This window comes from Dioscorea cayenensis, chromosome 15 (genome assembly GCF_009730915.1).
Source record: "Dioscorea cayenensis subsp. rotundata cultivar TDr96_F1 chromosome 15, TDr96_F1_v2_PseudoChromosome.rev07_lg8_w22 25.fasta, whole genome shotgun sequence".
Taxonomy (NCBI): Eukaryota; Viridiplantae; Streptophyta; class Magnoliopsida; order Dioscoreales; family Dioscoreaceae; genus Dioscorea; species Dioscorea cayenensis.
Window position 1 is genome coordinate 11,683,718 of NC_052485.1, and position 72,089 is coordinate 11,755,806.

The following is a 72,089-nucleotide window of genomic DNA, read 5'->3' on the forward strand; positions in this document are numbered from 1 at the left end:
GGTTAGGTCTAAATCTAGAAAGAGATTTATCACTTGGAATCCCTAGAGCTCATTGCAACTCTATGCGAGTGCGAGGTGTTGAGATTGTTCGATTTCTCCTCCGGTACATGTATTGAGTTAGGCATAGTTGACCTTAGATTTGGGACTATGTATGTAAGGATTTCCATGACTCACCATTGCATTGATTAGGAAGCATAATAGAGAGTTCTTGCACTTGAAGCGATTATCCTAGGTGAAACATCATCCGAGTACCCCATCTTTATCGATTGACTTGCCTCCTCCTTACTTTTGCTCTCTTACTTGTTGCACTTAATTTCTGAGAATTGAATCATTACCACAGTTATCATTGTTGATACTCCACATAGCAAATCGTTGTAGCAAATTATTGCACTTACTTTTGCTCTCTTACTATGGTAGTTTACTGTAACAAATCATTGTAGCAAATTATTGTAGTAGTCACTGTTCACCTCTCATAGAAAAATCAGTTTCCTGGAAAATCACATGGGCCTGTGGAAATTCCACATGCCTATGTGGATGCCCGATTTCAGCACTATATAAGCCGCAATTTTAGATCCCTTTTAAAATATCTTTTCCCATCATTTCCCTATCTTTAGAGGCATTCGTGGCTAGGGTTTGGAGAGGCTTCGCCTAGGTCTTTGGAGTGGTTCTACAGCCTTTGACATCGCGTATCGATGGAAGATAGTTATTGGGGGAGCTTTTGTCAGCATCGATTCGGTGAGGTGTGCCCTATGCTTAGCGAGGGAACCCTTGGAGAAGACGAGGCAACTCCACAAGATTATTGATACAGACTACAAGGGGATTTTTCTTATGGATTGCATGTTTTTGCATTCGATTTCATTGTTGATTGTATATTGCTCCATGGAGAGCTAAACCCCTAGTGGGTGCTTGGACATGTAAACCCTAGGATCATTTTATTTCGTTAACCTTTCATTAGGCTTCTTTAACTAAAGTTTTAATTAAGTTCCATCTTTGAATGTTTATTGTATTGATTTTCCCTTAAAGTGACACTAGGTTTGAGAATCTATCTTGGTAATCCTTGTGGATGAGTGACACACCATGAGAGTTAGACAAAACAAAGTTGGAGAGGGTCGAGAGGGTGAGTCGAGAGATAGCAGAACGTCTCCTTTCCTTTCTGATGTGATTTATCCTACCTCCACGTTCTAAGAGTTATTTGTAGTCATAATACAGTGAAGTGCTAAGAGACAAACTCCTCTGGGGCTTAGTTGCGCAAACAACAGGGTGAAGCGTTGAAGTAATTCTTAGTGTTGGGGCTTAATTGTGACTAGGGATTTTTCGCCTGGACCAAAGGGTTAGATCTATATTAGTTAATAGGGATTATCACTTGGAGTCCCCAGAGCTTCTTACAATCCCACACAGTACAAGGTGTCGAGAGTACTCCTTTCCGCCGGGGCATAGTGTGAGGGTTAGTCACGGTTAACCTTAGGTTTAGGACCGTGTGTCTTAGGATTTCCACGACTCATTAGACATCAGTTAGGAGGCATAATGAGGAGTCTTGCACTTGAAACAATAGTCCTAGGGTGAGCAATATCCGACTACCACATTTTCTATTGATTACCTCTCCTTAATCCCTATTGCGCTTTCTTTTCTTATCTTTATTTCTATTTGTATTGATATTGTTCACACAACCCTTGAATCATCTTCACTATAACGAAATAGCAATACTTGTGTTTTTTAGCACTATTCCCTATGGATACGACTACCGACTCACTAGGGTACTTTATTACTTCGACAATCCTTGAACTTACAATACGCACTCGCAAGAAGTGTGTTACTCATTCATGTGTATTTGTGTTCTTTTGTGCAATTATGGTAGTGGAGACAAGTTTGTAAGAAAAGAAAGCAAAAATAGATCATGGACACAATTGTTGAGGGGCTCTTGGACCGAACAAGGATCAAGGCATAAGTTGTGCTCATAGACATGTGGGTGTGTGAAAACCTCCAAAATGTTTAAGTGAATATGCAAGGTCGAGGGGCACAAAGGTCGTCACACTCATATGTTCCAACATGTGCAACATTGTCAAGAGCTTCGTCAATGTGTTTGAAAGCAAGACGCGATGTTGACAAGGTCCCTTTGCGTATATCCCGCAAGTGCACGGGTTTGTCGAAGTAATAATCCCGGGTGAGCGGGTATCGAATCCACAGGGAGTAGGGAGTAAAGCCACTTAATTCGATTCTTAGCTATGTGAAAGATCAATGATAATGAGTGTGATAATGATTCCATTCTCAACAATTAAAAGCAACAAGTAAGAGAGCAAAAGTAAGGAGGAGGTAAGGCAATCGATAAAGATGGGGTACTCGGATGATGCTTCACCTAGGATAATCGCTTCAAGTGCAAGAACTCTCTATTATGCTTCCTAATCAATGCAATGGTGAGTCGTGGAAATCCTTACATACATAGTCCCAAATCTAAGGTCAACTATGCCTAACTCTATTCATGTCCCGGAGGAGAGATTAAATAACCTTTCAACCTCGCACTCGAATAAAGTTGCAATGAGCTCTAGGGATTCCAGGTGATAAATCTCTTCCTAATTATAGACCTAACCCTTTGGTCCAGGCGGAAGGTCCCTAACCACAATTAAGCCCTAGATACTAAGATCCCCTCAACGCTTCACTCCATTGCACGCGCAACTAAGCCCCAGCGGAGATTCATCCCTTAGAGCATTCACTCTATTATGGCCGCAAAGAACTCGAGGAACGGAGGTAGAATCTATCACGTCGGAGGGGAAAGGGGACGCTCCTGTACCTCTCGACTCACCCTTTCAACCCTCTCCAACCTAGCTTTGTCTAACACTCGTGGTGTGTCACTCACTCACAAGGTTACCAACAAGAACTCTCAACCCTAGTGTCACTCTAGGGGAAATGTTCATACAATCAAGCATTCAAGGTTAGAACTCACAATAAACATCAATTCATTGAAACCATAATAAAGAAGTTCAATGAAACGAATACATCTTAGGGTTCACAATCACCCAAGTACCCACTAGGGGTTTAGCTCTCCATGGAGCTAAGTACAATCAAAGAAATCGAATTTAAAAGCAATGAATCCATAAAGAAACCCCTCGATGGTCGTGTCGATGGTCTTGTGGAGAGTCCTCTACTCGTCGCATGGGATCCTTTGTCCGGCCTAGGATACACCTCGCTAGATCGATGCCGACGAAAGCTCTCCGATTAACCTTCTTCCAAACTACGCGCGATGTTGGAGCCGTAGAACCTCTCCAAAAACCTAGCCAATACCCCTCAAAACCCTAGTCGAAGCCCTCTCTCAAGTTGGTGAAAAGATGGAGAAAAGAATACCAAAATCGGGGCAGAATTGACTTTAAATAGGGCTGGAATCGGGCGACTCCACGGCCGTGGACGGTACACGTGCCCGTGTGGAATTTCCACACGCCCGTGTGGATTCTCTGTTTCTCTGATTTTTCGGCTGGCTGTAAATAGTGCTACTACAGTACATGCTACAATGTTGCTACAATGCTCTGCTACAGTCTTCGACCTGAATAACTTCCCAATTTCATATTTTCATCAGGGTAACGCAAACGGGCACACGTTTACGTCGTGAATCACTTGCTTCTTCAATGATATACATGTTGGTGGAGCTCTCGTTCTAATGTGCATAAATCGGAATGCTCGAGTGTGACTGCCTTTGTGCCCCTCCAAATGGATGTGCTCACTCGAATACGAGGAGGTTGGCACACACTCTAGCATCTCACACCTGACCTATATCTTCGCGTTTGAACCTTAGCAAGATTTCCTCCAAAATAGGTGCATTATGATCCACATTGGTCTATTTCCTTCATACTCGGCCTCACAACCCTACCTGCATAAAAGTAACATAAAAACACACATATTAGTGTAAAAACCAGAGAAAAGTAATGCTCAACATAAGGAATGAACACTTCGCATTCATATTGCACAAGCACTTATCAGATGTGATCTACTATATGGTTGTGTACCCAACTCTGTGGCCTCGATGAAGAAAATCAAGTCAGGAGCATCGTAGCGAAAGTACTGTAGCAGTTTATTGTAGCAAATCTCTGTAGTAGTTACTATTCACAGTGCACAGGAAAACAAAGCCTGGAAATACTGCTTTGAGAGTTTTATTTCGTGATCTTCTTTCTATCTTTGTCTATCTTTTGGGGAGAGCACGGCTAGGGTTTGGAGAGGATTTTGTTTGGATTTTGGAGGAGTTCTACAGCCTTTGATATCGAGTTTTATTGGAGGAGAGCTATTTGGAGAGCTTTTGTCAGCATTGATTCAGCGAGGTGTACCCTAAGCTTGACAAGGGAGTCTTTGGAGAGGACAAGGCGGCTCCTCAAGACCATCGACACGGATGATAAGGGGTTATCTCTATGGATTTCTTGTACGTACTTTTGATTTCATTGTTGATTTTGTATTGCTCCATAGAGAGCTAAACCCCTAGTGGGTGCTTGGACTTGTAGACCTTTGGATGATTTTGTTTCATTGACTTCTATAATGTTTTCTTTAATTGTTGTTTTAATCTTGCGAGCTTGTTGATTTGATTTTCCCTTACAGTGACACTAAGGTCGTGAATCTATCTAGGTAATCCTTTGAAGGGATGACAACTTCATTAGGGTTACACTTAGCAAGATTGAAGAGGGTTGAGAGGGTGAGGCGAGATAATTTATCCCTTCCGACATAATTTATCCTACCTCCAAGTTCTAATTATTTTTTGCGAACATGATAGAGTAAAGTGCTAAGAGACAAACTCCACTAGGGCTTAGTTGCGCAAGCAACAAAGAGAAGTGATCAGTAATCCTTAGTGCTGGAGCTTAATCGTGATTAGGTGTCTTTCACCTAGAGCAAAGATTTAGATCTATATTAGATAATAAGGTTCATCACTTGAAATCCTAGAGCTTTAAGCAGTCCCACACAGTGTGAGGTGTTGAGAGTATCCCTTTTCGCCTCTGCATAATATTGAGGGCTAGTCACAATTGACCTTAGATTTGGGAACGTGTGTCTTTGGATGTCCACGACTCATTAAACTTCAATTAGGTGGCATAATACTAGTCATGCACTTGAAGCAATAGTCCTAGGGTGAGCATTGTCCGGGTACTCAATTTTATTATTAATCACCTCTCTTTACTCCTTTTTCCAAATCACCTCGCCGAATCGGTGCCGACAAAAGCTCCCCCAATAAATTGCTACAGTGATTTCCTATAGTAACCTGATGCAGTGAATTGCTATAGTATCTGCTACAGTGCCCCCTGTCAAAAACACTCCCGAATCCACTTTTCATCGAGGCAACATAAAGGGGCACACATTTATATCGTAGATCACGTCACTTCTTTAATAAACAGGTTCATTGGTGAAGGTCTTGTTATCATTGCACAAGTTGGGATACGCAAATGTGGTTGCCTTCGTGCCCCTCCAACTCATTGTAATCGCTTGAATACATGGAGATTGGCACACATTCACATATTTTAGAGCCCCACTTGTGTCTTTGCTTTTGTTCCTTCCAAGATTCCACTAAATAGTGCGTTCATGATCTACTTTTGGCTTCTTTTCTTAATACTTATCTTAACAACCCTACATGCGCAAAAGAACACAAATACATGTATATTAGCGCTTAAACCTGATAAAAGTAATGCTCATAGTAAGGAAAGAATAGTTCGCATTCTTAACACACAAGCACTTATCACTGACATTGGAGATGTTAGCATCATTTCAGTTTGACCGATCATAAAGTAGCTTTTCGAGCATTGACCCTATACAGCTCAGAGCTTTCTGTTAGTATCACAGTATAAGCATGACATAGTTTACTATTAGACTTGGTTTATATGATGATGCTTATATCGATACTGAGGAGTATGAGCAACTATCAACTAACTATTCGGGCAATTTAACTCCTCAGTGCACTTATAGGATGTTATGCGGCTAGGGTCAGAATAAGCCAGGGATCTCCAAGGCCATGTGCCTTTCCCGACCTGCGTATAGATATATCCACGCCGTTCTCAGTCGATTTGTGAACGGCCGTGGTAACAGCTGATAAGTGCTTGAGTAGACATATTTTTATATATGTTTTACATATATTGAGCATCATTTTTGCCATGGTTTATGTATCATATTATGTATTTGGTGTTTTTTTGTGCAATTAGGTTGTGAATGCCTTGAAAAATTAAAAGGAAGCAAAGATAGGCTATAAAGGCACAATGTTGAGAGTTCTTGTGTAATTTAAAGACCAAGACATGAGAGGAGTTCATGAATGTGAAGATGTGTGCCAACTTCCAAGGAGATTCAAGCCAATTCACTAGTTGGAAAGGCACAAAGATAGTCACATCTTCATGTTCCTTCTCTTTGTGAAGATTGTTTGAACCGCGTTTGTGAAAAGTACTGTAGAAATTTTACTATAATAGTACTGTAACAAAATTACTGTTTGCATGCCCATGTGAAAATTCCTACAGCCCATGCGGGTGCATGGAAAATCCACATGGGCACGGGTTTAGTCTTATAGATAGCCGTTTTGCCCTATTCTTTGACATCTTTTGTATAACTCTTAAGGGGTGAAATGGCTAGGGTTTGGAGAGGAGGTCTTTGCCAATTTGGAGGGTGTTCTTCACCAAATTTGATAGTTTCTTTCACCATCATAGCACTTGGGAAGCCACCAGTGACCTAGCTTCAGAGAAGAAGCCTTCAAGACGTTGAACTACCCATCAAGGCTAATCATCACTACTTCAAGGGGGTTTTCTCTATGGTTTTTGTTGCTTTTCATTGTATTCATCATTATTTTGTAAGTTGCCCCATAGAGGGCAAAACCCTAGTAGGTATTTGGGCATGTGAACCCTAAGATCTATTCTTTTGTATTGATTTTCTTTATGTTTCTAGTTAATCCAAGTTAATTTGAGTTTTAACCTTGTGATTTCATTACTTGCATGTGTTATTGATCTTTGTGATTACCTGGTGTATTTTGCATAGTAGGGCAAGCTCTGAGTGTGTATACATGTTCAGGAATTTTCTGCAGAGCTTGCAAAGTTTTCTAAGGCATCCAGAGAAAACATATGGGTGTTGGTATTTTCCACACGTCCGTGGGTCTACACTGCGAGCTCATCTAGAGAAGGCACAGGAGCGTGGACTTGCCCCTGTGAATGACCTTGTGACTTTCGCACGACCGTGGGTAATTTCCACATGGGCGTGTGCCTTTCTGCACAGGCTTAGCAATTTTTCCCAAGAGCACACAGGGGCGTGGACTCATCCATATGGGCGAACTTGTGACAAACGCACGGGTGTGGGTATTTTCCGCACGTCCGTGTGGATCTCTGCAGAAGAACTCTCATCTATCCAGAGAATACACAGGGGCATGCATCTGTCCCTATGGGTCGGGCGCACGGGCGTGGGTATTTTCCGCACGCCCGTGTGGTTGCATTCAGAATACCTTGAGTGTTTTCCCGAGAGTGCACAGGGGCGTGCGTCTGCTCGTGTGGGATCTCCTGTGGTGGTACATGAGCGTGGGTAAGTGTCACACGCCCATGTGGATATGCAGACCTTATAAGGGTTGTGTTTTTCTTTATACATCTTTCGAGCTTTTCTCATTCCCACATGTTCAAACACTTAGTGAATACTATCTCATGCTCTCCCTCCTTTCCACTGCTGGTTTAGAGAAGTTTTATTCGAGTATTCTCGTCAAATTTACAAATTTTGAACTTCATCTTGTCGATAAACCTACTTTTCTATCTTATCTTCATCATTACACAATTTTCTGTGATTTCTTTGATTAAATGGATGAAAATAACTCATTTTTACACTAAAATGGTTAACATGTTTTCACAACAAGTTTAAAAGCAATCTGGGGTGTATTTGTGGATTCCTGGCAAGGGGGCCGTGGGGTTTTCATGCCCTATGGATCCACACGAGCATGTGGAAATTCCACACGACCGTGTGGATTCCTACAACATTGATTTTCTTAAGGAAACTGAATAAATTCTTTTCCAAATTTGTGCAAAAATGGCCTCTAGTATGCGCACAAAGAAAGTAGTTAGCAAGCGTCGCCGAGAGCGCTCTCCCGAACCCGAACATATAGAGTTTGACATTCCGAAACATCAGGTTTGATTTGAGCATTTGTCCAAAATGAGGTTTGGTCAAACAAGGTTCCTGGACTCGAGTGCTGTGCGGGAGATACAAAAGGCTGATGAGATGGCCGATGAGATTGAGGGAATGCTAGTTGTGGCCAATTGGCTTAGATTGCTCAACATTCGTGATCCTGCCATCCGTATACAGACACTAGAGGTATTGGCATCATTTGAGTTTGATGATTCGTACGCAGTTTTGATAATTGTGACGCCATACAGTTCAGAGTATTTGGGTGTCATTATAATATGAGCGTCACACTGTTCTCGATCTCATTGGGGTTATATGATGAAGACTTTACTACCACAGAGAAGTATGAGGAGCTCCCTATAGATTACCCAGGTAGCTTAACTCCTCAACGTGCATAATGTTGACTATATGGTTGTGGTCAGTATGAACCAGGGGTGTCGAAGGCTACCTGTTTATCTCAACTGAGTTACAGATATATGCACACCGTCCTGAGCCGATCAGTAAATGGACGTGGTGATAGCACTGGCGTTTTGAGCCGACAGGGGCTTCTCTACTTGTATTCCATGGCCCATCACCAACCGATTCATCTTGGTCGCCACATACTAGCAGAATATCTGAGACATCAGGGTCAGTATACAAGGATCGGTGTCCTTTTCTCTGGCAAGTACATTACTAGACTCATCATTGGTATGGGCCTACGAGACGCTATTAGAGGGGTTGAGAAGATAATCATACCGACCCTCTTGGGTGTAGAAGATAATCATACCGACCCTCTGGCAAGTACATTACTAGACTCATCATTGGATGCTTCGCAGGTATGGGCGCGGAGTGCATGTACTAATAGTATCCTATCCAGAGATGCCTGATGGGAGCGGTGACATGACAAAGGGATCTCAGTTGGTATAGGATCTTCCACCTATGCAGACTGAGACGGAGGCACCACCGGTGGCAGAAGATCCGCCCCCAATGCGCATGTTTTCACCATCTCGAGCTTATGATCGTTTTGAGAGGCTCGAGAGTGATGTGGGGATGATACGAACGGAGATTGTTGAGACCCACGCAGATATTGCTGAGGTCCGAGCGACGCAGGCCACGTAGTACACAGAGTTCATGGCGCGTTTCGACATTTTACAGCAGTTGCTAGAGTGAGACACGAGATCATCATTAGTGCTTTGACCACGGACTCCTCAGGCTCCTCCAGCATCACCATCACCACCTCCACTAGCACCCTTTGATCTAGCACTAGCATCAGCAGCAGAGTAGAGACATGATGACACCGATACTTGACTTTATTTTTCCTTTCTTTAGTTCTGCGTTTTATTTTGGACTTGTATACTCAGAAAGGACTTTCCTTCTGAGTTTATTTTTCATTTTGTTATCTTGAGTTGTATTCATTGCCTTATCTATTATATATACTTGAGTTATTTTAGTTTTATTGAGCTTTATTAAACCCCCTCGTGTATATGTGCAAATGGTCTTGTCAGTATGGGAATTGAGAACTAGTAATGGACACGTCCAATGTGGGCCGTGTGTGCTTCACAACCCGTTAGAACTTTACTCCCAAGGATATATCTCCATCAAACACAACACTCGGAGTCAGGGGAGTATTGTTTCAATTGCTACTCTCACATCTATACTTGATTGCTTTATTTTCTATTGTGCTTACATGGTATATTGGGGACAATGTACAACTTAAGTGTGGGGGGTGGGGGGGAGTTTCATAGTACACATATCTTTTATATTAGTTTGATTGTTATACATGCTCACATAGCCAATGGCGGTTCACCTTAGTTGCAATGATTGTATTCTTGAGTTTAGGAAAGTTTTTAACACTGAATGTTCTCATGCTCCAGTTTTTACTTGAATTTTCAGGAATTTTTGCCTGATTGACACTTGTTGCACTACTCACTATTTAAACTCTTTTGGAAACTCAAGTTTAATGTTAAAGGGACTAGTTATAGTTGTTTCTTTTGTTTTAAAAAAATGGAAAAAGGAAAAGAAAAGAAAGAAAGATAAAGTGTTTAGTTGTGCATTTGGGGTGGAAAGAGCTACCACCTATGATGTATGAAGCTACCCTCATAAGTCGGATACTTGTTATGCCCTAATTAGAGAAAGAGCTATCTCATGGAATGTGTGAAAGCTACCACCCTGGTAGAAAGAGCTACCACTTCGATAGTGTGAAAGCCACCTTAGCGGCCGCTTTTGAAAGGGCTACCTTGGAGGATGTGTTAAGCGACTACCATGTCTTTGTTTTGTCATGCTTGTAGATAAATAAATCCCTTGTACTTAGAACTTTGAGGAGTATACCTTGGGTTGAATTGAGTGAGTTTACACACACATACACGATATCGGGTTGTTGTCCTTTTTTTATTCAAGTTTTTAGCTAAAGCATTGATTTTTCATATTTAATGTTGAAATTTCCCTTACTTGTAGAATGCTCTCTTTGTATGCTTTGGTGAACTTCCCATATTTCCTTTGTTTATACTTCAATGTTTTAATTTTTGCTTGAGGACAAGCAAAATCTTAAATGTGGGGAAGTTTGATAAGTGCTTGTGTGATAAGAATCCGAAGTGTTCTTTGCTTATGATGAGCATTACTTTTATCACTTTTTAGCGCTAATATGTGTGCATTTATGTTACTTTCATGCATATAGGGTTGTGAAGCCAAATGTTAGAGAAAGAAGCCAATGTAGATCGTGAATGCACCATTTGGAGGAAATCTTGAGAAGGATCAAACGTGAAGACATAAGTCGGGTTCAAGATGCGAGAATGTGTGCTAACCTCCTCATATTCAAGTCACCACAAAGATTTGGAGGGGCACAAAGGCCGTCACATTCAAGTATTCGGGCTTGTGCATGTATAGCAAGATCTCCACTAATATAGTCGTTTATCGAAGAAGCAAAGTGGCATACATCGTAAATTTGTGCCCGTTTACATTACCACAATGAAAACATGGATTCGGGAGTGTTTCAGGTCAGTACTATAGCAGGACACTGTAGCAAACACTATAGCAATCTACTGGAGCAGGTACTGTTCATAGCCAGTTGAAAAAGAGAATTCCAAAGAATCCACATGGGCGTGTGGATATTATCCACGCCCGTGTGGAGAATCCACAAGGGCGTGTGGATGCCCGATTTCAGCCCTGATTTCAACATTCTTTTCTCCATCTTTTCACCAACTTGAGAGAGGATGGTGGCTAGGGTTTGGAGAGGTATTGGCTAGGGATTGGGAGAGGTTCTATGGCTCCAACATCATGCTCCATTTGGAAGAAGGTTAGTGGGAGAGCTTTCGTCGGCACCGATCCAACGAGATGTATTCTAGGCTGGACAAAGGGACCCTTGGACAAGTAGAGGCTTCTCCACATGACCATCATCATGACTACCGAGGGGATTTTCTATGGATTACTTGGTTTTACATTTGATTTCATTGATCGTAACTAGCTCCATGGAGAGGTAAACCCCCTAGTGGGTACTTGGATTTGTGAACCCAAGGATGTATTTGTTTCATTAAACCTTGTTATATTTCTTTCATTAATTGATGTGTTAATTGAGTTCCAATCTTATATGCTTGATTGTTTGAATACTCTCTTAGAGTGACACTAGGGTTGAGAGTTCTTTTTAGCAACCCTTGTGAGTGAGTGACACACAACGAGAGTTAGACAAAGCTAGATTGGAAAGGGTTGAGAGGGTGAGTCGAGAGGTAGCAGAGCGTCCCCTTTCCCCTCAGGTGTGATTCATCCTACCTCCATTTCCTCAAGTTCTTTGCGTTCATAGTAGAGTGAATAGGCTAAGGGATGACCTTCCACTGGGGCTTAGTTACAGAGGCAACGGAGTGAAGTGTTGAAGTGATTTTAGCACCTCAGCCTTAATTGTGACTAGGGACCTTTCACCTAGATCAAAGGGTTAGGTATACATCTAGGAAGAGGATTTATCACTTGGAATCCCTAGAACTCATTGAGATTCTATACAAGTGCGAGATTGAGAGATTGTTCAATTTTCTCCTCCGGGACATGTATAGAGTTAGGCATGGTTGACCTTAAATTTAGGATCATGTATTGAAGGATCTCCACGACTTATTAATGCATTAGTTAGAAAGCATAATAGAGGATTTTTGCACTTGAAATGATTGTCCTAAGCGGAACAATATTCGGGTACCCCATTTATATCGATTACCTTACCTCCCCTTTACTTGTGCTTTCTCTCTTGTCTCTTTTACTATTATTTACATTACATCTTGTCAATCAAATCACTATTTATCTTTGCTTAGTTAAGAAACAATTCAAGTATTTTTACTCCCTATTCCCTGTAGATACGATACCCACTCACCTAGAATTTTTATTACTCGACAAACCCTTGCACTTACGGGCATACGCAAGGGGCGTTGTCAGGAACACCACGGGCAATCATTAGCGATCGAGGCACTCACTTTTGCAATGCTCAGTTTGTAAAAATTCTAAAACGTTACAATGTTTACCACAAACTAGCAATGCCATATCATCCACAAACTAGCGGGCAAGTGGAAGTTTCCAACAGGGATTTAAAAAGAATCTTGGAGAAAAATGTTGCTTAGAATAGAAGGGACTGGGTAGAACACTTAGATGATGCTCTTTGGGCATACAGAACAGCATATAAGACTCCTATTGGGACCACTCCATACAGATTAGTATACAGAAAAGCCTGCCACTTACCTGTAGAACTTGAACACAAAGCTTATTGGGCTATTAAATTTCTAAGTTTTGATTCCACTCTTACAGGTGAGAAGGGGAAGCTTTAATTAAACGAATTGGATGAATTGTGCACCATGGCATACGAAAATTCCAAACTTTACAATTTCAAGAAGGAGATCAGGTGTTACTATTCAACTCGAGGCTGAAGCTATTCCCAGAAAAGCTTTAGTCACATTGGTTAGGTCTATATACGGTCACTCAAGTTTCACCACACGGAGCAGTCTAGGTAACTTACCCCGAAAAGGTACTTTTAAGGTGAATGGACAAAGGTTGAACTATATTTTAACACCAACAATTCAAAGATAACCGGGGGTAATTTCAAATTATTAAAACCCCCTTAAGGTAAGTAACAAGGTACATCAGGCTCGCGACCTTAAACAAGTGCTTTTTGGGAGGCAACCCAAGCATTCAGGGGTTTATTTTCATGTTTTTATGTTCTTTGTGTTCATGTTCTTGTCATTTTCGTATTCTCTTGGAGTTGTTAATTTGAATAAGTCCATGCTCTCATTGTTTTGTTTATCATGATCATTGTCCATGTGGTTGTTTACTTATTTTTATTGTTGAGTAGCACTTGTTTTGGCTATCATTTCATGCATTAGATCGAAATTCTGAACCATTATTTCATGTTGGAGATGATTTTAGAATAATTTGTAGCCATGCCCATGTGTTTGGAGTAGCATTCAAAGCTTTAAAACATGAATTTTAAGTCCAAACGGCCTCAATGAGGCGCTCATTGAGGCCGTCTGGATTTTTTAGAAAGTTTTGCTTGCTCCAAACAACCTCGATGAGGTGCTCATTGAGGCCGTCTAGATTTTCCAGAAAGATTGAACTAAGACAAACAGCCTCAATGAGGTGCTCATTGAGGCCATCTGGATTTTCCAGAAACATTGTACTACTCCAAACAGCCTCAATGATGACCTCATTGAGGCCGTATGGAGTCAAGATTCTCATGAAAACCTTGCCACATTTTCTCTCTCTTCATTCTTCTTCTTCTCCAACCGAATCCTAACCTCCATTATCCATCAAACCATGGCCGAATCTCACCATGTCTTGTTCTAAATCATCTCATCATCTCTTTGGGAAGTAGATCTAGTGTTTTTCTTCAAGCTCCACTCAAGTGTTCTTAATCTTGTTGGTAAGAAACTTGATGTAATAAAATTATTTTCTTCTTTTCTTCTTGTTTTCTTGAGCTTTTGTGTGGATTATTTCAAGCTCTTAGCTTGTATTGTGTGGTATGAACATCATGTCTTTGAATTTTCTTGAATTTATGTACAATTTGTTTTCGAATTCATGTTGATGGGAACATCTTGCAAATTGAATAGTATCCATACGGCCTCCATATGCCCGTATGGATCCTATTCTCTTGTGTTTCTTCATGTTTTTATCCATTTTCATGCCACATTATACATTCTCTTGGATTCCTTTAATTCTTATTTGAATTATTATTGATGTAGGAATGCCACACATCAAGAAACTCCCTTATAAGCAACCAAGGAACGATTCTCACACCTCAAAGAACCTTATTTCTCTAGTTCTCTTTACAAGACTCGTTATGAAAGTTTAAATACCAAACCCTTAGGCACTTTTCATCACATTGAATGGAGTATTCTAGGAGAACTCGGGTGGGATGAGCAAGGGAAAGACTTATTTGCTCATAATGGTTGGACGGAATTATTTTCAATCGATGAACCCACTTTTCACCAACTCACATTGGAGGTGTTGAGCACATTTGAGGCGAAGCAAGATGAAAGGAGTGTTATTACTCGATGAAAAGGTGCCATTAGATTCCAAGACTTTGGAAGAATTCATGAAATGAACCACATGGAATTTGCAAAATACTTGGGAATTTATGATGATGAATTCATTAGCACGTCATTACTTAATTTGCCCCGCATTAGTTATCCATTTGGCATGAGTGCAAGCAAATATTGGAATCCCTTAGCACCTAATGACACCGAAAATATGCGGAAGGCTACTCTTTGGTCCCTCTACAAGTACATTCATGCTCTCATCACATGCTCTATTGGAGGTTGGAAAGATAGTACGGCTATAGTTACACAATCCGACTTGTTCACTATGTATGCCATCATTGAGCAGTATCCTATTTACCTTGGGCACCTCATTGCTGAAGCTTTTATTCATCAAGGTTAGTTTATTCGTCTGGGATCTATCTTTGCAGGGCCCTACATCATCAGATTGATTCGAGGTATGAATTTGTTGGACCACACTCGAGGCATGACTGTAGTCGGGAATGTGGTTCCTCTTGGAGTGCCAGTCTTGCGAGCAATTGGTTTGTTAGAAAAGAAGAGTGGCATGTACAGACTTGCTTCACACCTAAACACAGGAGAATCCAGTCAGTGTGACCTAGATGAGTCAGAGTCTAAACTCGATGAGGCACCCACTCAGGATCCTCCTAGCACTTCTTTCCCATCAGACTTTGACTCTAGATTCAAGGTTATGGAGGATGATATTCAGGCTATCCGTCATGAGCAGAGCGAGATGCGAGGACAGATCTACCAGATTTTAGAGGGTCAGCGCCAGCTCACAGAGCATTTCCATCAGTTTGTCATCTCCTCCCGTGGATCATCCTCACAGGCCATTACTGTTTCCTGCTCCATCGCCCCTCCATCTGCAGCACCTTTTGATGATCTCTTTCACTTCTGAGCATGGACACTCGTTTTTATTTCTGTAGCTTGTTTCTTTGCCTTACTTTTGTTGCAAGTGTGTTTGTTTGGTTTTAATAAGTTGGGAAGGGGATGCCCTACCAACCTTAAGTAGAACTTTACTTTCGTTTATCTAGTATGTGTGTGTTTGACTACTCCCTAGTATTTAATTTTTGCAATTTAAATTTTTATTTGGAATGATGATGCCCCTTTATGCCTTGCAGGTCATTAAGGGAGCTTGGTGAGCCTCTCCACATTCCATGGAAGCCGGACCCGACATGAAAAGCTTGCAACACATTTTGTTCGGGTCACCTCTAGCCATTTGCTCAAGATTAACTTGGGAAGTTCGTTTTCACCCTCCTCCATTGTTTTCGTTGCATATATCATCATGCTTTTCATGATTAGTGTACATTGAGGACAATGTACAACACTAGGTGTGGGGATGGGTGTATTTCATGTATTAGGGAAATTATTTGCATTCTAGTGTGCCCATGATGGCTTGTTCATTATTTTAAGACTCTACTAGCATGGATTAATGATTGATGTGAGTTACATATTTGTTGTTGTACTCTATTGAATCCTGTTTCACCTTTAGTATTGTCTTGTGCACTGAACCTTGTGTTGATGCTTGGGGAATAGCCAACATGACTCCTCTATCTCTCTTGTATACTTAACACACAACTTTGAGTACTTGGCCTTTGAATTCAAAGTTCCTTCTTTCAATGAACTCTTAAGAACTTCTAAGACTTCTTGAGATAGCCCTAGTTTTTTGGCATGTAGAGTAGTCTGATGACATGATCTAGGGTGACTGTGAAAAAAAAAGAAAAAGAAAAAGAAAAATGAGTCTATGTCAGTATTCCTCTGCTAATGAAGCATGAATGCGTCTATGTAGACTGTAATCAAGTAGTTGGGTGGCTCTTGTGCCTAACCAACATGTGCACCATCCAGAAAGATTTTTTTTGTGCAGTCTATGTTAGTTGGACTCGAAAAAGAAAAATGAAATGAAATGAAAATAAAAACCCTAGTGATCTTTATGTCTACCTACTAGAGGTTTTAAGAAAGAAAATGGGAGTTAGTTCAAGTTCATGAATTAGAAGGATCTTACTTGTTCATTGGAGTAGCACTTAGCATTCTAAGACTTAGTATTCTTTGTTTGTGGAGTGATTAACATCTAAAGCTGTTTTGATCGAAGTTAGTAGGCTTGACCAGGTCAGGGCAGATGAAATACAAGGTTCACACACATGGCACAGACATATAGGAGGTGAGATAGGATATTTCTGTGATGCTTGCTATTTGTAACTTATTATCTGTATATCATTTTCCATTGCTTGTAGATTCTTGTACCTATTTGAGCCAGAGGTAATACATTTAGCCACTTATCATTCTCTTTGTTTTTCATGATTTGTTTGCTTGGGAACAAGCAAACACTTAGGTGTGGGGATATTTAATAAGTGTCTAAATGTATGTATTTTAGTATATGTATTTGTTACCTCTAGCATGTATTTTTTATAAGAATTGATACCCATTTTCATGCTTAATTGGGTATTATTTGCTTCACAGGGCATGAAAAAGCCATGGAGGACACGAAGATATGATTTGGCAAAAAAGAAAAGAAAACTAGGTCACGATTCTATAGTGTATTCACTGTAACATATTACTATAGCTGCAGCACTATAGCAGTGGGACTGTAGTAAGATCACTATATCTGTCACTGTAGCACCTGGAGAGTTTTTGAGTCAAGAATTGATCCAAGCCATACGGCCTCAATGCTACCCTGAATTGACCCTTGGATAAATACTATAGCCAGAGAAGAAAAAAGAACTTGTTTGAAAGCATACTGGGTCAATGAATACTATTACAAGAGCTAGAATGGAGTTTGCCTAGTTTATACTGCCTCAATGACCCTCTCATTGAGGCAGTATGGACCTCCTAATTGAGGCAGTATGGACCCGGTATGGAAGGCATTTGTGGGAATTTTGAGTATCATTTGGAGGGGCATACGGGTTGATTTGGAGGGAGTAAACTTGGGGGGTATAAGAGAGGGTTTGTGAGGCTTTCTAAAGGACTTTTTGGTAGCCAACACTGAGGGAAGAAGAGAAGTGACACGACCGTATATGCTTGTAAACCGCAAGTGCACGGGTGTCGAAGTAATAATACCCCGGTGAGAGGGTAGTCGAATCCACAGGGAATAGTGCTTAGAACTACCAAGATTTCTATTTAACTAGAATGAAAATATGTTTAAAGTGATGTGAAAACAAACTCAATGCAAACAAAAATAAGAAAAGATAAAGGAGGCGCAAGTAAAAGATAGGGGAGGCAATCGACAATAAATGGGGTACCCAGATATTGTTCCGCCTAGGACAATCGTTTCAAGTGCAAAACTCCCTATTATGCTTTCTAACTAATGTATTAATGAGTCGTAGAGATCCTTTAATACATGGTCCCAAATCTAAGTTCAATCATGCCTAACTCTATACATGTCCCGGAGGAGAAATTGAATAACCTCTCAACCTCACACTCGTATAGAATTGCAATGAGTTCTAGGGATTCCAAGTGATAAACCCTATTCCTATGTATAAACCTAACCCTTTGGTCCAGGTGGAAGGTCCCTAACCACAATTAAGCCCTAGGTGCTAAAATCACTTCAACGCTTCACTCCATTGCACTCGCAACTAAGCCCCAGTGGAAGGTCATCCCTTAGCCCATTCACTCTACTATGGCCGCAAAGAACTCTTGGAATGTGGAGGTAGGATAGATCACACCGGAGGGGAAAGTGGACACTCCGCTACTCTCGACTCATCCTCTCAACCCTCTCCAATCTAGCTTTGTCTAACTCTCGTGGTGTGTCACTCACTCACAAGAGTTACCAACAAGAACTCTCAACCCTAGTGTCACTCTAGGGGAGTATTCAAATAATCAAGCCTACAAGATTGGAACTCACAATAAACATTAATTAATTGAAAGCATAATAAAGAGATTCAATGAAACGAATACATCCTAGGGTTCACAAATACCCAAGTACCCACTAGGGGTTTAACTCTCCATGGAGCAAAATACAATAAATAATGAAATCAAAAGTAAAGAGATGCAATCCATGAATAAAAACCCCCCTTGTGTTCGTGTCGAAGGTCTTGTGGATCGGCCGCGTTTTCTTCAAAGGTCCCCTCGTCAAACCTAGGGCACACCTCGCCGGATGGGTGCTGACGAAAGCACCCACAATAGCTCTCTTCCGAAGGAAACGCGGTGTCAAAGGCCGTCAAACCTCTCCAAAGCCTTGCCAAAACCTCTCTATACCCTAGCCACCGGCGCCTCCAATGATGGGGAAAGATGGAAGAAAAGATAGGGGAAAAGATAGAGAAATCAAGGTTGAATCGTGGCTTTTAAAGGGCTGGAAACGGGCATCCACACGGGCATGTGGAATTTCCACACGCCCCTGTGGATTCTCTGAATTTCTGATTTTCTGCGGCTGTGAATAGTAACTACTACAGTAAATTGTTACAGTGCTTTGCTACATTACCCTACTACAGTACTCTACCAAAAACACTCCCAGATCCACTTTTCATCGAGGCAACATAAACGGGCACACGTTTATGCCATAGATCGATTCGCTTCTTCAATAAATGGGTTCATTGGTGAGGATCTTGCTAATAATGCACAAGTCGGATACGTAAATGTGACTGCCTTTGTGCCCCTCCAAATCATTGTAATTGCTTGAATACATGGAGGTTGGCACACATTCATATATCTTTGAGCCCAATTTGTGTCTTCGCGTTTGTTCCTTCCAAGATTTCATCAAATAGTGCATTCGCGATCTACTTTTGGCTTCTTTTCTTAAAACATATCTTCACAACCCTACCTGCACAAAAGAACACAAATACACATGTATTAGCGCTTAAACCTGATAAAAGTAATGCTCATTGTAAGGAAAGAACACTTCGCATTCTTAACACACAAGCACTTATCAAGAAGAAACGAAGACATCATCTTGGTGTAGCTTGGCTTGAGGCTTAGAGATGATTAAGAGCTTGAATTTCAAGGGGAGAGTTTCATCATCAAAGGAGGAGGAGTATTCGGCATTCTTTGGCCTAGAGGAAGCGTCATTCGGCCGGCATTGTTCTTCTTCGTCATCATTCGAACTAGGGAGTGCCACTTATGCATTTATTTCTTGTTTTTCTTGAGTTTGTTATACTTGTTTGTATGATGGCACACTAAACCCCCAAGGCCACCAGATGTATGTGAACCTTGGGGTTTAATCATGTATTTTGGATGCTATACTTTTATTTGGTATGTATTAGTGTGATTTATTGTTTGGCTCATTGTTCTTCATGCCTAGAACTATTAGTTGGAGAAATCCTTAGTTCTTTGTTGAGTTGTACACGTAGATGTGACCTACTCGCATGTACTAGATCTTTATTGAGCTAAAAAGGTATTCTTTGACCAACATACCAAGAAATTGGATGTCGGTAGCCCCTCCGAACCATGAGGATAAACTTAGGTTAAGTGTATCCTTATCGCGTGATCTCCCCACTCTTAATGCGATTATAGGAATGTGATTAGGGAGAGATCCTTGTCATCATTCATATGGGATTAGGGTTTGACCGCCGAGAAATTAGGGTTGAGTTAATGTTGAGATCCGTCGGTCTAAATCACCTTTGCTATGTTATTCTTATGCATCCATATATCATGATAACCCCTCATAGGGATTCTCATCCCTAGGCCTATTTATATCATCATTATTCTTGTAATCTCCTTTCCTACCTAGGAATTGTTATACTTGTGATTTAATTGCATTCTTGTATGTATTAGAGTAGTATATCATGTTTAAGTTGTAAGGTTAGAAAGTAAGTGATGGAGGAGTAATAGGAGCTCCTTAGCCTCGTGGAATACGATCCTTGTGCCCTCGCTCAAGGTATTACTTGGTGACCCCGTACACTTGTGGGCAAGCATAGCATAAATCATTGTAGTAGTTACTATTCACAAAACGAAGCCTGGAAATCCACACAGTTGTGTGGAAATTAGACACGCCCATGTGAATGCCCGATTTCAGCCCAATAAATTCCTTTTTGAGAGTTTTATTTGAGAATCTTCTTTCTATCTTTTGCCTATCTTTTGGGGAGAATGCGGCTAGGGTTTGGAGAGATTTTTATTGGGATTTTGGAGCGGTTCTACGGTCTTCACCATCGAGTTCCTTTGGAGAAGAGCTATTGGGGGAGCTTTAATGGCCATTGATTCGGCGAGGTGTGCCCTAGGCTTGACAAAGGAGTCCTTGGAGAGGACTAGGCGGCTCCTCAAGACCATCGACACGGACAACAAGGGGGTTATATCTATGGATTGTTTGTACTTACTTTTAATTTCATTGTTGATTTTGTATTGCTCCATGGAGAGCTAAACCCCTAGTGGGTGCTTAGACTTGTAAACCCTATGATGATTTTGTTTCATTGACTTCTATTATATTTCTTTAATTGATGTTTTAATTGAGTTTCAATCTTGTGAGCTTGTTGATTTGATTTTCCCTTAGAGTGACACTAGGGTTGAGAATTTATCTAGGCAATCCTTTGAAGGGGTGACAACTTCATTAGAGTTAGACATAGCGAGATTGAAGAGGGTTGAGATGGTGAGTTGAGAGGTAGCGGAACGTCCCCTTTCCCTTCTGACGTGATTTATCCTACCTCCACGTTCCAAGAGTTCTTTACAATCATGATAAAGTGAAGTACTAAGAGACAAACCCCACTATTGCTTAGTTGCGCAAGCAACAGATTGAAGTGTTGAGTAATCCTTAGTGCCGGGGCTTAATCATGATTAGGGATCTTTCGCCTGGACCAAAAGGTTAGATCTATATTAGGGAATAAGGTTTATCACTTGGAATCCCTAGAACTTTAAGCAGTCCCACACAGTGTGAGGTGTTGAGAGTATCCCTTTATGCCGGGGCATAATGTAGTCACGGTTGACCTTAGGTTTGGGACCGTGTGTCTTTGGATGTCCACGACTCATTAAACTTTAATTAGGAGGCATAATATTAGTCTTGCACTTGAAGCAATAGTCCTAGGGTGAGCATTGTCTAGGTACTCCATTTTATTATTAATTACTTCTCTTTACTCCTTTTGCTCTCTCTCTCTCTCTCTCTCTCTCTCTCTCTCTCTCTCTCTCTCTCTCTCTCTCTCTCTCTATCTATCTATCTTCTCTCTTTTACTTTTATTTGCATTAACGTCTTGAATCAAATCAAAAATTGGTTTTCACTATAGCTAAATAGCAATACTACTTGCTTTTGAACAACTATTCCCTGTAGATTTGACTATCGCCTCACCGAGGTATTTTATTATTTTGACAACCCTTGCACTTGCGATACACACACGCAAGGGGTGTGTCAGTGGGAAAGTGTGTGCCCCTATACGTGCCTACATACATGAACAATGGCAGTGCCACATAAATTACTTCAGTATTATGCCATGTACTTACGCTAAAATTTTTAACTATTGCAACACTAGGAACCCTGACAATTTATTGGTGCTCTTAAACTGAAGTCAAGATAAATTGAATTCTGAATCAATTGAATTCCTATTTTTGTTCATTCTCTTTGCAATCAATCTTGGCTTTTTCTTTAAAAAGAATAGAAATCAGTAATGCTTGTGATCAAGAGTTCTTGCATTTCTATTTTTGGATAATTTGGACTTCATGATAACTGTAGGATGAACTATTTCATATGGTTTCAGGTTTTGAAACATACGGATTTGAGTTTATTGGGGTGATATAGGGTATATATGGCTTGAAGACTGAGAAATCTAGCCCTTTGTTAAGTTCAAAGTATTGCAAAATACATGCTAGAACTTAATTAAACACAGTGTCCTTTATTCATCAATCGCTTAAAGACCCTTCCACTATATCTTATTCTTTTTGTTAACAGTGATTCCAACGAGTAAGTGCTCCGCACAATCAGTCGCCCCATTATGTAAGTTAAGTTTTAGTAGTATTCTATGAAGCCCAAACACTGATACATCGACACGACATGACACAATACAAATATGCTGATATGATAATTTCTAAAAATTTAAGACACGGGTACAGGAGGACACAGTAATATATATATATATATATTATAAAAAATATTTATTGTTAATGTCCTATGGTTTTGTCTAAGCTAACACTGCTAAACAATTCCTAGATAAATAAATAAATATATTATGGACTCCACTACATTGACCCATTATCTTTGGAGTTTGGACCCCATTTTTTAATTAGCTTCTTCCCCCATCTCTACTCCTCTCTTCTTCTTCTTCTTCTTCTTCTTCTTCTTCTTCTTCTTCTTCTTCTCTCTCTCCTCCTCATCCCAAGGAAGCACCTTCACAGGACTACCAAGCCACCCCTTCCATCATGGTCACTACTAACTCCAACACCACCATGACTCTTTCTCCTCCTCCTCCTTCTCCCCCTCCTCCTGCTCCTCTTCCACTGCCTAAGTCCTCCCTCGCCAAGTTGGTTAGTTGGGCACGGTGTCCAATCATGTCTAAAGCATATCCATGTCAGACACTGGTGTAACAACAGTACATCGAGTTCAATGTCGTGGCAGTGTTTCATAGGTAGAATTATAACTAAGTTAGACCTTGTTTTAATCTCATCAAGGATAAGTGCATTATGATTTGACAAGAAATGCTACCAGTAATAGACATGTGATTTGGAATTTTTATTAAGGAGCTGTTTGGTTGCATGTAAGTAGGTGTAAGTGGTTGTAAAATAAGTTATTTTACAGGTAAAAATATGTTTGGTTGGCTATAAAATATCACTTACATTTAAAAACAAATACATCATCCCAACCTTTTACTATAATTTCACTTACAACCAATGGCTATAAGTGAAAATGCAATAAAACTGAATGTTACAATCACCACTGTTAATACCAATATTAGCACCAATCCAGCGACTTTGAGATTGCCTTCGTCATCAAAGAGGAGGTTCTCCAATTTGAGATCACGGTGCTAGACACCGCGGCCGTGGCAGAAGTTGATGGCAGAGACAAGCTTGTGAGCTGTAGATTCTGGCAACCAGCCAAGACGAGCGACCGGAGATAAGAGCTCGCCACCGTGAAGGAACTCCATGGCGAAAAAGATCTTGGATCATGTAGTCATGATTTTGTGCGGCCTGAAGATGTTTGGATGAGATCTCGCACTTCACTTGCTTAATCAAAGCGGCACGGAGGACTTTCTCTTTGCCAATGACGTGGTAGTGATGAGCAAAAGAATGCCCTCCATGGTTGAAGATCAAGTGCTCTACCACAATGAAAGGGGAAACATAGAGAGAAAGAGAGAGATAGAGAGAGAGAGGCAAAGAGAGACAGAGAGGGGGAAAGGACTATCATCTTTCATGTGCTTACCGTGGGAGGAGCATCCGAAGTGGCATCTTCGTTGTCCTTGCCATGGCAGGAGCAGCCGGAGTGGCGTCTGCGTTTGCCAATGAGGTTAGGGTTGCTATTCGCATCTCGATGCATTTCTAAAGGTGTCGGCGGCGGCGAAGAGGAAAGAGATAATTTTTTAGGGATAAGATTAACCCATTTTAAGTTTTAAAATATTAATTGTAATTAACAGTTTTTTAATTATAATTATCCGATGAGGTTAGGGTTTGTATTTCGAAATATTAATTGTAATTAACCCTTTTTAAATTTAATAAATCACAACTAAATTAATTAATTTTTAAATTAGTATTAATCTTAAATCACAACTAAAGTAATTATTAATTTTTAAGGATAAAATTGAAGCATAGTAATCCAAATATTTTATAAATAATATTTAATAAGGGTAATCTTACCATTTCACTTACATGGTAATTATACCTCTCAACTTACATCAAACCAAACAAAGAAAAAACAAATACAGCATTTCAAATTACAACAAACCAAAAAGCTGTGATGTAAGTTAAAATACAGCATTTTCACTTACACTGTAATTTCACTTACATGTAATTTCACTTACAGACAACCAAACAGCCCCTAAGTAACAGAATGCAAATTTCTTTTGTCAATTAGTTTAGTAATCCAAAGTTGCTATAGATTGATTTTCCATAATCAATCTCTAGAAACTCATTAAATTAAATAACTCAGCTCACCTCCTCTAAGTACAAAGTTAATCTTTGAAATTGTAGTTAATATAATTGTGACTCAAGCTTGAACTATTATATTCCTTTGTTAATCTTTGCTCACCTTCTCTTAGCTCACCTCGTCTTAGTAGTTAGTACAGAGTTAATCTTTGAAATTGTAGTGCTCTTTTTTGCGTTAGTTCTCAACAAATGGCCTAAAATTTTTTAAGTTTATTTGCGCAACTGGGTGTATATATTTCTGAGATTCAGAATACTAAGTTTGCTTTTTTTTTTTAACTTTATTTGAATTTTTCAAAATGTAAATCAGAATTTCTAACTTGATCAATTTGTAGTTTATGGAAACAGTTGTCACTCTAACCATAGTCAATTATTTAACGAATACCAAGCCAGCTGATATAGTTTATTTGCATTTTTGTTTGGATCTCTGATGGTGTGTAGAAGTTGAAGAACATGGTACTTTGAAAGCATAGATCGGTTGCTTGCCTATCACCATTATTAAAGAAAAAATAAATGATGCAAAGTAGATCCAATAGATGCATCTATATGCAGTTACTGCTCTTCTGCATACGCTGAATCATTTCATTGACTTAATTCTGTGTTTTACATTGAACTTGTGGAACGATTTTGCTGTTCTAGAATTCATAGATGATACATGTGAAGAAGTCTCCATATTCTTGCTTATCTGTTATCAGTGAACTTTATTTAGGGAAACGCTGTTTCTTGTGTTATTTGGCTTATGAGTTAGGGGGGAAATTACAATAAGAAAAAGAGTTGAGATTGCTAATCGCAATATGTTAGTTTGTCACTTAGGGCAGGCACATGGCAGGCACATGGCACACTGCAATTTAATGTGTTCTTTTGGGCATTGATAACTTTTGAATCTCATCACGATGCTTTGAGATACATGACTCCAGTCAAATATTTTTCTCATTTATGGTATAACTCTATTTCATCATGGCAATACTACATTTATTATTTAGAATTGATGCATCAGATGGTAATCTGGATTAAAAGCCCCCCATGTCAGAACTTCCAAATTACCTATTACTGAAATGGCTGAAGGCCTTGGGAATAACTGGTTTAAGAAGTTCATGTTATTCATGCTGGCACATGAATGGTTTAATCCTTTAGGACTTCCATTGTTCAATGTCTAATGTTTTTTTTCATGTTATAGATATCCTCAGGATTGCCTGCATCATCTCCTTATTCACACACTCTCACACACACCCGTCCCCCATATCCATAACTACTGTTAGAGTTAATCTTGTTATTGCATTTAGGACCCTATGTTATTTATATATTACGTTTAGGCATTGTCGCATTTATGCATTTAAGTTTTCAGTTATGACCCTCATTGTTTTCTAAATTGCATTTGTATTTAAAATTATGTTAGGATTATGTTTAGATAAGTTTGTTAGTTTGAATCTGTTTAGTTTTTTGGTGGCTAAGTAATTTAGTTTGAATTCAGTTATCAATGTCAATATAAAAGATAGAAAGGTGAGGAGTTTTGGTTGACCGTGTCAAAAATCTTCTCTTCTTCTTTGATTGCTCTTTGTGTTTTTTCTCTGTTTTTTCCTAACATTTGGTATCAGAGCAAGGTTCGGAGTAGACACCAAAGATCATGTCAGGTTTATCATCAAAGAGTGAAACAACTGTCGGTACGACATCATTGAAGGCTCCAACAAGAGACGGGACGGTGACCCTCTAGTATCCGTTGCTCACGAAGAGCAATTACTCGGCGCGGGCACTCAAGATGAAGGTGTACATGCGTGAAACGGAGACGGTTGATGACTTTGCAACAAAGTTGACCACAATAGTCAACAAAATTCGTGCATTGGGCGACAAGGTGGAGGAGGCTTATGTCGTCAAGAAGCTCCTTCGTGCTGTCCCTTCCAAGGTTATTCAGATTGCATCGACAATTGAGCAGTTCGGCAATCTCCTAACGATGACCATGGAGGAGGTCATCGCGTCGCTTAAAGCCCATGAAGAGCGATTGCGGGGTTACGAGGATGAGAAAGAAGAACACATCCTATTGACAAAGGCCGAATGGAAGATAAGAGAAGAAGGTGAAGGTACATCGAACTCGTTGAGAGGACGAGGAGGAAACAACTAGCGTGGTCATGGGCGTGGACGCGGACGCAGTGATGATGGAAGTGAAAATGAAGGCACTCATCAAGAGCAGAAGTTTGACAAGACCAAGGTGAAATGCTATAATTGTCATTATTTCGGTCATTATGCCTATGAGTGCAGATCCAAGAAGAAGAATGAGGAAGCCTATCTTGTGGAGAAACAAGATGATAATGATGATGAGCCGACGCTACTCATGACAACCCATCTTGTGGAGAAACAAGATGATAATGATGATGAGCCGGCGCTACTCATGACAGAAGTATGTGAGCGCTTGCAAGACATGAAGCATGCGGCAGAGGAGATCATATTGCATGAGGTGAACATCAAGCCTAGTGTTAGAACTAAGAAAATAGTGTATGGGAACAACTTGTGGTATCTTGACACGGGTGCGAGTAACCACATGACCGGGAGCCGAAGCCAGTTCTCAGAGTTGGACGAGACAATAGTTGGGAGAGTCAAGTTCGGTGATGATTCCGTCGTAAACATCCAAGGAAAAGGCACTGTAATGTTTCAGTGTCAAAATGGTGAGCATCGTCTTCTCACAGATGTTTACTTCATACCTAGTTTGTGCAGCAATATTGTGAGTCTGGGCCAACTTGATGAGCATGGATTCGAGTCGGTGATAAAAGGAGGATACTTGTGTGTCTATGATAAAGGTGGAAGGCTATTTGCAAGGGTGAAGAGATCAAAGAATAGATTATACATGCTCAGTGTTAAGGCAATACATCCTGTGTGTTTGCTTGGAGAACATGGAGATGTGGCATGGCTATGGTATGCTTGGTATTATCATTTGAATTTTCGAGCATTGATCATCTTGAAGAAGAATCTAGTACATGAAGAAAGGAATAAGCACATCGACATTAAATATCATTTCATTTGTGATTGTGTTCAAAAGGATGACATCGAAGTTGAGTACGACAAAACGAAGGAGCAGCTTGAAGACGTCCTAACAAAGCCTTTCATCAAGTTGCGAGATAAGATAGTCTGAAGGACATGAGGAAGACATAACAAGATTAAGGGGGTGAATGTTAGAGTTAATCTTTTTATTGCATTTAGGACCCTATGTTATTTATATATTACGTTTAGGCATTGTTGCATTTATGCATTTAAGTTTGCAGTTATGACCCTCCTTGTTTTATAAATTGCATTTGTATTTAAAATTATGTTAGGATTATGTTTAGATAAGTTTGTTAGTTTGAATATGTTTAGTTTCTTGGCGGGTAAGTAATTTAGTTTGAATTCAGTTATCAATATCAATATAAAAGATGGAAAGGTGAGGAGTTTTGGTTGACGGTGTCAAAAATATTCTCTTCTTCTTTGATTGCTCTTTGTGTTTTTTCTCTGTTTTTTCATAACATTTGGTACCAGAGCAAGGTTCGGAGTAGACACCAAAGATCATGTCAAGTTCATCATCAAAGAGTGAAACAAGCATCGGTACGACATCATTGAAGGTTCCAACAAGAGACAGGACGGTGACCCTCTAGTATCTGTTGCTCACGAAGAGCAATTACTCGGCGTGGGCACTCAAGATGAAGGTGGACATGCGTGCGCAAGGTGTGTGGGATGCTATTGAGCCTATTGATCCGAAGGAAGAGATAGAGACACGGAAGGATCAGATGGCCCTTGCTGTCATCTATCAGGGTATTAGCGAGGAGACGCTCCTTGTATTGGCTGAGAAGGAGACGGCCAAGGAGGCATGGGAGATGTCGAAGACAATGCACATGGGCACCGAGCGCGTCAAGGAGGCAAAGATCCAAACTCTGAGAAGTGAGTTTGAAGGTCTACGCATGCGTGAAGCGGAGACGGTTGATGACTTTGCAACAAAGTTGACCACAATAGTCAACAAAATTCGTGCATTGGGCGACAAGGTGGAGGAGGCTTATGTCGTCAAGAAGCTCCTTCATGCTGTCCCTTCCAAGGTTATTCAGATTGCATCGACAATTGAGCAGTTCGGCAATCTCCTAACGATGACCGTGGAGGAGGTCATCGCGTCGCTTAAAGCCCATGAAGAGCGATTGCGGGGTTACGAGGATGAGAAAGAAGAACACATCCTATTGACAAAGGCCGAATGGAAGATAAGAGAAGAAGGTGAAGGTACATAGAACTCGTTGAGAGGACGAGGAGGAAACAACTAGCGTGGTCGTGGGCGTGGACGCGGACGCAGTGATGATAGAAGTGGAAATGAAGGCACTCATCAAGAGAAGAAGTTTGACAAGACCAAGTTGAAATGCTATAATTGTCATTATTTCGGTCATTATACCTATGAGTGCAGATCCAAGAAGAAGAATGAGGAAGCCTATCTTGTGGAGAAACAAGATGATAATGATGATGAGCCGACGCTACTCATGACAACCCATCTTGTGGAGAAACAAGATGATAATGATTATGAGCCGGCGCTACTCATGACAGAAGTATGTGAGCGCTTGCAAGACATGAAGAATGCGGCAGAGGAGATCATGTTGCATGAGGTGAACATCAAGCCTAGTGTTAGAACTAAGGAAATAGTGTATGGGAACAACTTGTGGTATCTTGACACGGGTGCAAGTAACCACATGACCGGGAGCCGAAGCCAATTCTCAGAGTTGGACGAGACAATAGTTGGGAGAGTCAAGTTCGGTGATGATTCCGTCGTAAACATCCAAGGAAAAGGCACTGTAATGTTTCAGTGTCAAAATGGTGAGCATCGTCTTCTCACAGATGTTTACTTCATACCTAGTTTGTGCAGCAATATTGTGAGTCTGGGCCAACTTGATGAGCATGGATTCGAGTCGGTGATAAAAGGAGGATACTTGTGTGTCTATGATAAAGGTGGAAGGCTATTTGCAAGGGTGAAGAGATCAAAGAATAGATTATACATGCTCAGTGTTAAGGCAATACATCCTGTGTGTTTGCTTGGAGAACATGGAGATGTGGCATGGTTATGGTATGCTTGGTATTATCATTTGAATTTTCGAGCATTGATCATCTTGAAGAAGAATCTAGTACATGAAGAAAGGAATAAGCACATCGACATTAAATATCATTTCATTTGTGATTGTGTTCAAAAGGATGACATCGAAGTTGAGTACGACAAAACGAAGGAGCAGCTTGAAGACGTCCTGACAAAGCCTTTCATCATGTTGCGAGATAAGATAGTCTGAAGGACATGAGGAAGACATAACAAGATTAAGGGGGTGAATGTTAGAGTTAATCTTTTTATTGCATTTAGGACCCTATGTTATTTATATATTACGTTTAGGCATTGTTGCATTTATGCATTTAAGTTTGCAGTTATGACCCTCCTTGTTTTATAAATTGCATTTGTATTTAAAATTATGTTAGGATTATGTTTAGATAATTTTGTTAGTTTGAATATGTTTAGTTTCTTGGCGGGTAAGTAATTTAGTTTGAATTCAGTTATCAATATCAATATAAAAGATGGAAAGGTGAGGAGTTTTGGTTGACGGTGTCAAAAATATTCTCTTCTTCTTTGATTGCTCTTTGTGTTTTTTCTCTGTTTTTTCCTAACAACTACTAAATACTATTTCTTAACTTGTCATTATTTTTGTAAATTATGTCTAATTCTCATACACACAGGTGCTTAGAAAACCTCAATATTATCATAATCAATAAGCTTTTGTTGTTTTCTTTGAAACATATAAAAATTCAGGCAGAGTTTCATATTGTAAACAAATTTAAAAAAAAAAAAAAAACAACAATAATATAATAAATGATGGCTTTGGATCAGAGAGTTGTGTTTATTTAAGTGTGGACCTGTTTATCTAATCACAAATTGCTAAAATGATAACACATGCTTATTCTCATCACTCTTGAAGTAGTAAAATGAGAAAAGAAAAATAACATCAAGATGTAATTATCCTGGATTGAATGAGCATTACAGTTCAAGAATCCTTGCATTTACGTTATTTTTAACTTTTTCTTTAAAAGTTTGAACTTATTTTTGAAGTAATTATCATTGAACTTGAATAATTTTACTGAACAATCTGAATTTGAATTCAATATGAAGTGCTACTTCCAACCAGTTTCATTCAATCAAACATTCTTTGTTAAAATTCGAGTAGTTCACAGTTACATCTTGTTTGTCACACTGACAATAGATTTAAAAAAAAAATTCAAAAGACCAAAAAACAAATTTTTCAGAAAAGAAAGATTTTTGTTGTTATATAGATTAATTTCTAAATATCCAAAATAATAGATTTTTGTAAATATTTAAAAAACAAATGCTATTTTTTAAGATTAAAGGTATTAATTTGTTTAAAATTGTTTTTTCTTAAAGACAAACCAAGACTGAAAGGGGAGAGAAAATATTTATAATGGAAGTTACCATGAATGGTGGGTGAGTGGTGCAATGGTGAATCTCCCATGCCACAACAATATATAGTACTGTGCAAACACAATGTGGAGGTACTGTAGAAGTATTGTATCAGTACTATTCACCCACTGTTCACAGGGTTCCCTATGAGAGAAGCCGTATTCTCCATTCTCTTGAGTTGCAAGGCAAGGGGATTTACCATTACGGGGTTGTGGTCATTGATATATTATCTTAGGCTCATGTGGCAGGTCCTAATTGCCTCGCGTGTTAGCCCGCCTTACATGGTAAATTTCTAGGGGTCGTTAAGCCACCGTAACAGGTGCACCACTGTACCTACTTGTCTCTTTGGCACTTTTTTGTGTAGCGGCACTCGTCGTTTTTATCAAAAAGTAATAATAATAATAATAATAATAATAATAATAATATTATTATTATTATTAATATTAATATTAATATTAATATTTTTTTAAAAAATAATTATCAAATATACTTATTTAAATGATCGGTCCACCGCATAAGTCTTGCATGTTTGGTGGGAGCATGTGAGTAAGACACTAACAAACCATTTTATAGGTAAACTTTTAGACTAATTTTTATTATTCCTTTTAGTTTTTTAAATTCTTATTTTGTCCAAATGTTTTTGCCTTCAAATGTCCTTGGGATTCAATATTTTTTTTTTTTAATGATTTCTCATAATATTATCAAACAAATTTGTAATTTATTTTTTATGAGGGCTTTTGGAAGAAATAATTGCATTCTAATTTAATTTTTATAAACAGGTTGGTGGTAGTCATAAAATGAAATCATACAATGCACGAACATACAATCAGGGTGAGTCCTATACCTTCCTGTTGTTTGAATAGACAAGACCATGAAGCATGTAATTAGAGTATATATATATATATATATATATATATCAAGCTTGTCAGACCCGGCCAAGCCCAGGGGTCAAGGGTCGATGGGTTCGACCGGGTCGAACCGGGGTTGAACCGGGGTCAATAATAAAATATTTAAAAATATATTATAATAATTAATAATTAAAAAATAATCAAAATATAATATTAAAAACCATAATTATAATATAAAAAAAATATAAAACTACTTATATTTGATATCCAAATTCATTTTATACTCATAACAAGCACACATCAACCTAACAAAATATGAAAATAATCAAAATTACACACTCAAAGCAACCATCATCAAAATATAAGTATATAACAAGCACACATTAACCTAACAAAAAAAATAAAAAATACATACTCATAGCAACTATCATCAAAATATAACATGCACACATCAACCTAACAAAAAAATAAAAAATACACACTCATAGCAACCATCATCAAAATATAACATGCACACATCAACCTAACAAAATAATGAAAAATACATACTCAAAACAAGCATCATAAAAAATAACAATTACATGATTTAAAGTTTAATTTCACACAAAAACAAACACATACCAATCAAAATTCAAAGACAACAAAAAAGTCACAAATACATAATCCAAAGATAACAACAATTACCAAAGTATTCAAATACAACTAACAACAAAAAGACATAAAGTTTAATTCCACACTCAAAAGTCAAAACAAACACATACCAAGTATAACAAAATAGTCACAAATACATAATCAAAAGATTTACCCAAGTATTCAAATAGACAAACACAACTAACATGAGTTAGGTCCATGAACTTGGATCAAAACTCAAATTAATATCATCATTTCCATCAAATCTTTGATCAAAGCTTGCATGGCCACCAACATCACCACCAACATCACCACCAACATCACCAAAATCTTGCAAATTTACTTCTTCTTGGATATCCATGTCATCTAATAAACAAAATAAAAGCCATTTATTAAAAAGCTTGTTATCAACTATACATTTAATATTAAAACTTTTGTATTTTGTTAACCTTGACCATGACGATCATCAAATATAGGAATAGCATCATCTCCATAAACATTATCATCCATGATTTCTTCATAATCAAGTTCGGGAGGACATTCATCTTCCGCTACCCAAAAATCCGTCTTATCGATACAATCATAATCAACCGGATCATAGCTCCTTTTCTTGTGTTGATGTCTATGTATATTTTAAAATATAAGAAATAAATTTATCTAACTAAAAAAATAACAAAAATTATAAATGAGAACATGTAATGTTAATACCTTTTGTCGTAAACGTAAGTTATAAGTCACATACACAAGATCATTTAACCTTTGATGCTCCAATTTGTTCCTTCATTTAGTGTGAATGCGCTCAAAGAGACTCCAATTACGTTCACATCCTAATGAAGAAGCAGTTTGACTAAGGAGTCGAATAGCCACTTTTTGCAAGTGAGGCGCACTATGTCCAAATAATTTTCACCATTCATCTACAAAATGTATGAAAGTTTAAAATATATTAGTAAATAACAAGATATAATTTAAATTGACATTTAACATCAAATACAATTTGGAATGTGGAACTAACCTGGTTGCATATTTTTAGATGCCGGCAAAGCGGATTCACGACTAAAACTCCCTAATCGATCTCGATATATTTTGATCTCCTTCATCGCCTTCTCACTATTGCTACATATGCTTCTTTGCTCTAACAAATCAAGTAGGCCTTGCATTACTTCTGGAGTTTCTACAAATGTGCTTTCATCATATAAAAAAGCGGGGTTGAGAAAATAGGCAGCTGCATGAATGTTGCGCCGAAAATGCTTATCCCATCTTTCATCAACAATTTTGATGTAAGGATTATACAACCTTTGCTTGTCTCTAAAGATAGACATGATTCCTTTACGAATTCTAAACATTCCCTCATAAACATAACCAAGAGAAGGCTTCTCATCGGCATCCACAACACGAAGTAGCTTAATTATTGGAGCCGCTATTTTCACCATCAACAAGCAATCATCCCAAAATTTGTTGTCCAAAATAATAGAACAAACCAATTTACCAATGGCGGATTTGGACAATCTATGACAAGTATAGTATTTGTCGGTTACCAAAGCTTGCAAATCATGTTTGTGATCATAAATGCTTTTTAGAGTGATAAAAACGGTAGCAAAACGAGTTGCTCCCGGGCGCACAATTTCTTTCCAACCCAACCTTTTTCTTAACCAACTCAACAAATAAATATGGTTGTACATAAAAATGGTTACCTTAGAAGCCCGTGAGGCAAGGGCAACCATATGATCCATCTTCCCAATATCTCTCAAAATCAAATTTAGGCAATGTGCGGCACAAGGAGACCAATAAATGTGATTATATTTTTCATGCAATAGTCTTCCTGCAATGATGACAAAATATATCAAACTAGTTTAGAAAGAAGCATGGTTAAGTAAATAATATAAAAATCTATAACTAATAAAATAGCAAGCAAGCTAAATATTTTAAATCACATACCTGCGGCAACATAATTACTAGCATTATCTGTCACCAAATGTACAACATTTGAAGGCCCAACCCATTCCACAATCTCTGAAAACAAATTCATCAAATTTGTGGCATCCTTAACCATATCTGATGCATCAACAGATTTTATGAAAGATATGCCATTAGGACAATACACCAAAAAATTGATCAAAGTTCTTTGTCTTTGATCACTCCAACCATCGCCCATAATCGTACATCCAGAACTAGCCCAATTGCTTCTAAAGTTATCAACAAGCAACTGGCATTCCTTTTTACAATTCTTTTGTAAATGAATCCTCATATCATTATAAGATGGGCCTTTATATCCACATCCAATCCCAGCAATGGCATCCAACGCTACCTGAAAATAAGGTGACTTCAATGCATTAAATGGAATGCATGAATCATAAAACCACCGTGCAAAAGCCATATGCGCCTTCTGAATTGCTTGTTTGTTCGCAAATGCACTCTTGATTCCTGGTTGAGACTCCGGGGTTGTCCTTGGAACCATAAATTTTTCAATGGAATCCTTGGCCTTCCGCTTTCCCAAAGATTTTTCTATTGTTGTTGTCTTTTGTTGTGACTTCATTAGAGAACTAAATTCTTGAACATCATCTTCTTCAACTTCTTCATATGCATCATCAAATGAATCTTTCTCATTTTGTTTTGATGAAGTAAGAAACCCCGCCATTTGCTTGCGAACATCATCCGGAACTTTTTTACAAGCCGCAATATTTCCCCGAATGCAAGCTAGGTGATACTTCATTCTATTAATTCCACCACCTTGATATTTTGAGCCACAATAAAGGCATGAGAAAATCTTTTTTCCTTGTGCATTATTAGACACATTGAAATGGTCCCAAAGCGAGGATCAGTCTTCAAGCGAACATTGCCACTTGAACAACTAGAAGATTGCATATTGCCGGCCTCTGGATCCTACACATAACAATTTCAAGCAATATATGTTGTCAATTTATAGTGTGATCTCTATTGTGATGAAATATGTAATCTCAAATATTTTTTTTAGGCACATGATGTACTCATAAATTTTTAAAACAAAAATGAACAATGAAAAATAAAAATATTACCAACTTACCATATGTCGTGAGCAAAATTAGAGTAACAAAAACCTCTTTTTAGATGTTCACTCCTTTCTAGAACCTACAAAGATAATATCTTATAAATGTGAGGTGAAGCCAAATTATAGAAAAATAATCAATATACAAAAAGACATTTCCCACTTTATAATCTCTATGCAATCACATAAGAAAGATTAATTTTTTCTGTAAAATAGATAGGATGAATGTATCATACGACCTTTCTAATAAGTAATTCCCATGCCATACATATAGATAATCCTCACCATGTATCGTGCATCTATTCACAAGATTACAAATCATTCAAAAAAATCTCTCTCAAAACTGTCAACATAATCTGTATGAATCTCTCAAAGCATGGTACAAGATTATAAATCTCTTACCAGGAGCAAGCACAAGGTTGGTGGAGTCACCGGAGCATCATCGGAGTTTGATTGAGTTGGCTGAAGAGAGGGCTGCTAGATGGAGCGATGGAGGAGGACTGGAGTTGAAACTTGAAATTTCACAAAGAAACCAAGGCCAGGGGAAGCTTGAGTTGAAAGCCTCAAAGCCCTAAATTTCATTAACTTTATGACCCGGTTGACCCGGCCGAGTCAACCGGTTCAAGGTTGAACCGGCCGGGTCACCGGGTTGATACCGAGTCTCCATACATCCGGTTCAATGGGTCATGCCCGGACCGGCCACATGGCCGGTTCCCGGTTTTTCCGGTTGAACCGGCCGGGCCGGTCCGGGTCTGACAACCTTGATATATATATATATATATATATATATATATATATGAGGGCTTAATTTATGTTATTTTTTTTAATAAAAATGGATAAATCATAAATTTATTAAAAAGAAGGAATAAGTACATTAAAAAAACCAACAACAGAAGCCAATGATAAAAGATAAGCCAAAGCGAACCGAGTTAGAAAGGCATCACCAGGAGTGATGCACTGCCAAAAACTATCTAGCTGGAAACAAAACTAAAGAAGAAGGACCACAGTTGAGAAGACGAAGACCGCCAGAAGATGACAAAGGTCTTCTCCTATTATCAGAGGGAGAAAGCGGGGAGAGGGATGAATTACTCCCGAATCAGTGTTTCCATGGTGGTGTTGTTCTCAACCGCCCGTGTGCTCAGGAAGACTAGAGAGTGCTTGAGTTTTTAGACTGAATCCGATGGTATATGTTGATGTTGTGGATCCCTAGCTGTAAAAATCCAGGAAATAGCATATTAATGGTTTTAACAATAATAAAGATTACAGGCTAAATACAGAAATTAAAAATGTGATTGTTTCTCTCAAGTCAAATACTCCAGCAAATTGCTATAGAAAGTAGGTCCCATAGTTGTTGCAACAAGTGTAACATCTTGCAATTGAATAAACCCATTCAAACTTCAATTGCACGGAAGAAGTTTAAATTTTTAAACCAAAAAAAAGCTTAATTGAATTAATTGAAACAATAATGTCAAGACCACAATATTTTTTAAATGCACATACAACACTGTCAATGTAATATAATTAATAATATGAATTGGAAAACATCAGTGATCATATTTTCAACATGTTTACAATCTTGGAAAAAAATCTTCCTCGCCTTGAAAATCAATCTTCCCAATCTGAAATTGGAGATAGAAAAATGTGAAGTAACAAATAATATATATAGTAGTATCAAGTCTTTCAAATAATTCTAACAATGTGAAGGGCATGTTTTGGCAATTAATTTGATTTTTTTTTTTTACACATTCATTCACTATAATTTAATCAAAAAATATGTACATCTTGAAAGACATAAACATATTTGAGAAACATAATGAATTGAAAGCCGATAAAATTATTATAAATCATTTATCCATTGATAATATTATAATCCCAATCAATTTAGCACCATATTCCTTTGTTAGACATTTAATACATTAACGTACACCCACATATATTAGATATCAATTCTAAACTTTATTCACTTGCAGAACACTAATTAACCATGAATGCCTTTATTGGCCAGGGTAAGATATTGATTCAATGCCTTTATTGGCAAGGGTAAGATATTGATTCAATGTTAATTCACATTACATGCCTCTTCATTTAAATTTAAACCATTGAAATTGAATATGATTATTTCTGGTGACTTATTAAAAAAACTGCAACTTTCAATTTTCATTAGCTAATCATGACTAATCATGTACATAATCAAATATGTATTTCTGTTTATAATAATTTCTATTATCCATAATAAGCATCCAGTGCAAAATGTAGAGATTTTATTCAAATAATATTTTAAATCTGAAAAGCTCTATAGCTTACAAAAGCCACATACTTCCATTATTTGCTAAATAATCCTTTAAAAAATGACTTCTCATACTAATCTTCCACTACAACAAAAAACGCAATTTGCGACACATTTTTGCGACACAAAAAATCAAAAATGTGTCGCAGATCACAATTTACAACATAATCTGTAACACAATAAAATGTGTCGCGTTTCAGATGTCGCAAATATTTGTGACACTTTTGAATACTGTGTCGCAAAATTTGCGACACAAAATAAAAACGTTGCAAATTTAATCGCAATTCATGGATCTTTTGAAACAATATTTGCCACTCAATTTGCAACGATATGCGACAATTGATTGCGACACATTTTCTGTGTCGCAATAAATATTGCAACTATTTGAGACTTTTTGCAACATTCTTTGCAACTTATTTTATTGTCGCAAACTTTACGCGTCGCAAATTGTGTTGCAAATATGAAGTCTTTTTGAAACAAATTTTGCGACCCATTTTGTTTGTCACAAAACTTTGTGTCGCAAATTGTGTTGCAAATATGTGCGATGTTTTGCAACAAAATTTGAAACACATTTCAATTGTTGCAAATTGTGTCGCAAATTGTGTTGCATCTTGGGGAGATATTCTGCGACACAATTTTATTGTCCCAAATTATATCGCAAAGTAATTATTTATAACCATGATTATTTATAATAACTTTTTAACTATTTTCACAAGTCAGTTTTAAAGCGTAATTTGCAATCCTGAATAATTACTTTTATAATATTTTTCAAAATAAACATTCCGATCGATAAATATCTAGAATAACAATGCAATACAAAATATAATAGTTCAAACATCTAATACAACAAACAAATAGAAAATGTAATAGTCCAAAATGTAATAGTCCAAGTATCTAATGTAATAATCCAAAACACCACATTCATTTTGTTGCAATATCATCGACAGGCTGAGGTTGTTCAATATCCTCTGAAGTGAGAGGGGCATGGGAAGCAGACTCTCCAGTCCTGTTAGGAGCATGAAAAGTACGAGGAGTTGTCACAAAGTTTACATGAATACCTCAAGATTCTAATAGAGAAAGGATGTACTAGTTCTGTTACTTCTGCTCCTCATATGCTTTCTCTAAAAATTCCAACTTACTCATAACCTCTGGAGGCATAAAAGGAATAGATTGTTGAGTTCTCAAAGTGGACCGCTGCGATTGCGAATGAAAATAATCAGAAGCTATCTCCTCAACAAGGTTTTCATACTATAACATCGATTTTTTGCAACCCCGAATATGTCCCACCATAGTGAATATAAAAACAAACTCAAGAAATTTTCTGAATAATTAACAACATACTCAAGCTTATATTAAAAGTTGTAAGTTGAGTTTTTTTATAAATGAATAAATAAACATTTGCTGTAAACTTTATTAGGCTTAATTAAGGCTCTTTCAAATCCACATTCACTTCATTATCTGTTGCAATTGAATAAAACAAAATAATTTGTGCATATTGTTGATGATGAAAGATAGAATCCACAGAAAGTCATAACGTTCAATTAATACAAAGGTTTGACTGATTACTAAACTGTTTTACTGAAGCAAATGATAAATCAGTTTATTTATTCATATGCTTCTATGGAAATTAAACTTCAAGTTGCACTGGGGTACATACAAATGCCATAACAAGTGGAAAATAGGAGTGTCCCATAGGTATTTGACCAAATAAGACGATCAAATTACTATAGACAGAGCTTATGATTAACACAATTACATAAATGCATACATATGCAGGTGCATTTGCAGTTTCAATTCAAACAACCTGGACTACAAATATAGGGATTGCTAGGACATGTTCATAAATACCCTAATGAAAAAAATTAAAATAAAAGTATGTCACTGGGTAGGTCAAATAAACTGTCCAGTTCCTATATAGAACCTATCCCTAAAATAATAAGCATGTATGTGTGGGTGCATGGGTGTGCAGATGCATATATAAATCCTAAAATTTCCACCATTGCTTCTAACATCACCATTATTAAACGGTCACTGATAGAAGCCTAGCATGAAGGGTTTCGGTGTAACCATATATATCCATAATAGTATAGATGCAACTTCATGGGGCGAGCCACAATTGGGTTGTAGACAGGTCATTCTTTTCAATTATTATCAGTTGATGGTAGAGGCACAGCTAATATTCACAATGGCATCTACATGATTACAAACTTTTAAGAGACATGGGAAATTCCATGGGTTTAGAGTACAACCAAACAAAAACCTACATATTGAACTATATAAATTTTTATATTACAATGGCTCCGAAAACACAATATATTAGAGAAGAATTTCAGTTTGCAGGGAATGCCTATTTTCAAACTAAAACAATGGACGCTGACTCTAGTTTCATTCTTGCTTTTAAAACTTTTAAAAATACATCTACATACTTTGTTTTCATCAAGAACCATAAAGCATAACGAAGGACAAGCAAGAAATTCAAAGAGATTATTCACATGAAGCAATAAAATTAATCAACCACATGTTTTGTTCCCAAAATCACAACCCTTATCAATGAAATGTTTGGAAAGCAAGGAGCCACGTGTACATAAAATACAAATAATTTTTTTTTAAAAAAAAAAAGTCATCAAATAAATAACCAATGAATAGAAACAAGGAAACAAGAAAACAAGAAGGACATGGAATCCTAATTATCTTTTATGCATGATGCCCTTCAATGTCTGCTAGGATTCATAACTACTTAGTCAGACTAGTGAAAAAGACAACAAATGGAGAGGAATGACATCATCATAAATAAGTTCTCAAGGATAAGCATATAAATTATATATATATATATATATTCAAGATCAAATGCAAAGGTGATAAATAAAAATTATTGCAGAGTAGCACAAGCATATGAATAAAAATTATTGGCTGATCTGCAGTAATATAACCTTGCAGAAATATGAGAACTTAACAGTAAACCCAACATAAATTTTAATTAAGTGATTGAGCAAAATATCTCAAATAAAATGATGTCCACAAACATTAGAAAGAGCTGACGTCATTTAGTGCTACAACCACAATCCATCAATAGACAACACTAGGGCCTCCACAATATTATTCTTACATGAGTTATCTGGTGGCATCAACAACATACAATGAATTTACCTTTTCAAAACTATGAAGTTCTTTCCTAACATAATAAGTGGTTGCAAAATTCAATTCTAAGAAAATAAAGAAAAGCTCATGAACAATTGTCATAGAGGCTATGGTGCACATGAAAGAATGGCAATTCTCAAAATGAATAATGATTCAGAAACAACAAGAAATAACCGTGCCCATCATGATTCATATTATTATTCACATCATATTCTACTAAACTTCTCAGTTCTCAATATTAGTATGGACGCAAGTAACACCATCCATCAAGCAATTGTGAGAACTAAGGCATAACAACAATACACAAACCTCTCCAAGTATACAAGCAATGCGCAATCATTCAGTGACGGTACCATTAGCGATGACGAACTCGGTAAACATCCGGCCTTTCTCCCACAACCCTTCAATGATCTCTGGTGCCTCCTCGTTGATCGCCTGTGGTAAATAGTTCTCCATCTGATCAAACCACTCCTCACTGTGCTGAAACATTTTAAAAACAAGCAGTGGGCATCTTAAAAATAGATGTTCAAGAGAAGAAACCAACTAATGGTGTAATCATACTCCATGGGATAGGAAGCATATAATAGTTTTCAGGAATATTGTGTAGCATCCAAAGAACATGCCAGTATTCAAACTATGCTTCTCTGAAAACACATTAGTAAAACACCGAGAAGAAAGCATGAGATAAAGTGACCCGAAATATATCTTCATGTATTCTGCATTCAAGAAACACTTGAAAATTGACTGTCTATAGTCAGTTAGATACGGTGTCAAATGAAAAAAGGAAGAGAAACAAGCATTGAAACTTGATGCAACCAAAATAATGGCAAGATTAGTTTGCACTGAAACCGTGAAATGAAATCATGAATGCTCCTAACAACAAAAAAAAAAATTCAATAACAAAGTAAAGGATTCATTCCCTTCAATGGTTATACATGTCTATCATACTCTAAATCAATAATTAGCTAATGGTTCCTAATCAGTTTACAAGGAAAAAAAAAAATTTAAGGCCCTTGCTTGAAAAAAAATAGAAATTTTTAGAAACCTTCATCCAGGTATAGTTTGCAATGGGCAAAACTTTTCATTATTATTGTTGAGAGTATCTAGTAGATAATTAGTTACAATCTAAGTGAATAAAAAAGGCCCACAATAACATAATGAAACTTTAGCATAAAAAACCAACAAGTAATTCTTTCAACTTCGGTATTGACAAGAAGAATGATAATCTCAACTTTTCTCATGCCATGCTTTAGATTTTGTCAAAAAGGTGATGGAGATGTTTTGCTTTATCATCTAAAATATCAAAGAACATAGAAAATGAGTTGAATGAGGTCATTCTAATCATAACTTTCCTGATTATCACAAATGTTTTCAATATCTAGCTACTCCCAACTATTTGTTAAAAATTTGGCAATTTAAACTGTTGAGGCCATAGATTTATTTTCTTTATTTATTTATCAATAAAAAAGGCCAGCTGACTTTTAGTTAAAATTTCAATTTAATCACGAAGCCCTAATAGTAATTAAGTTACCTGAAGCGACTAAGCTGATCTTGACCTAGATGATGACCTACATCCGCAATGAAAACAATAAGAAAGAGAAACATGTAAGGATGTTCACTATAAAGCATTTGGTAGAAATGCACAAGACAATAACATACTGAACAAATTATTCAATTGAAGGTTGAAAAACACAACAATATAATGAAATGTTACCAATAACTACAGCAGAAAAACTTTTCTGAACAAGAACTACAGCAGAAAAACACTATCATGGTTTAAAAAATGAGTGTGTTAGTTGTATGATTCCCACTATTTTCATACAGACTCATTTATGCAGTGTAATCTTTTGTTGGCTAACAAAATCGCCTTTGTAACTCGCTACCTACATAGTGTGTGCTATTTCAAATATAAAAAAAAAGATATTGATGTAAACTCATTGTTGTATAATCCAAAATGAGAAGATTTCATACACGGCAGGGATTGTATCATAATGCAGAGAAGAATCACAAATCCAGGAAACCAATACAAAATACTCATGATCAAATAAGTGCAAACAAACTAAGATGCACATAATGCTAGGAAACTCTACAGAGTTCATAATGATCTTTCAATGAGAATGAGAATAAAAGTGATCAAATTAATCCCATCAACCTAGAGACTAAGTTTATTTGGACAAACACAGATGATCAAAAATCAAAGAAAACATGATTTTCAAAGTTGTATGAACAAACCAAGACGCAGATAAAAGTAACAAAACCTACACACTTCATAATGACACATAGATAGCGCCGCTATACAAGTGATTGAATTAATGTCATATAGCTTGTAATTGACTTCAGATGGGAAGCATGATCCCAATTGAGATTATAACTTTTAAATTACTGAATACAGAGAATAACAACAATCAAAGATAAAAAATAAACTATGAATGACCACAGCAGTGCAAACAAACCATCAATGATTCTTTGATAGAATTGCATAAAAGTCATCAAATTAAACTCATCAAGATTAATGTCAAGAATAGATGGAGGAAAAAATTAAAATAAAATAAAAAATACAAATTTGTTTAGAGGTAAGACATCAGACATCTAAACATGCAAGATGAATTGATGACAAGGGATACACCTATACTCCTTCTATGTCGATCACATACACAAGAAGAAGCTTCCTTCTTTCCCTGCAATTGGTCCAATAGGCAACAACAATATCCGCCATAGCTAATGCCAGTGAGCTCAGAAACAGAGCTTCAATCAGCCTTATTTGCACTATATTGTTGCAATTTCCACCATCCAATCTACACATAAATTTCCTAAAAAATGACATCTATGAGAAAAAGAAAAAAAACCAAGACTCACCCAATTCTTAGCATCAGCCCAAAAAAAAAACTGAAATTGAAATAAAGAACACTCACAAATCCAATACTCCGCCATCTACGCAACCAACCCCAACCCACTTGCAAGGGTTCTCACCACCGCCTCCATCTCACCCTGACAGCGTACCGTAGATGTCCAAATCCATCCTTTCTCTAAACCTCACTAGCATGATCCCTGCATAGCCAATAATTAGCACCATCAGCGTATCACTAGATCATCGTAAGATCTACAAGCAGCAATGCAAGTGAACATCGTATCACTAGATCATCCAAACATATCATAGTTCGAAGTGCCAATGAACCACACTTTGGATAATCCTAAACACTATAGGAATCTATAATGCAATCAAAACCAACAGATACTTCTGGTCCTCAAACATTATAAATCTCAGCATCATCAAAAATCCATATGAAAATGCGAAACAATAACAACAAGAAAGAACTAGATCTTACCAGAAATTGAGGGCTTTTCTTCATAGAAATTCTTATTAAAGGGTTCATATTCAATGGCACTATGATCCAAAGCCAGGATCGGCTCAATCTTTCGCTTATCAACAACAATTGGGTTGTCATCCAAATCATACTCAACCAAGCCAGCATCCACAGCCTTGGCAGCAGCATAGACCTCCTCATCCGAATTATACCCAGCCTACAAGGCCTCTGAAGCCAAGGCCAAGCCAATGTCCTTCTTAGATCTCGAAAAGCTCTCAACAGTGGTCGTCCCTCGTCCCTCATCCTTAAACCTCTCACCCTTTTCCTTAGGTTGAACAGAGGGGGAGATGGCGGGCGGATCTCCTCGTGGATGCCCTCCATGAAGGCGTCAAGGGGGTCGATCTCTCCATCACCATCTGGGGCAGAATGGGGCTGGCCGGGGTTGTCGTAGGCGATGTCGTCGAGGTCTTGGTCGTTGGAGAGGTCATGGGAGGGCGCGTAAAGGCGCTGAGAGGCCTGGGAGCGCTCGGAGTAGTACATGGATGGGCGGTTGATGCCGAATCCCTCGAAACCGAACTTGCGCTTGGACATGGCGGTAACCTAAATAGGGTTAGGGTTTCTAGTGATGAAGGAGGAGCACTAGAGAGAAGACGACGAGAGGAGGGGGTCATATTTTAGGGGCTTTTGCAGGTGTACCCCTAAAAAATTTGTAAATTACATATTTGCCCCTGAATAAAAGTTAATTGCATACATACCCTTGAATAATATACATAATTACATAGATACCCTTGGGGTTCAAATTAGTTTAAAAACCATCCATTAACAAACAACAAATATATAAAATTACCATTATACCATTGCATATATATACCCTTGAAAAGTTTTTTTTAAGTTGTACAAGGGTTATTTTGGACCTTTTGTATATCTTAATCCAAGTTATAACCATAGTTAATTAAGTTTGATTACCGAAATCTAACAGCAAGGGCATATCCGCAATTCCTATATTTTTCAGGGGTATATATACAATTATGTTTTTTCGGAGGGTAAATATGCAATTATAGAACTTTTGAGGGGTTTATAACTAATTCTCCCTATATTTAAAAACCTTTGGAAATGCATTTTTTCTTTATTTTTTATTTTTACATAAAGAACCTTAACAATCAAGAAAATTACAGAAACAATTTATCTTTACTTGAGGCATCCTCCAGTTTATAGAATTATATGCAGGCTTTTCATGGCATTTTTGCATAGAAATATTTTCTTTTTTTTCATGGTAAACTGGTAGACAGTTAAAAAAAAAAAAAATAGAGGCGTGTACAATACTCCGTGAAATTAGTGGAGGAGAGACCCATGTATATATGGCCACTGAAATCACTCGCACACAATTATTATTTACACTTCCATATATGTACTTTCATCTATGATTCAAATTTGCACTACTTATAAAGAGTTATAATAAAAACTTGATTATTAATAAATCACTTAATCGTTGTGTTTAAGCTGTTGAAGTGCACCATGATTCAATGAAATTACATAAATGTCCAGTAACCAATCAACACTTTCTTTTTTTTTTCTCTTTTTCACTAATCATCATCACATTGGATTTTTTGTTTTAAATGGATATAGGTCGTTGACCTACTTGCAAAGAACACCCAATATGTTTTGTTTCTTTGTAATTATATAGAAGTTCTCTGTGATTTTTTTTAATAACGCCCTTGAACTTATTTGTTGAAAGACATCAGCAAACAGTGGCATTTTTTGCACAAAAACAATGTAGTCTTTTTCACATATACATCCTGTAATTTTCTAAGCCACAGCCACAAATACATCACTGCTTTAGGAAATCCCAAAGATGGTAGAAGCCATTTCCCAACTGGACATAACACGTCAGTGAAGTTTCACGTCATTTTAATTAATCCACTTAGCAATCTCAGTCAGAGCACAGTCAGCATTGTAATATAAATAAAGAGCTAACCATGGGTTGGTTATGTGAACTATGGCGTTGGTCTTTAGTAGTGCACCATGTGTTGTTCTCCAATCGCTTCCATTCAGAAAATGCTGATCAAACTCCCACAGCAGATCCTCAAAACATGTCAACTCCTTGATCCCCTATTAAAAAAAAATGTGCTCTTAAACCACTCCACATCGATTTACGACACAATTTGTGACGATAATTGATCGTTGCAAATAATGTGTCGCAATCTATGTTACAAACCAATTTTATATGGGCCCAAATTTTGCAACACATTTTGCGACACCAAACAATCGTTGCAAATAATGTGTCGCAATCGGTGTCGCAAACCAATTGCATGCTAGGTACCAACGTTTGCGACAAATGTTGCGACACCAATAGATCGTTGCAAATAATGTGTCGCAATCTATGTCGCAAACCATTACATGGTATGTGCAAAAATTTTTGCGACAAAATTTGCAACATTCTTGAATGGTCATTTTTTTGCGACGCAATTTGGTTATATCTGCAACGTTTTTGGTTTTTTGTCACAAATGGTTGCAATTTGCGTCGCAAATCAGCGACACATTTATATGTCGCAAATATATGTGTCGCAAATAGCATTTTTTCCTGTAGTGTTCTCCCTTTCCTGCCATATTCTAACAATCATTATTAGTCTTTGAAGAAGATTTTTATACCTGAAGACGTCTTTTAGTTTTCACCAAATTCCTTTTTTCCTTTTCAAACTTTTAAATTTCCAAATTTTTTTATAAGCATCATATGATTTATGAGATCTTTTTATATTTATATTCAAAAAAGTCTTTTTTTTATACATTTTCAAAAATCATTAGTTTTCAATTCCTTTTCATTGTTTAAGAAAATTTTCTCTTTTGTATATTTTCATAAGATAAAAAAATTTCATATTTTTCATGACATTAAGAATTCAAAATTTTAAAACCTAAGGGGTTTCTTTCTTTCTTTTTTTTTTTTAATTAACGTCTTTGTTTTTTCCAATCTCATCATTTCAAACATGTATATATTCTTAGGAAATTTAGATTCCCGAATTTCCACAATATTTTTAAAAAAAATTTCAAATATTCATTATTTTTCATTAAACTTTTGCTCTCATTGTCCTTCCCTTAGATATTTAATCTAATTTAAATATAGATTTTCTTTCGAGAAATGTAAATAAATACATGACTTCTACTATAAACCACAGCTTATGGGATGAACAAATCGATTGTGATTACTGTTGTTATAAATTAAGTTAGAATACAAAATTTTCATAAAATTTTATAAAAAAATACATGACAAATAACAGCATAAATTTGGTAATACTAAGAGGAATCACAGAAAAATGAGTTCTGTGGATGTTTGAAAACCAAATTAAAAAAAGGAGCTATTTAATTAGTTTAAATAATTACATATGGGAGGTTATGTTAGTGAATTACTCGCATTCTCCCACCAACTATCCCAAACTAATCCTTAATAGATCTTTATTAATTATTTTTAAAAATATTAATATTAATAAAATATCTATTTATTAATTATAAAAGATTTTTTTAAAATTTTTAAATATTTACTTTAAATTAATATTAATTGGATAAAAAACTGATCAGCTCATTTAAATACTTTTATTCCAAATCATTTTTTTTTTTTAAATTCCATTCAACACACTTCTATTGAGCAATCAAACAAAAACAATAGGATGATTACCTGGTCATGCTACTATGCCTGTGCATCTTGTCACTCAGAAAGCAAGGTCGAAGCAGTCCTTTCAAATGTGAATCTTCCCATTCCATTGTTTCCCACTATTTTTTGCTCCCTATGATCTTCTTCACAAGGGGAGACATGTTGTTTATCAAGAATGGAAGCTTTTTCATTCTGGGACAATCTACTAGCCCAGTTTCACAAAGTGAACCACAAACCAATTTCCCTTTGCAAATGCTTGTCAATGCTGGCAAGTCCAGTAGATGCAACTTCTTTAGCTTTGGAAGGGCAGTAATAGCTGCACTATCTTTTACTGAAATTATACACTCCATCCCATAACATTTCACTACTAATATTTTTCGAGACTTTGAAGGTTGTTCACTAGCAGATCCATTGGTATCATAAACTTTAACTTTTGACATCTAGTAATAAATAGTTGTCTCAAATTTTTGAAGGTTTCCTCGTGGACTTTTTCTTTGCACAAGCCATTAAGACTATGAAGATTCCATAAAGCAAGCACTTTTAAACTAGGAAGAACAATTTCTCCATCCTTTGCTATCCACTCTAGTTCATTACAACTTTCAATGGTACATATCATCAACTGCCTTAAATCATCTATGGCAAAAATATCTGACAATTGGATGAAATTGCAACCATCAATTCCTAAAACGTTTGTAGTTCTAGGCAAAATAACTTTCTCTATATTCTCATTTTCAACATTATTTCCATCATATTTACAACTTACTCCAAAGAGAAAAAAATCTAAATTTTTCAATAGCTCAGATTTATCAAGCTTGTTGATATAGCTATTGAAAGTCAACACATCAGTGAAATCTGCTGAAAACTTAGTCAAATTTATTAACCTTTTGATTTCCCCAAATGTTGAATTATCATCAGCATCTTCATTACTTCCAATATCAAAATCTCCACCTGCCACTTTGCATGAGTAGAATTTCAAGACATGGCATTTTTGAAAGTGCTCCAGGTGGAAATCTTCCCCATCCTCCATTGGAAATATCTACTTGTCTTAGTTTTACTAACTTTTCGAGCCCATCTGGTAATTCTTTCAGTGATAATAACCGTCCGAGTTTTAACTGTCTTAGTCTTTGAAGCTTAGCTAGTGAAGGCAAACACTTAAGCCGATTGCATCTCGTTAGTGCATGAAGGTTCATCAAATCAGAAAGTAATCTGGAAGTGATTCTATTTTTGTCTCAGAGAGGTTAAGGACTCTAAGGTTGTGCATATGCTTGAAAAAAGCGTCGGAGAAGGTGTCTAAACAAGGATTTTGATGTAGCAATAAAGTTGATAGCTGGGGACGATTTGGTTGGCCTTGAAATAATTCGATATCATTCGTCATCAATGAGACTCTAGATTTTCAATCCATTCTTCCTCCTTAGGAGACTCCTTCAACCGTAATCCAGCTTTTACCATAAAGAGAGATTGTGCCCTTGTGATGTTGATTGCTAGATTCGAGATCAAGTAGTGCATTTTAACATATTCAATATCAGCTTTGATACTTTCTATCATGCATGCATCTTTGAGCTCCTTGAGATAAGCATGCCCTTTGTCTTTTTCAGTCTCTATACTCCACTCAACCATACTCCTCATCTGAAAGGAAATGAGAACAACTTAATGAGCTTGGGAGCCCAGTAAACAACCACTAAAAATATCATGATCACAAAAAGTTCAAAAATTTCCAAAAATATACAAAGTGTAGCATAATGAAATAATATAAATAAAAAGAAATCCATAAACCAGAAATAATGCAAAACAAATTTTATTTACCAAAATAACAAGTATATAAGTCCCCCAAACAACTAATGCCATAACAAAACATCAGAACTCATTTATTTAAACTCGGTGACCCGAGTCAGATTTCAGAGATCATATGTTTACCCTCGGTGATCTGAGCCAGAATATCAAAAGCCGTTATTCTTCACCAACGGAACGGTACGAAACTATAGTTTTTATGTCAGAAGTACGTGTCGACATGGTCAGTGTTTAACGCCCAGTGACAGGATTATTGCATAGTTAATTGTGGACTACGAATTTCTATAGCAAAAATATGGCGAGTCCAAAATTATCTATACTAGAATTCAGTGATCCCGTTTTCTAACAAAATATTTCCAATTATATCAACAATAACACATTTAGCAAAACCATAAATAATAGCCAAAGTTATAAATATATATATATATATATATATATATATATATATAACAAATAACTTGGAATTCAAAAAAAATAACTTACTTAAACATAATATATAAAAATTTACTAAATAATTAAATTATTACATAAATCAAATGTAAATAACTGTCAGAACGGAATAAGCATCTTGAATCATCAAACAATCCAGAAATTTTCACATTCTTTAATAAATTCCATAAATAAAATAATACTCAGAATTAACCAAAAGGTAAGTATGAAATCAATGTTAGTCAAGAATAAATAATTTACAGTAATATAACCATGTAACCAAATAAGAGAAGAAATAATTTAATAAAAAAAATTAGCAAGTGTCACGAATACATTATATATTAATATTTATAGGTGGTTTACTTATCTGGAAAAATCCCCAAGCTATATAATTCACTTGGACACTAAAATCAGAATTCGAGAGAAGACCCTAAACATAAACATTACATTTAATTTGGCTTAGATTCCAAAGTTAAATTAAAACAATAACCATTGATTAAGTCAAGCTGGCTATTTAGATACTAAATCAAACACACACCACGCACTTAGACCCTAATCAATCAAAGATAAATAAACAAATATTTAACAAACACAAAAGATTTATGGTCTTCAATTATAAGAGGAAAAAAAAACACAATGATGCCTTGCCGATCTGGCAGACTTTTTTTTCTCACACTCTGGCAAAACCTTTAACATGAGGATGACATGATAATCAAATTTCTGGTGTCTTGGACAACTAATAACAATAACATCATTGATAAAGGGACGCAATTTTAGACATAAAAACATGATCATAACGCATGATTATCATTAAGAAAATAAAGGCCACCTGATTTATGACCCCAGCCAATCATCATCCAAGATTAAAAATTTAAATATACACAAGTGATAAGTGCTTGTATATTAGTAATACGAAGTATTCTTTTCTTTCGATGAGCATTACTTTTATCATATTTTAGCGCTAATACATGTGTATTTGTGAACTTTCGTGCATGAAGGGTTGTGAAGCCAAATATGAAAGAAAGAAGCCAAAATAGATTGCGATTATACTTTGTTGATAAAGTCTTGGAGTGAACAAATGTGAAGACACAAGTTGTGACCGAAGATACGTGAATGTGTGCCAACCTCCATGCGCTCAAATACTTGTTGTTCCTTGATGTTTTCCAACCTTTCTCTCTCTCTCTCTCTCTCTCTCTCTCTATATATATATATATATATATATATATAAACAACAACATAACACTATAACCGATTATCAGAAAATAATTACACCATAATTGTCTAAAAGACCAATTCATGCTTAGGTTATAAATCAGATGGTTTGCATAAGAATCACAAAGAACAAGATATTCCATTAAAGAAAATTATGTACCAACCTAGACAACTAAAAAAAACTCAATCTCTAAACAAACAACTCATTAATCTAAACAACAACAATATCAAATCAAGATCTAAAAAGAGAATAAAAATGATTCTACACTTGGCAAAAGATCCGATGAAGGGGAAACTTACCTCACAATGAAAATGACACAAATCCTTGACGAAAAGACCTATCTCTGTCCTCGTCGCCGGCACCACACACCAAAAAAAAAAAAGAAAAGGGAAGAGGGAAGAGGCTAGATCTCTCTGCCTCGTTTTTAATCCAAACGGGGATCTACCACGGAAGAACCGAAGAGGCAGTGACTAGGGTTTCGAAAACCTAAATAAATTATAAAGTTAAATGAAGATTTAAGAAAAGGGGGGTTTTTTTCTCTCCCATAACTGCCATGCGTGCACAACTAAATAAATAAAAAAAAATGTGTGGGGCCCACAACTATCTTCTTGCTTCGGTTCAAACGGGGGTAGTAATTTGGGCAAAATCCTTTGAAGCACATATAATGTTCTTCACCAGAGCCTAAGCTGTTCACATCATTTTCTATCTCCTCCAAGTTCTTTAACCAATTTGTTACCTCTTCTTTCGGTCTCTTTCCATACTGCAGCTTGCCTGTATTCAATTAGGCACTAATGTCTCTTTCTTGGCTCCTCAAAGAATCTATCTCTCTTTGCATAATTTTTTTCATTTTCTTTCACTTTTCTGATATGGTTCAATTGTTTGCAAATTAGTTGGAATGCAAGCTGGCAAGCACATGATAACAGCACTGAGATGGCTCCCACAATGTCCATTGCATGGGATAACAATCAAACTTTCATTAGAAAAAAATGGCCAACATGCAAGCTTAAAAAAATAAAAAATAAAAAGAAAGAAAAAAATGAAGAGACTGCACTACCAAATAGAATAAAAGTATTGTTAGAAGTTAATGCACTTCTTAACATGTTTCTCTCCAGAGTCTGGTTGTTTATAATTAGAGTTTCAATTTTATTACTACAAAGAATATCCATGCCAGCCAATTCCTTTATTGTAGTCATTCTTTGTGAAGCAAAACCTATAGTTATGTTTTGTGTTATAAGCTAGGTTAGCTACTAATTAAGCTATATTGGGGTATTTGTAAGACTTATACTACATAAAAGACAGTGTATACTGTGTCAAAAGCAGAGAACCACTTTAACAAAAATTAGAGAAGAAGAAAAGGGTTGTAGCCTCTCTATTTTAGAGATCTGCATCTTTAACCCAATTTTTGAAATTAATTTCATTCTCTCACTCTCTCTTGAATCTTCAACTACAACTTTGTTTCAACTTTATAAATCTTACACAAAATAGATCATTATGAAAAATAGGAAAATTGGACTTAAGAAGTGATCAATATGGAGGGGGTAACTACAAAATGTTGAACGAGGCAAGGTGCTTGTTGGGTAAATTTTTGTTAAAGTGAATCAACAAAAAACTAGTTATTTTACTTTTGCAGAGAACCCATAAAAACAAATTAATTATGAAGCCAATTGATCATCCAAATGAAACCAGCACAGAAATCCTTCCAACCAAAATGTGAAATTTAGACAAAATAAAAAAACAACAGAATTTAATTTTAAAAATAAAAACAGTGAAATTTAAATAATTCTTCTTACCTTCTGATTACTTTTTTTGCTTTCAAAGCTCATGTATATAAGACCATCACATCTGATTTCAGACCTAGAAAGAAATTCACATATTCCATTGTTAGAGAAAATTTGCATGACACTAGATGAAGATAAAAAAAAGAAATATATATATATATATATATATATATATATAAATTATAAAAAGGAAAAAAGTGTATGCTTGATGGATTTAACTAATAAGATTTAATTTAATCAACTTATATTCAGTTCAAGATAGTTTGAATGCTCAAAGGAAGAGAACGAAGTAAGAAAGATTTGCACTTGCCTAGACGAAAAGAATCTAGCTAGAGAAATAGATGAATGTTCAAATGGTTGTGATTTGGAAAGTCTTTGCCCAAAGAACCAATAAATCAAACTCTTGGGAGCCTTGGAGATCAAATTCCATGGTGAATTATCCACCAGTGACCTGGGCAACTCCCCTACACTCAAAACCATACCCCACTTAGGACGGCAAGTATAAAATATAAATGCATGCAGGTAGCACATTACTTTCTTGTATGTGATAAGTTCTTGTATATAAATATTACTAAGTATACTTTTTTTATATTAAGCATCAGTTTTATCAGATTTCATGGCTCATTCATGTGTATTTGTGATCTTTTGCACATATATGATTGTGGAGACAAGTTTAGAAGAAATGAAACAAAAATAGATCATGGACGCAAGTTTTGAGAAATTTCTTGTACTATGCAAGGATCAAGGCACAAGTTGTGATCATAGACATTTTGGTGTGTGCCAACCTTCAAAATGTGCAAGTGAATATATAAATTAGAGAGGCACAAAGGCAGTCATATTCATTTGTTCCAACTTGTATAATATTGTTAAGAGCTTTATCAATGTTCTTGAAAAGTGAAGATGTGACGTGATCTACCATATGGATGTGTGCCCAACCATGCGGCCTTGATGAAGAAAATGAATTCGGAGTGCTGTAGCAAAAGTATTGTAGCAGTTATTATAATAAATCATTGTAGCAATTTACTGTAGTAGTTAATGTTTATAGCGAGCAGGAAATGAGAAGCTTGGGGATTCACATGCCCATGTGGAATTTCCACATGGGCTTGTGGATGCCTGATTTCAACCCTTTAAATACCACTTCAAGAGTTTGATTTGGGTATCTTTTTTTATTTTTGGCCTATCTTTTGGGGAGAGTGAGGCTAGGATTCGGAGAGGTTTTTGCTGGGATTTTGGAGCGTTCCTATAGCATTCGACATCGATTTTCTTCGGAGGAGAGTTATTGGGGGAGCTTCCGATAGCTTTGATTCGGCGGGGTGTGCCATAATCTTGATGGAGGAGTCTTTGGAGAAGATGAGGCGGCTCTTGAAGACCATCGACACAAACGACAAGAGGGTTATCTCTATAAATTGCTTGCACTTATTTTTTATTTCATCTTTGATTTTGCATTTCTCCATGAAGAGCTAAACCCCTAATGGGTGCTTAGACTTGTAAACCCTAGGATGATTGTGTTTCATTGACTTCTATTATATTTCCTTTAATTGATGTTTTAATTGAGTTTCAATCTTGTGTGTTCATTGATTCAATTTTCCCTTAAAGTGACACTAGGGGTGACAACTTCATTAAGATTGGACTTAGCGAGATTGAAGAGGGTTGAGAGGATGAGTCAAGAGATAGCGGAGCGTCTCCTTTTCCTTCTGGCGTGATTTATCCTACCTCCACATTCCAATAGTTCTTTGCGGTCATGATAGAGTGAAGTGCTCAGAGATCGACTCCACTGGGGCTTAGTTATGTGAGCAACAGAGTGAAGTATTGAGAAATCCTTAGTGTTGGGGCTTAATTGTGATTAGGGATCTTTCGCCTGGACCAAAGGTTTTGATCTACATTAGGGAATAGGGTTTATCACTTAGAATCTCTAGAGCCTTAAGCAGTCATACACAGTGTGAGGTATTGAGAGTTTCTCTTTCCTCGGAGTATAGTGTAGAGGACTAGTCACGGTTGACCTTAGGTTTGGGACCATGTGTCTTTGGATTTTCATGACTCATTAAACTTCAATTAGGAGGCATAATATTAGTCTTACACTTGAAAAAATAATTCTAGTGTGAGCATTGTCCGGGTACCCCATTTTACCATTGATTATTTTCTCCATTTATTCTTGCTTGCTCTCTTTCCTCTTACTTTTATTTTATTTTCATTAATCATTTGAATCACAATCACAAATTGGTTTTCACTTTAGCTAAATAGCAATACTCCTTGTTTCTGAACATCTATTTCATATGGATTCGACTGCCCACTCACCGGGGTATTTTATTACTTCGACAACCTATGCACTTGCGGTACACACACGCAAGGGTTATGTCAGTATACCCAAACGTAACCATCCCATATCCAATTATTTCTTTTCAAAGTGGTTGCATGAATAATCAAATGTATTGTTGGGCAACGGAACATGAAAAATAAATAAACTGAAACAAACTAGAAATTTAAAAGCCCAATTGTGAAACAGACTGTGAGGAAAATCCCAAGTTGAAGTTTTGTTGGATAAAACGTATTTCAATTTGTGGGTGTAGATTTTTTATTTTTCTTATTTTTTGACGAAGGTGAGAAACACCATCTACCAAAAGGGTATCAAAGGGACAGATACGGTGGTGCATTAGTTAGGGTTGCTTAACGACTTCCTAGAAATTTATTATGTTTGGAGGGCTAACACATAGGGCAATTCTGATAGGATCTTGATCTCAAGCAATTGACAAATAATCACTTGAACAAATAAGCTAAATCACTTTAGCATTCATAGAAGAAGATAATTGTATTCTCTGGAAACTCAAACTTGCTTTTTTCAGTCTAAAGAGAATTCAAACATTTAAACAAACAGGTGATATGCATGCCAACTAGGCAGTTCACAAACATACATTCTAACATAGAAAAAACACTACAGAGAAAGTAAAAGCATCTAGACAAACTGAAAAAACAAACACAACATGTTAACTAGCTTTGAGTCTCATCAGCTTCCAATTACAAAGCTCTTACACAGTCGAATTGCCCTGTTTCTAAATACCTACTGCTCCTGGTTACTATAGTGAAGGCTCTGATCAAATCCTAACTCCAACAAATTAGGGCCTGTCACATACGTCTAAGATGATATATCAATGATCACAACCCTATAATGGTAAATCACCTGCCTCGCAACCTAGGAGGGGTGAAAAATCCAGCTCCTCACACAGGGGACCCTGTGAGAGGTGAGTGAACAGTATTGATACAATATTTCCACAATATATCTATAGTATGTTTGCACAATACTGTATTGTACTATGGCACAAGGAATTCGACCATGCACTACTCATCCACCACTCAAGGTGACTTCCACTAGGCTATCTAGTGGTTGTCAGGTGCAAATTACTATATCGTATGATATTATATTATATAGTAATATATAAATTATGAAGATAGAAAAGTTTTTTTAATAAGTGTGTTTCAAGTTTTATATAAACTTTATATTTATATATTATATGAATTAGTTCAAAACTAATTTTTATTTTATTCATATGATTGGTTTTATTTCCATTTGTAATCCATTTGTCTTTATAAAATTAATATAGATTTTATTTAAATTTTGTAATAATGTAATATTATTTTTTAAAAATGATTTTTCAATGGTTCAATTTTTAATATGAAATTTATTTTGTATCATATTAGCCATGGATATTCTTAAAATTTTGATTTAAATATAATTAGTTTTTAAAATAATTAATTTAAAAATAAAAAAATTGTCGAGTTTAGGTTCGCTACTTGACTTGAAATTTTGTGTAATTAATTAACCATTTTTCTAACAGATTCTGGTTAGGTTTGGGTCATGTTTTCCAAAACCTAGTAGGTTTTGATTGGGTTAACAATTTCGGTTTCTGTTTTGATACCTGACCCATGGCCACCATTAATCAAAGGTGTGCATGTCAAAAATCAAATGTCAATCTAATTAAAAGTATGAAAATGGAAAATTAGACCAGAGTAGGATGGTCACAGTATAACACCATACCCATGAAACTAACTCATTTATTATACAAGTTAAATTTATATATATTTCATCGGGCATTTCACTGTGAAAGTTTATTTAAATAAACATTGAGCAAACAACCTAATTGTGTGGTGTGCAGCGCAAATAATACTTTAAATAATCTAAATATTTAATTTTATGCAAACAATTTTGTAACTAGAAGCGACTGAGCAACATTTTTGTATAAAAATATACACTTATGGATACAAAATCCATAATCACTTAAATACAAAAGAAAAAAAAGAACTTGAATACATAAATATATGAGTAACGCTTTTTAGGTCGAATTGATAGGCCGAATCAGTAGTCCGAATGATATAGATGTCAAGTAGGCATCCATATCATCATCCACGTCATTTTTTATCTATTTTTTAAAAAAAATAAGATTTATTTTTTTTTATAATCTATTCCCTAAAATCCTAAAATCTTAAACCTAAATATTATAAAATCTTATGTCGAAAATTCAAAAAACCTAAACCCTAAATCCTAAATAATAAAAAATTTATTAAATTGAGTAAAAAAAACAAAAGGAAAATTTTATCAAAATATCAAAGGAAGGCCCAATAAACATAATTTGCTTTAACCAATCATAGGGTATTGCCTTGTCAAGTTACATTTTCTATGTGTTATTAAGTGCCTAAATGGGTCAAAATACAGGGAAAGAGAAACTTAAATACAAATGCTACTTAACACTGGCTTCTTTGGAAACCAAGTTATGCCTTCCAAGGTAGCACACACGTAGATTTTAACTTCTAATTTGGCATTGGAACATGATTTTATACTATTTAAGACAATAACAAGTGTGGCTAACATGCTTAATAAAAAGTCTCTTTACTATCTTCAATTCCAATGAAAAAGATATGAAATTTTAGTACAAATAACATTTATATGAGTAAAATGGTTCCTTTCCTACAACAGAATCATTTGGTAGAACAAGATAAGCCATATGCTCTATTCATCAGAAATATAGAAGCAATATTTTAGTACAAATATAGACACTATTAGATTGGCATTTAATATACCTAACAAAAAAAATTATCGAACCTAGAACAAATAAGAGTAATTTAACTTGTAACAACAAGTAACAAGAATAAAAGATTTAAATATAAAGCTCTAAGAAAATGGCATAACTGGTTTCCCAAAGTTCAAAACTATAATTTTTTGAAAGAAGACAAGTTGTTAAGTCTGATGACGTGGATTGGCATTATATGACAAGCCAAGTGGTGACATGGAAAAAAGGATGATGACGTGGCATGTGGTGACTCATCAAAGAAGAGGTGATTAAGATAATGACATGGCATATGGTCATGACATGTGATGAAGATCAAGGAAGAGATTTAATGAAGATCAAAGGTGGAGATTAAGGTTGAAAATTTTATTTAGCAGATATTCCTCTCAATACAACCATGTGATGATAAACTATTTTTGGACAATGCATCAAGACTATAGGATCTCTTCAAGAAAGGCAAGTTTTATTTTAGATATGATTATCTATCCTTGGTAAAATCTGGGATGATAACTCATATCTTTGATAGAGCTCTTTTTTAGAAAGATCTATTTGAAGAGAGAGGAATATTCTATTATTGGCAAGAGTTTAAGATCATGAAGATTATTTGAAGCTATTTGAAGACACAAAGATTTAGTTTGGTGTGAAGCTATTTGAAGACAAAACCTAAATAAGGTAAAGACATACCAAGGAGATCATCAAGACCATATTTATCATTACTATATTGAAGGAAGATTCAAGAGCTATCTATGGGCGGAACTATTCATGGAGACTAGTCATATGAGGAGATTGATTGAAGATTGCATGTAATATGATTAGAGATTTGGAGATCCAAGCATGGATGATTGAAGATCATGCTTGAAGATATTGAAGACTAAACTTGGATAAAAATGAGATCAAGTTTAGTAACAATATTTCCATGAGTCAAACGAAGATCATTTGGAAGACCAAACTTGGGCCAAGTTTGGAAAGGAAGATCGGGAGATCTTCGGTGGCTATCTTTGGTGAGATGGTCACGTGTGCCTTGGTGGGCACGTCCCTCGGAAGAGGGAGACCTTCTGAAGTGATGTAAGGAAGGAAGCGGCTGCAAGCAGGAGGAGCTCGGGTCGAGTCAACTGCTACGAGGCGGACTGAAGGAACCAGGAGGTTGAAGGTCGCAGATTCGGGTGCATCTGGCTAGAACTCAGTCATGTTCTGTAAGGTGGGTCATATTGCAACTGGGTGTTGCAACATCTAACTTTGGAAGGTGTCCAAGTTAGGAAGCCGCGGAGAATTCTAAAAGAGGTAACTTTGTAGACGTCGGTGCGTCTATATAAGACATCCTGCTCTAAGATTTAGGATGGTTCCAACAAGTGAGAGACTCTTCGGTGAGAGTTGAGTGTGTGGCCGTCGGGCAATCTTGAGAGGATATTCTTTGTATTGAGAGAGTGAGTGAGTGTTGTACTCCTTGTTCCTATACCTCTTTTAGTGGATTGTTTCTCCGGGCCTGGCCCCCCAGATGTAGGCAAGATTGTGCCGAACTGGGTTACCAATTTGCTTGTCTCCTTTATCTTGTTTTGATTGTGTGTGAGTGTTTAATTTTTGAGTGAGTTTTTGAGTGAACTTAACACATCACACCCCTACCGGAACCATCACAAGTACATGTAAATACATCATGCCTTAAAAAGCATACATAATAATAATGAATATCATGATATAAGAACATAGAAAATTCAACGCAGTTAAGTGTAAACTTTACAATTTAAGAACCAATGAAGAATATTAACTAGATGGACATCAAAAGATTCAATCAAATATTTAGGTAATTCAAATGACATATCTAATCAAATTACCAACAAATTATAAAATATAAAATCTAAAAGACTTACTATGCTAACAATCTTTAACACACTCTCGAAAATATTTCACGCCTTCTAATTTACTTCAAATTCCTTGTTACATCAAACTTTCAAATTTTTAAAGTTTTTATTAAACATCATATGGTTTATGAGATTTTCATGTTTATGATATTCATAAATTTCCTGATTTTTATAAATTTCAAAAATTAATCAGTTTTCATCCCTTTTCATATGCTTTGGAAAAAATATTGTTTTGTATATTTTTATAAAATAAAAATTTTTATATTTTCCAAGACATTAAGAATTTAGAAATAGCCACCACAACAATGGCCGAGCTGCAAGGCTTTGACTATCATATTGGAGTTCGAGGGTTGGATTTCCTCTCAATTTGTGCTTGACGCATGTGTGCATCATTGCTTGTCCACATTCTAAAAGAATTATATATAGAGAGAGGACCATTCCTCAATGGATGTTCATAGGTAAGAAATCTATGGATGTCCATTATTAGTCATTGGATCTCGATCCAATAGACAATATTGATGAACAGTATGTAATATAGTAACAAATACAGTAATTACAGTTTTGAACATTATAATACAGTAGTACAGTTTATCAATATCGGCAGTTGGATCGCGATCTAACGGCTGATAATTGGACGCCCATAGATTTTTTATCTATGGACGTCCATAGAGGATGTTTTGCCATATATATATATATATATATATATCTTTAAAAATATAAAAGTGAGTTTTTTCTTTCTCGGGTGGCGCTTACGATGAAGTTAGTGGTGGTTACTATGTAACTAAGAGATTTCATAGTAGATCTCGCTCTGGTGCTCAAGTTAGGTATCGTAGTAGCCCTGCAGGACGCCGTTTATCTCGCAGACCATGGCCTCCTTAGGTATTCAAAGTCACTCACTCTTTGGGGTCAAACTCTCCCATTAGAGAAGGTATTTTATTTGCCGATTGACACACCCCTTGCGAGTGACCCGTAAGTGCACGGGTTTGTCGAAGTAATAAATCCTAGGTGAGTAGGTTATCGTATCCACAGGGAATAGTGAATAAAAACACAATGATTGCTACTTAATTAAGTGAAAATGAAACAATAATAGTGTGGATAAGATCCATATGAATGAGACTAAAGAAAATAAGAAAGAGAGGCACGATAAAATGAGAGGTAAGACAATCGATAGAAAGTGGGGCACTTGGACATTGCTCCCCTAGGGTTATTAATTCAAGTGTAAGACCAACTATTATGTCTCCTAACTAATGCTTGATGAGTCATGAAAATCCTAAAATACACGGTCCCAAACCTAAGGTTAACCGTGACTAACTCTACACTATGTCTCGGTGGAGAAATCGCTCAGTCTCAACACCTCACACTGTGCAAAGTTGCAAAAAGTTCTAGGGATTCCAAGTGATAAACCCTATTCCTATATGTAGATCTAACCCTTTGGTCCAGGTGAAAGACTCCTAGTCAAGATTAAGCCCCAGATACTAAGGATTACTTCAACGCTTCACTCTGTTGCTCGCGTAACTAAGCCCCAGCAGAGTTCCTCTGTTAGCACTTCACTCTATTATGACCGCAAAGAACTCTAGGAAATGGAGGTAGGATAAATCACACCAAAGGGAAAAGGGGATGCTCGGCTATCTCTCGACTCACCCTCTCAAACCTCTCTGATCTTGCTTTGTCTAACTCTCATGGTGAGTCACTCACTCACAAGAATTACCAATATAGACTCTCAACCCTAGTGTCACTCTAAAGGAGAAATCATTCAACAAGAATTCAAGATTAGAACTCAATTAAAGACATCAATTAAGGAAAACATAAAGGGCAAGAATCGGGAATCCACATGGGCATGGGTAATTTCCACACGCCCGTGTGGATTTCTGAAAATCTGATTTTCAGCGGGCTGTGAACGGTAACTGCTACAATAAATTACTATAGAGATTTGGTATAGTAACCTTCTAGAGTATAGCCAAAATACTCCCAAATCCACACTTTTCATCGAAGCAATATAAACAGGCACAGGTCTATGCCGTAGATCGCATCGCTTCCTCAATAAAATGCCATACTGGTAAAGATCTTGCTAACATTGCACAAGTCAGAATACACAAATGTGACTTCCTTTGTGCCCCTCCAAACCATGTAATTTCTTGAGCGCATGGAGGTTGGCACGCATTCATGTATCTTCTATCACAACTTGTGTCTTCACATTTGTTCACTCCAAGACTTCATCAACAAAGTACAATCATAATCTACTTTGGCTTCCTTCTTTTATTATTTGGCTCCACAACCCTTCATGCACGAAAGTTCACAAATATACATGTATTAGCGCTAAAATCTGATAAAAGTAATGCTCATCGTAAGAAAAGAATACTTCGTATTACTAATACACAAGCACTTATCAAACTCCAACACACTTAAGCTTTTGCTTGTCCTCAAGCAAAAATAAAACATTGAAGCATAGAAGAAGGAAATATTTAAAGTTCTTGGCCTTAGGTTCACCAAAGCATGCAAAGGAAGCATTTTAAAAGTAAGGGAAATATCATCACTAAATACGAAAAATCAATGCTCTAGCTAAAAACTCGAATAAAAAAGCATAACAAATCCGAAATCGTGTAAGTGTGTGTAAACTCACTCAAGCCAACCCAAAGTATACTCCTCAATGTTCCAAGTATAAGGGACTTATTTATCTAAAGAACAACACAAAACAAAGAGATGATAGTAGCTTCACACATCCTCTAAGGTAGCCCTTTCCAAAGCGACAGCTAAGGTGGCTTTCACACTTTCAAGATAGTAGCTCTTTCTACCTGGGTAGTAGCTTTCACTCATCCCATGAGATAGCCCTTTATCTCATTAGGGCATAACTTGTATCTGACTTATGAGAGTAGCTTCATACCTCATATGTGGTAGTTCTTTCCACCCCAATTGTACAACCAAATAAGTATAACATTTTTTTCAGCACTAACAACACAAGAAATAGCACTAATTAGTCCCTTAAACATCAAATCTGAGTTTCCAAAAGAGTTTAATGAGCGAGTAGTGCAACAAGTGTCAATCGGGCAAAAATTCTTAAAAATCCAAGTAAAAACTAAAGCATGAAAAACATTATATGATGAAAATTCTCCTAAACTCAAGAATACAATCATTGCAACTAAGGTGAACAGCCATTGGCTACTTGACCATGTATATCAATCAAAATTTATGTAAAGAACATGTATAAAGTGAACTCCCCCACACACACTTAAGATGTATATTGCCCTCAATGTACACATACAAGCACAATAAAAAGTATAGCAATCAAAAATATATGTGGGAGTGGGTCATTGAAACAATACTCCCCTGAACTCCTACTGGTGCGTTTGATGGAGCTAAATCTTTGGGACTTGAGTTCCAAAGGGTTGTGAAACACACACGGCTATGTGTAAAACACATTGATCGTATCTATGACTAATCCTCAATTTCCATACTGACAAAACCATCTGCACGTATACATAAGGGGTTCAATGAAGCTTAACAAACAAAAACAACTTGAGTATATAAAAGTAAAGCAATGAAATACAACTCGAGACAAAAATAATCAGAAGGAAGATCCTTTCTGAGTATACAAGTCAAAAAGATAATGCAAAAATAAAATATGAAAACATAAAGAAATGAAAGACGTATCATGCGTCGGTGTCATGCTCTGCCTGCTCTGCTGCTGCTGGTGAAGATATTAGAACTGGTGGATCGACTAGAGTTAAAATAGGTGAGGGTGGTATTGGAGATGCCTAAGGGGTCCTCGGTCTCATGATGAATGGTGAGGCGGCGTCTTGCACTAGTAACTGCTGTAGGGTGTCGAGATGTGCCATCACCCCTGTATGCTGTGCAGCCTGTGTGGCACGAACCTCGGTGATCTTGGTCCATAACACCCCTACAGTACTCTCGAGCCTCTCAAAGCGATCGTAGGATCGAGATGGGGAGAACATTCACACTGGTGGTAGCTCCTATGCTGCAAGGGGAGCCTCGGCATCCGTATGCTCCGGTTGAGGCTCCTGCGCTGGCCGAGGCCCCTCAGCTGCGTCATCCTCAATCTCGTCTGGCTCTAGAGGGGGCATGTTCAGCACATACATCCTGTCTCTGTAGCGTCTAATCATGCCCATCATGCGCATAGTCTCTAAGCCGAGGGATGTTGGGACAATCGTCTTCTTGGCCCCTCTGATCGTGTCTAGTAGACCCATCTCTACGATGAGTCTGGTGATGTACGGGCCCGAGAAGATCACCCCGATCCTAGTATACTGCCCCTGATGTCGCAAGTACTCCTAGATAGATCAGAGTACTATGAACCATCAAATAGAGATACAGCAATTCATGCCGGCTCAGGATTCCAGTTCTATCACCACGGCCATTCACTGACCTGCTCAGAATGGCGTGCAAGTAGCAGTAAGTAGGTCAAGAAAGGCTCATGGCCTTAGACACCCCGGGCTCATACTGTCCCTGTCCACACAGCACTCTGTATGTGCGCTGTGGTGTCAAAGTATCGAGGTAATCCGTGGGTAGCTACTCGTGCTCCTCCGTGGTAGTGAAACTCTCCTCATATAACCCCCAATCTAAGTGAGAACTACGTGACGCTTATACTATAGTGGTGTCCGAATACTCTGAACTGTATGATATCAACACTGTCAAATCTCTTGTAAGACTGATTAAACTCGAAAGATACCAATGCCTCCAATGTCAAAAGACAAATGGCGGGCTCACGATTGGATAATAATCTACCCCAACTGCCCACCGTGAGCAAATGCTTAATCTCATCAGCCATGTCATCTATGAACTGCAACTCCCTAAGCAAACTCAAATCCGGTAGTCACACTTGACCAAACTTGAGCTTCGATAAATGCTTGAATCGAGCCTGGTGCTCGGGAATCGAGGATTCTAGGTGCTCCAGCTCAGGTGAGGCCCCTCGAGGATGCTTGCCGGCCACTTTCTTAGTCCTGGGGGTCATGTCTGTAAGAATTGAAAGGAAAATCGATTAAAATACTAACATAATTAATACTGCAGAAATCCACACTGTCGTGTGGAACGTCCACATGCCCGTGTGGATCTATGGGGCGTAAAAACTGCACGGCCGCATGCTAGAAATCCAAAAACACACCTCAACTTCATCTCTAAAATCATTCTAAGTATACATTAACCACTTTAACAAAGAAAAGAAGCTCATTCACCAATTTTAATCAAATAAAATCAAGTAATGGTGAAGAAAAGAGAGAATGAGGGTTTACCGACAAGATGAAATTAAAATTGAAATTGGCCGGAAAACTCGAGTAAAATCCCTCTAAAATGACGGTGTAAAGTTGGGAGAGTACAAGAGAGCATTCTTTCGGTGTGGAGAAGTGTAAAAATGAAAAGACGAACAAAATTTATAAAGAAAACTCGCGTCCTTTGGCATTCTGTACATCCACACAGGCGTGTGGAAATTGTCCACGCTCGTGTGCCTCCACAAGGGAGCTTCACAGGGGCAGACACACGCCACTGTGTGCTCTCGGGATAACACTCTGAACCTTTGAATGAATCCACACGAGCGTGTGAAAATTCTTCACACCCGTGTACCCGACCTACAGGGGCATCCACACGTCCCTGTGGCTTCTCTGCCCAACCGAGAAAAATTCTTAAGTGTTTCACACGCCCCTGTGGACATTCCACACGGGCGTGTGGATCTTCATAGGGGTACCCACAGGAGCATCCACACGCCCCTGTATCTTCTCGGGATAGAGCTCTGAATGTCTGTAGAGAAACACACGCCCGTGTGGAAATTCCACACGGGCGTGTGACCGTCACAAGGTCATTCACAGGGGCAGACACACGCTCATATGTCCTCTTGGGATGAGCTTTAAACGAAAACACACGTCCGTGTGGAATTTCCACACGGCCGTGTGTTGTCTCTGGAATACTTAAATAAATCTGCAGGCTTTGCTAAAAATTTTTGAACATCTATATATACTCAGAGCCTGCCTCTACAATGCAAAATTAACCAGAGAATCATGAAGAACATGCTCAAACGACCAAGAAACTTTGCCACACACAATTAACCACACAATAACATCAATGATCCACAAGAAAAACACAACAATTTGCATGTAAAATCAAGACACCAACACTCAAAGCCTTATTCATGCAAGTGCTAAACTAAAAATTAGAAAAATAGTAAAAACTTGGGTTGCCTCCAAAGAAGCGCTTGTTTAACGTCACTAAGCTTGACGTACCTCTTTTTACCTCACGGGGGCTCATAAATGAACTTTTTCCTCTTACTTATAATTTGAAAACATGGTGAACATAATCTTTTGAAGGTAGAGGGAGAGTTATCAAGTTTATTACCATACAAGGGTTCGTCACCTTTACTCCATTCTTATACATGTCCATTATCCTTGGGGTGTTTCTTGTGATGTCTCCTTGCACACTTTATCTTTTTAAGCACATTCTTCACCATCCCCGAGGTAGATTATACCTTATCCTCTAGACCAAGCATTAAGACTTCTTCATCCTCCATTCTTTGGTCTAGCAACCCCTTGTACGGGTCCGGATTCATCATTTTCTGCACATATTCATCAATTAGTTCATCGCTAGTGTCAAGAAAATAAAGAGTATCATGAAAGTTAATAGAATGTCACATGGCTTCAGCGAGGCGGTATGTCAACTTGTCATTGCCAAGTCAACTCCCCACAGTCCATGTCAATAAGTGCCTTGGAAGTGCTCAAGAATAGCCTCCCAGGTATCAAAGGAACATCTACATCCTCGTCGACATCCAACACGACAAAGTCCACAGGAAATATGTACTTATCATTCTTGACAAGCACGTCTTCAATGATGCCCCTCGGATGCCTAACCGTTCGGTCCGCCAATTATAATGTCATCCGAGTGAGCCTATGCTCTCTGAAGCCTAGCTTCTAAAAGAATAAGTATGGCATGACGTTGATACTAGCCCCAGAATCCGCCAATGCCATCTCCTCACCCATATTACCAATGTTGCATGGGATAATGAAGCTTCTGGGGTCCTTTTTCTTGTTCGGCATATTCTTTTGCAACAACGCTGAACACGAGGCATCTAAGATCACTGATGCACTCTCCTCCAACTTCCTCTTGTTAGTCAAAAGATCCTTTAAAAACTTTGCATACCGAGGCATTTGAGACAACGCCTCCATAAAAAGAATGTTGATGTGCAATTTCTTGAATAGACCCAAGAACTTCTTGTATTGTTCATCATTTTAGTCATTATTCAATCTCAAAGGATAAGGGATTCTTGGCTTGTAAGGCAGGGTTGCCACAACTTTCTCCTTGTTTGCTCTTTCCTCAACCTCCACGACCTCGGGTGCTTCAACAATGGTCTTTTCATCTGGAAGCCTAGCCTCAACCTCATGACCACTTCTCAAAGTGATCGCCTTCACATGTTCTCTCGAATTAGTTTTAGTGTTACTAGGCAAGCTTCCTTGAGGTCTCTCCCATAATGATTTTGCAATTTGCCCCACTTGATTTTCTAGATTGTGAAATGATGCGGTGTGGTTGTGAAGTGTAGCTTCAACCAATTGAAACCTTGTGTCCGATGACTGGATGAATCTCGTCAAAGCTTTCTCTAGATCGGTCATCCGGTTTTCCAAGCCTAAAACTCTCCATGTTTGGGGCTTGTTGTTGTTGGAAACCCGGTGGTGCCATGGCCTTTTGTTGCCCTTGATTATTCCAAAAAAAGTTCGGATGGCTCCTCCAACCTGGATTGTAGGTATTGCTATATGGATTTCCTTGGCCCCTCATCACATTACCTACAAAATCAACTTGTTCCACAGAGGATGCACCACCAATAGCTATCGAGCAATCGGATGGAGCATAATCTCCTCCACATCCGTTACAATTCATCACGGCCGTCAATCTAGGAGAAGTTAGAGTATCTAACTTCTTGCTCAATGACTCCACTTGGGCCACCAACGATGTAACCGCATCAATCTCATGGAGACCATCCACTTTCTTCTTCTCTCTTGTATTCCATTGGTAGCTATTCAAACCCATTTCTTCAATCAATTGTCATGCTTCTCTAGGGGTCTTGCTACCTAAGGTACCTTCTGTTGCTACATCAAGTAACTGCCTTGTGCTAAGGTTCAACCCGTTGTAAAAAGTCTGAATAATCATCCACTCGGGGAACCCATGTTGAGGATATTTTTGCAGGAGCTCCTTGAACCTCTCCCATGTCTCAACTAGAGACTCCAATTCCATTTGCACAAAGGAGGATATTTCATTCCTAAGCTTTGCAAATTTTTTGGGAGAGAAATATTGGGCAAGAAAAGCTTCTTCCATCTCCTCCCATGTAGTAATCGATGCTTTAGGTAATGAATGTAGCCATTGCTTTGCTTTCCCCTTCAAGGAAAATGGGAAGGCTCTCAACTTGATGGCGTCATCCGTAACACCACTGATCTTGAGCATGTCGCACACTTCCAAGAAATTCTCTATGTGACTGTTTGGATCCTCATCGACCAAACTATTAAACTATGTAGACTACTGTAACATGTGGATGAATGCCGGCTTTAGCTCAAATCCTGAGCCAAAATTGGTGGCGGCACAATACTAGACTGTGTGCCCATAACTGATGGTCTGGCATAATCTGAGAATGTCTTCTACTGCTCATTCTGTTCTGCCATATTATCTGACCCTTCACCTTCTATCTCAACTTGATTAGACTATTCTTGTATAGGTTTTTAACCTCTTCTATGAATTCTTCGTTCAATGTCCGGATTTCCTTCAACCAATGTCAAAGGGTTTCCTCGAGTCATAACCTGGAGTTGCTATAAAAGAAAGAAAACCAAATCAGAACGATGATAGAATAAGAAGATATGAAATAGAATAAATGAGGAATAGCTTAAATAGCAAAGTGGAAAGTGTTTCCAAAAAGCCTATTCCCCAGCAACGGTGCCAAAAACTTGACATACCCCTTTGCGTGTGACCCACAAGTGCACGGGTTTGTCAAAGTAATAAATCCTAATTGAGTAGGTTATCGTATCCACAGGAAATAGTAAATAGAAACATAACGATTTCTACTTAACTAAGTAAAGATGAAACAATAATAGTGTGAATAAGATCAATATGAATGAGACTAAAGAAAATAATAAAGAGAGGCACGATAAAATGAGAGACAAGACAATCGATAGAAAGTGGGACACTCGGACATTGCTCCCCGTAGGGTTATTGATTCAAGTGCAACTTCAATCTCATAAGGATCACCCGAAGTATGCATCAATTAACCCAATGATCCATCATCATTAACTTTACGATTCAAAGCCTTATTTTCAGATTATTATTATGACAATACAACCTAATTGAAACATACATTATGGAATGTATTATGATTGATTCAATTTAACACAATCATTAAAATTTTAGATCATTTCTCAATTATCCATAAAGAGTATACACTTCATTATTTTACCTCCACTCATTCAGACTCAAACATACCAAGTTGCACAATTACTTAAAATAACATATCCAAGGCCAAGAGATCAGAGAAGGATGATAACTATAGTATCGCAGAAAATACAACAACTTCCAATAGAAAGCATAACACACAACAAGAATACACCAATAAAAAAGCCTTCTACTTAGACAAGAAAAGAGCAGACTTACAGATTAGAGTAACAGCTTTGCAATGCGTGTGTGGGTGTTGTGCTGGCATGACTAACCAAATAAACACCAAGATAACCCTAAAAAAAACATTCTATATGCATTAATTATATATACAGATCTCTATTAGGGCTCACTAATTACAGGGATGAAAAATCAAATTTCTGACCCAATCGAGAAACAAACTCTAGATCTACGTTATTCCAAACCTCAGCTCTAATACCAATAAAATTGTCAACCCCCGACCCGTGGGCCCACAGAACGTAACAACCACCGCAACGATCCCGAGGAGGGATACCTCGCCACTCAACCCTCGGGATGTCGCAAGGCTGCCCAATACACCTGAAATTCCACAATATCTAACACAGATATAGAGTAGACCACAAATAATGCAAGGGTTCTTAAGATACAGAAATGAATACATAAATATTAACAAGAAGTTTACATTAATGCAATTAATACACTACAACTTAAGAACTGGAAAAAAAAAATACACAAATAGCTAAACTAGCTACCCTAAAACAAATTCTTGCCATGCACTTCACATCTGCATCGCTTCGCTGAACTGAAACCTGGGAAAGGGAAGAGGGGGTGAGCAACTAAAGTTACTCAGTGAGGGAAGGTTAGCACAACTTTAGCAGAAATACACCAACAACAATAATAATAAAAATAAATCATCAAAATAAATGCTTTACCAAAACAATACTAGTTTAGAAACATTATTACATATAATAGAAGTCTTCAAAAGAATTAAAATAACATAATAATACCGAGAAAACCCTTTTTACCCCAACTAGGGTTTACAACACAAAAATCATAAAACATGGTTTCAAATACAAGTAAAAACAACCAAATGTCATGGTTTTGAAACAAATAATCACAATACCCAACACTCACCCAGCATAACGTGGTCTAGAAAACTCTCTAAACCTTCGTCGTGGCCATGGCTAGGTTCAAAGCCGCCAAGGTACTCATGCCCTTGATGTTGACCTATCAGTTCACCGGTTGGTGACTCCGGCTACCCGATGAATATCCAGTCAAGGCTCTACACTCCCACCTAAACTGGCCCTCGTAGTAATCAGCCGGTCAGCACGCCACCTCAACAGGCTGGTCGTGGAGACCGCCTACTGCAGTAGAATATCACCATACAATCACCACAATAAACACAACTCCACTCGGAGTGCAAAAGCCATCCATATCATATATCAATAACACCTCGGCCATTTGCATGAGGACAAGACAAACACACAAGCAAAGCTTAAGCTCTTAACACAAATTAATTTACAAATCCCAACACAAGAAACAACATGGGAATCCTTTCCTTTCAACAATTCAAAATGAGTTTCAAGCCTTAGATTTCACAAAATCAATGATTTTCACAACAAATCCCAAGTTTCACACAAAACAAGGATTTCACAAACTCATTGAAAGATATCGATTTCAAATCCAACATTAACAAATCAAATACCAAATAAAACATTCAAGGATTTTAACAATAATAACTATCATTAACCAAAATGCCAAACAGGTAAAAACTAATAAAGATTTACTTAAACCATGATAGAAACCAATATAAGTATATGTATATATATAGTTATCGGTATTAATATTCTTCTAATAAAGCTATTCTTTTTAATCCCACTCACTGAATTGGCGATTTGTCTTCCTCGCAAGCTAATCCTCGGTTAAATCTTTACCTCGAGCCAAGACTTCTTTCCTTGTCAAAGCACAACAATAATTAGCAAAAATTAAATCAAACAATGAAACCCTAAGTTTTCTAACAAACAACCCTAATTCGATTCTAGGATTGGCTCAAAGATAAGTCTAAAGGTTACCAATGAATTTCAAGGGATTTTAACTTCACTCTAATCCAAAGAAATCAAAGAAACAACTAACGATTCTTGGTGCTACAGTAACTCCGTGTTGCTGCAGTAAAACCGGCCCTTATACTATGATTTTCTCACAATTTACAACACTAAATCAAGAAACTTCTTCACAAACATTCTCATACATGAATCACAAATCATTAGCTTCAATTTGAGCCTATAAACAACTAAATCCATGGAGAAATCTAGGTTTTAAAAAAAATCTAAAAACAAGAAAATACAAGAAGAAAATACGGTATAAAACATTAAATCCAAGCTTACCAAGTTCAAGAGTGAGGAAGGAACGGAAAGGACAGTTGGTTCGCCAAAAAAACTTGCCGGAAAAATCTTAGGATGAGAGAAGGGTTTGGCAAAACTAGGGAAGAAGAAGAAGAACAAAGGAAGAAAGGCTTTTAGAGAAAAAAAATTCGTGCTGCTACAGTAACGGTCTGCTACAGTATTGGCGTGAAAAAATAGAAATGGGCTAGTTCAATCTACAGTAAAATCTGGTTATAACACCTAAGGTCAACCGTGTCTAACTCTACACTATGTCTTGGCAGAGAAATCGCTTAGTCTCAACACCTCATACTGTGCAAAGTTCTAAGAAGTT

The 72,089-nt window shown here is 37.1% G+C and overlaps 1 protein-coding gene, 1 long non-coding RNA gene and 1 other non-coding gene across 3 annotated transcripts; 1 reads left to right on the forward strand and 2 right to left on the reverse strand.

Annotated features, from left to right (window-relative positions):
- Positions 1–32,694: 32,694 nt before the first annotated feature.
- On the reverse strand, positions 32,695–35,118 carry LOC120277693. Its single transcript, XM_039284546.1, has 4 exons — positions 34,419–35,118; positions 33,496–34,302; positions 32,933–33,034; positions 32,695–32,849 (listed from the first exon to the last, which is right to left on the reverse strand). Exons 1-4 carry the CDS (start codon positions 35,116–35,118, stop codon positions 32,695–32,697), a joined length of 1,764 nt encoding a protein of 587 aa, XP_039140480.1.
- A 5,744-nt stretch (positions 35,119–40,862) lies between these two features.
- Positions 40,863–43,929, reverse strand: LOC120278019. The gene is made up of 3 exons (XR_005541541.1): positions 43,557–43,929; positions 42,462–42,498; positions 40,863–41,410 (listed from the first exon to the last, which is right to left on the reverse strand). It is a non-coding gene; the product is annotated as an uncharacterized LOC120278019 (long non-coding RNA).
- A 24,213-nt stretch (positions 43,930–68,142) lies between these two features.
- Positions 68,143–68,249, forward strand: LOC120278388. The gene has a single exon (XR_005541718.1). It is a non-coding gene; the product is annotated as a small nucleolar RNA R71 (small nucleolar RNA).
- The last annotated feature ends 3,840 nt before the right edge of the window (positions 68,250–72,089 follow it).

What these genes read in the sequence shown, in the direction of transcription:
- LOC120277693 (XM_039284546.1), bottom strand. Translation starts at nt 35,118, where the DNA reads ATGGCGGGGTTTCTTACTTCATCAAAACAAAATGAGAAAGATTCATTT. An exon ending in TAGTAATTATGTTGCCGCAG is followed by an intron (nt 34,303 to 34,418) that starts GTATGTGATTTA and finishes TCATCATTGCAG; the next exon opens with GAAGACTATTGCATGAAAAA. An exon ending in TGATGATCGTCATGGTCAAG is followed by an intron (nt 32,850 to 32,932) that starts GTTAACAAAATA and finishes TTTGTTTATTAG; the next exon opens with ATGACATGGATATCCAAGAA.